The sequence below is a fragment of the Nansenia antarctica genome (genome assembly GCF_963989245.1).
Source record: "Nansenia antarctica genome assembly, chromosome: 2".
Lineage (NCBI taxonomy): Eukaryota > Metazoa > Chordata > Actinopteri > Argentiniformes > Microstomatidae > Nansenia > Nansenia antarctica.
Window position 1 is genome coordinate 59,051,149 of NC_137675.1, and position 72,089 is coordinate 59,123,237.

Here is a 72,089-nt window from a genome sequence, read left to right on the forward strand (position 1 = left end):
TGTAATAACAGGATATGACGTAGGAGGGAACAGCAAACAGCTGCAGTGCGCATGATCATAGAAATCTACGCGCATGATGACGTGACGAATACAAAAAGCACCGTCTATCTCGTCCACACGTCAAAAATATACGGCGAATATACAGCGTTTTTAAACATCTTCACTCTGGCAGGCGCTTTTAAACATCTTCGTTTTCAGAGGGCAAAAACTCGTTTGCGTCTGGACGAACCCCCCCAAAACGAATATAAAAATCCACGTTTATCAAAAAAACGTATAGGTGTGGACAGGGCCTCAAGCAGACCCACAACCAACAGCCCGTATAGACCATCACACTCCACCCCATAACATGGGGCCCATAAGGGACCCGAAACCAGTCCCAACAACAACAACAACAACAACAACAACAACAACAAAAATATACTAAATAAATAAACATCAAATGTAACAAAACAAATATCCAGTTCATTACATATTGTAGTGACCCACAGAGTAGCGGGTGTATTGATAACCATGCACAGCTGCCCCGCATTCCCCTATCAGGCGGATGGCCCAGAGAAGAGAACTGCAGGCTCGTTAGCCCCACATGCCACACCTGGGCCTCCTCCTAGGGACTCACAGATAAGGAGGAGCCACTTCTCTATTCCACTGATCACAATAAAAAGGACAGGAGAGACCAGACATCTTAGGAACTAAACTAGACATCTTCTGGATCAATTAAGCTACAGTACATCTGCCGTTTAGTAGAACTGACAAGGTAGGTTCTCTAGCATGACATACGGTGAAAGACATTTTGTCCATTAATGACACACTTGCAATTGAAGAGAATGCATTCAAGGAGAATACAAACCCATTTAAAGTGTATACTTGCATGTACACTGAAACCCTAATGTCATATTTGTTGTAAACATTGCTGTTGATGTATTGTGAACAGATGGAGAGACTCTTTGTGGTGCTGGTCATGTTCACCATGTGCTGGGCCGAGCCTCAAGGTGAGACATCTGAACATCCCGTTGATTTACTTTGAACATGAATGCTCATTTGACATACGATCAGTATTCATGAATCATATGGCACTACACACATACCTGGAAGTACATACCATTTACATTTGTGTATGCAATGGAAATCTCTTCAGACAGTACTAACATTACAATTCCAAATGTGCTTTGAAGGGTTTGTTTTGATTTGATGGACTGAATCCTCTTTGTCTGACCAGACCTCACAGGTAAAATGTTTACATTTACACGAGAGACCAACACTGCGCACGTGAAGCTGACACCAATAGGAGAGATCCTTGGCTCTGCGACCATATGTCTCAGGTAATATGGTGTTCAATACTTCTGTCGTCAACTTTAGACAACTCAAAACACCTTGACGTTGTGTCTGCATGTTGAATCCATAGTGATATTGAATATTTCTTGTTCTAACTCTATATTTATGAACCTCTTCCTGAAGGTATTTCACAGACCTGCGGCGACACTATACTCTGTTCTCCATGGCCTCCCGAAAAGACGACAACGACCTGCTGCTGTTCAAGAGGGTAACTGGAAGACTGGAACTGCACGTCAGGCATAAGGCACTCAAGTTTAAGGGGGTGCCAGGTGAGCTCAACGTGTGGGTCTCAGTGTGTGCCACCTGGAACTCCACCGATGGTCAGCTGTGGACCAATGGGAAGCCCAGCCCAACGCAGACGCCGGGCTACACAGGGGTGCTTGATGGTGGTGTTCCCAGTGTCATTCTGGGTCAGGACCAAGACTCCTATGGGGGGGGCTTTGTTACGAGTCAGTCATTTGTTGGGCTGATCAGTGATGTGAATGTGTGGAACCATGTCCTGTCTCCTTGTGAGATTCAGCACTTCACAGCTGATGTAAACTACAGCCCAGGCAATGTGATTAACTGGAGGGCACTGACTTACACTGAGAGTGGGCAGGAGGTGTTTGTAGAGGACAAGTTGAGAGCCATTTCTAACTTCTCCAACTTCTGTGCTGTTTAATCTTCATCATTCTCAAATTGCTGAATGTGACAATACCTCATGAGTTTTCCCCCTATAGAAATCGTTGAATGTATTCTAGCTGAAATTGAGTCACTTGATGTACATGCCAATAAAAGTAGTTAAGCAGTACACTGTTCTTTCTTTATTGGAGTACAGAAGAGGCTGTATGCACACACAGTTTTGTTGACCTGTATTTGTTAACCTTTTATTAGTCCCACTGAATCCTGATTCAGTGAGTGCAATGCTTTGCCCATATTGAACACACTGCATGTTAGATAGCCTCTACTAGCTTCTACACTTAGGCAGCACAGAAGTTACTGCAGCTTATTTTACAAAACGCCTTAGTCAAGGCTGTCCAGTCACAACCAATCGACTCAAAAAGCAAAACACAAAGATTTATTGGGGAAAACACACAACATAATCCAGGATTTAACTGGGTTTCAGAACTTCTATGACCAGCTGCTCCTCCTCGACAGCAGACCCCCCTCTACCTGTCTGCCCTGGAGTCAAAGTTAGGCCCTGTCCACACCTATACGTTTTTTTGATAAACGTGGATTTTTATATTCGTTTTGGGGGGTTCGTCCAGACGCAAACGAGTTTTTGCCCCCTGAAAACGAAGATGTTTAAAAACGCCTGCCAGAGTGAAGATGTTTAAAAACGCTGTATATTCGCCGTATATTTTTGACGTGTGGACGAGATAGACGGAGCTTTTTGTATTCGTCACGTCATCATGCACGTAGATTTCTATGATCATGCGCACTGCAGCTGTTTGCTGTTCCCTCTAACGTCATATCCTGGCACCAGTAACTACTATGTTTACAATAGGCAACGGTGTTCGAGGCTACACAAGCGAGGAAAATGGATGTGAACAAAGTGCTTCTAGTTCTTTCACTGTTAACTGGGCTTTTAACCTGTTCACAGATAAATGCACAGTTAATGAACGAGAACATTGAGACAGAGGCGTCTGATTGGCCAGCGGGGCTATGGGGATAATATTATATCGCCGACTACTGGTGTGGAATGCTCAATGACAGCGTTTATATTGCGTTCATGCGTATGCATGTGGACACAGACATTGTTTATAAACATGCTGGTGTGGACGGTAATATTTTTATATACGAAAAACGTTTATCAAAAAAACGTATAGGTGTGGACAGGGCCTTAAGCCTAACTTGGATCTCGGCGGGCCTGGTTACCCCTGAAATCTAGTATCCAGGACCTACTGTCCCTTCCTTAAGCCTAACTTGGATCTCGGCGGGCCTGGTTACCCCTGAAATCTAGTATCCAGGACCTACTGTCCCTTCCTTAAGCCTAACTTGGATCTCGGCGGGCCTGGTTACCCCTGAAATCTAGTATCCAGGACCTACTGTCCCTTCCTTAAGCCTAACATGGATCTCGGCGGGCCTGGTTACCCCTGAAATCTAGTATCCAGGACAGTAAAATATTTAAAGTGCAATAGCTGGCAAATGAGCAGTGGGCAGGTGCAGATAAGCTAGTTGAAGGCTATATTGAAGAAGTGCGTTTTTAGCTTTCTTTTAAAAATATTTAGTGAGCTGGCTTCCCTGATCTCTAAAGGTAATGTGTTCCAAAGCTTTGGGGCATAGTTGGCAAAGGCTGCGCTCCCGATCTTCTTCTGACTGTTGCTGGGAACCTCTAATAAACCTGCGATAGATGATCTTAGTGTTCTTGAGGGCACATAATTGGCAAGGGAATTAGCAATGTACTTTGGGCCTCGCCCATTAAGGGCTTTGTATATAAGGAGGAGGACCTTAAAATCAACCCTACATGTTACTGGCAGCCAGTGCAGAGTAGCTAGGACCGGAGTAATGTGTTCTCTCCTCTTGGTTCTAGTTAGAAGTCGAGCTGCAGAGTTTTGAATAAGCTGAAGTCTTGCAGTAGTTTTTTTAGGAAGCCCAGTAAAAAGTGGCTTGAGACAAAGGCATGAATCAGTTTTTCAGCATCTTTTTGGTTTATAAGTGGTCTTACTTTAGCAATGTTTCTAAGGTGAAAGAATTATGTTTTCGTCACCTTGTTAATATGGGACTTGAAGCTTAGGTCTGAGTCGAAAATAACACCTAGACCTCAGGTTTAATCAATGATGTCAGTTTCCCTAGATTATTAAGCAGCATATCCCTCTTTGCTTTAGGGCCGATCAGTAGGACTTCAGTTTTGTCCTCGTTTAGCTTCAAGAAGTTATTGCTCATCCATTTATTTATTGCTAGAAGACAGTTCGTAATGGAGTCTATAGCTGAAGTATCATTTGGTTCAGCAGAAATGTACAGTTGCGTGTCATCGGCATAGCTGTGGAAACATACGTTGTGCTCTCTAATGATGTCCCCGAGTGGTAACATGTATAGTGAGAATAGTAGTGGACCAAGGCAGCTCCCTTGTGCGACTCCGAAATCGCTGTCATATTTCTCAGACACATGATCTCCAAGCTTGACATAGAACTTTCTCCCTGTAATGCAACTAATACAATTGTGCAATGTAGATTCTGCTTCCAGCATTATTAGTAGTGTTGTTAGTAGTATACTATTATTAGTATTATTATTATTAGTAGTAGTAGTAGTATTATTATTATAGTGACTATAAGTTCTGAGTTATTCTGGTTATTTATTATGCAGTTAAACAGGGAGTCCATTCTGAAGGAATCTCATAATAACTGATACTAGGCTTACTTTAAGTGTTACTATTGTATATGACAGTAATTCATAAGTTCTAATGATAGTAACTCTACCACTGAGTGTTCGTTTAGCTCCAGACAGGGCCTGGGTGTGTGTGTGTGTGTGTGTGTGTGTGTGTGTGTGTGTGTGTGTGTGTGTGTGTGTGTGTGTGTTCTGGTAGCATTGTGTATGTATGTTACGGAGCCCCCCTGGGGTCACATGGTAGAGAACAATTATTTGATGTGTGAATCTGTTCCCTCGGTTTAGTAAATCTGTTCCCTCGGTTTAGTAATTCGTTAGGGTTAGGGTTAGAATCCTTGCAATCGTTCTGGCTCGTAGGGCCTAACCCTAACTCTAACGAATTACTAAACCGAGGGAACAAATTACTAAATCGAGGGAACGGATACCTGTCTGTCTGCCCTGGAGTCAAAGTTAAACTCTACCTGTATGTCTGCCCTGGAGTCAAAGTTACTCTCTACCTGTCTGTCTGCCCTGGAGTCAAAGTTACTCTCTACCTGTCTGTCTGCCCTGGGGGGTATTCCACGAAGCTCGATAAAGTTCTAAGCCTCGATAAAGTTCTAAGCCTCGAAAATGTTAGCTTGCGTTCGGTGCCATCAATGTGGCTCAAATAATTCGCTGCTTGGTTGAGCTCCTTCTGAGTCAGATATAATTAGCCTGGTCGCGACCAGGCTAAAACACAGGCTATGGTAAGACGCGCGTCAAAAAAGGCTCACAGGCGGAAACTAAACCCCGAACGACAGTTCCTCATGTGTCTTTTAGGAAATATTAGTTCCCACTTCACACGAGATAGATAGATGGATAGGTTGACTGTGTGATAGATAGATAATTTGATAATTTGAAAGTGTGATCGATCGATAGATAGTTTGATTGTGTGATAGATAACTAGATATTTAGAAAGTGTGATAGATAGATAGATAGATCGATGGATACATAAATTAAAAAATGTACAAAATAAAATAAAATGAATAGGTATGTCTATTGCATTGCTGTTATCACAGCGGTCTGGTTGGCGCAGTGGTTAAGGCAGCCGGCTGGAGTCCCAAAGGTTGCGAGTTCGAAGTCTTTTTTTCTTTTCTTTTTTACATTTAACCGAAGATTTCATGCAAAGGCTTCAAACACCATTGTAATCGTGTCAGTTCTTGTAAATTAGCCTGCACCATAATTTTATAGCCTACATACTTTTTTAGATGAGATTTTAGATTAGATTCAGACAACGAAATTGCAGTAAAAAGTGTGTCGGAAGAGGGATTCGAACCACGTCTAAAAATTATGAATAAATCCTGTGGCAGCCGTCGATACCACTAGGCCATTGTGGCGATATGACGGTTTGTAGCCTGCTGCTGATATCACCACAGTAGTAATATTCATTTATTAAAATATGAACATATAACAATAACTGGGGCTAGTATGACCTACGCATTTAATCGGTCAGCAATTTCTTGCCAAACCATTTCCCTCGCCTTGTTAATTGCGGCAGTATTGCACTATTTTACATCTTATTTTTCCGTCTTCATAAAGATCAATAATTCGGGAATGCTGCGCAAATGTAGTACGCCTGCAGAGTGGAGTATCTTCATTTCGACAGATCGACTCTTCTGGGCTCTTTATGTCTGCGTGCACGCGCCGATATCGAAGATTTGTAAGCCTGTCTTCTGTGAACACTCATCACGCAAGGCTGATCCTCGTTCGAGGAATCACCTGAGGCTTGAATTCCAATCTCGAGTTGCCTGAGCGCCGCATTTATTTATATCGCCGCTATACTGATCCGCCTTTAGTGGAATGGCCCCCTGGAGTCAAAGTTACTCTCTACCTGTCTGTCTGCCCTGGAGTCAAAGTTTCTCTCTTACACCTATAACGGCATAACAAACTGGATTCTTTCAGCACATGATAAACCTCTTAACCATAGAAACAAACATGTTTGTACATCTGTAAACAGGTTAAAAGTCCAGTTGACAGTGAAGGAACTAGAAGCACTTTGTACACATCCATTTTCCTTGCTTGTGTAGCCTCGACCACCGTTGCCTGTTTTAAACAAAGTAGTTACTGGTGCCAGGATATGACGTTGGATGAAACAGCTGCAGTGCGCATGATCATAGAAATCTACGCGCATAATTACGTGACGAACACAAAGACAACTGTCTATCTCGTCCACACATCAAAAATATACAGCGAATATACAGCGTTTTAAAAAAAACTTCACTCTGGCCGGAGTTTTTTTAAATGTTCGAATTCAGGGGGCAAAAACTTGTTTATCAAAAAACGTATTAGTGTGGACAAGGCCTGAGTCTGCTTCTCCTGCAACATAAGGCTATGTCCACACCTATACGTTTTTTTGATAAACGTTTTTCGCATATAAAAATATGACGCACCAGCATGTTTATAAACAATGTCTGTGTCCACATGCATACGCATGAACGCAATATAAACGCTGTCATTGAGCATTCCACACCAGTAGTCGGCGATATACTATTATCCCCATAGCCCCGCTGGCCAATCAGACGCCTCTGTCTCTCAATGTGCTCGATCATTAACTGTGCATTTATCTGTAAACAGGTTAAAAGTCCAGTTAACAGTGAAAGAACTAGAAGCACTTTGTTCACATCCATTTTCCTCGCTTGTGTAGCCTCGAACACCGTTGCCTGTTGTAATAACAGGATATGACGTAGGAGGGAACAGCAAACAGCTGCAGTGCGCATGATCATAGAAATCTACGCGCATGATGACGTGACGAATACAAAAAGCACCGTCTATCTCGTCCACACGTCAAAAATATACGGCGAATATACAGCGTTTTTAAACATCTTCACTCTGGCAGGCGCTTTTAAACATCTTCGTTTTCAGAGGGCAAAAACTCGTTTGCGTCTGGACGAACCCCCCCAAAACGAATATAAAAATCCACGTTTATCAAAAAAACGTATAGGTGTGGACAGGGCCTCAAGCAGACCCACAACCAACAGCCCGTATAGACCATCACACTCCACCCCATAACATGGGGCCCATAAGGGACCCGAAACCAGTCCCAACAACAACAACAACAACAACAACAACAACAACAAAAATATACTAAATAAATAAACATCAAATGTAACAAAACAAATATCCAGTTCATTACATATTGTAGTGACCCACAGAGTAGCGGGTGTATTGATAACCATGCACAGCTGCCCCGCATTCCCCTATCAGGCGGATGGCCCAGAGAAGAGAACTGCAGGCTCGTTAGCCCCACATGCCACACCTGGGCCTCCTCCTAGGGACTCACAGATAAGGAGGAGCCACTTCTCTATTCCACTGATCACAATAAAAAGGACAGGAGAGACCAGACATCTTAGGAACTAAACTAGACATCTTCTGGATCAATTAAGCTACAGTACATCTGCCGTTTAGTAGAACTGACAAGGTAGGTTCTCTAGCATGACATACGGTGAAAGACATTTTGTCCATTAATGACACACTTGCAATTGAAGAGAATGCATTCAAGGAGAATACAAACCCATTTAAAGTGTATACTTGCATGTACACTGAAACCCTAATGTCATATTTGTTGTAAACATTGCTGTTGATGTATTGTGAACAGATGGAGAGACTCTTTGTGGTGCTGGTCATGTTCACCATGTGCTGGGCCGAGCCTCAAGGTGAGACATCTGAACATCCCGTTGATTTACTTTGAACATGAATGCTCATTTGACATACGATCAGTATTCATGAATCATATGGCACTACACACATACCTGGAAGTACATACCATTTACATTTGTGTATGCAATGGAAATCTCTTCAGACAGTACTAACATTACAATTCCAAATGTGCTTTGAAGGGTTTGTTTTGATTTGATGGACTGAATCCTCTTTGTCTGACCAGACCTCACAGGTAAAATGTTTACATTTACACGAGAGACCAACACTGCGCACGTGAAGCTGACACCAATAGGAGAGATCCTTGGCTCTGCGACCATATGTCTCAGGTAATATGGTGTTCAATACTTCTGTCGTCAACTTTAGACAACTCAAAACACCTTGACGTTGTGTCTGCATGTTGAATCCATAGTGATATTGAATATTTCTTGTTCTAACTCTATATTTATGAACCTCTTCCTGAAGGTATTTCACAGACCTGCGGCGACACTATACTCTGTTCTCCATGGCCTCCCGAAAAGACGACAACGACCTGCTGCTGTTCAAGAGGGTAACTGGAAGACTGGAACTGCACGTCAGGCATAAGGCACTCAAGTTTAAGGGGGTGCCAGGTGAGCTCAACGTGTGGGTCTCAGTGTGTGCCACCTGGAACTCCACCGATGGTCAGCTGTGGACCAATGGGAAGCCCAGCCCAACGCAGACGCCGGGCTACACAGGGGTGCTTGATGGTGGTGTTCCCAGTGTCATTCTGGGTCAGGACCAAGACTCCTATGGGGGGGGCTTTGTTACGAGTCAGTCATTTGTTGGGCTGATCAGTGATGTGAATGTGTGGAACCATGTCCTGTCTCCTTGTGAGATTCAGCACTTCACAGCTGATGTAAACTACAGCCCAGGCAATGTGATTAACTGGAGGGCACTGACTTACACTGAGAGTGGGCAGGAGGTGTTTGTAGAGGACAAGTTGAGAGCCATTTCTAACTTCTCCAACTTCTGTGCTGTTTAATCTTCATCATTCTCAAATTGCTGAATGTGACAATACCTCATGAGTTTTCCCCCTATAGAAATCGTTGAATGTATTCTAGCTGAAATTGAGTCACTTGATGTACATGCCAATAAAAGTAGTTAAGCAGTACACTGTTCTTTCTTTATTGGAGTACAGAAGAGGCTGTATGCACACACGGTTTTGTTGACCTGTATTTGTTAACCTTTTATTAGTCCCACTGAATCCTGTCCTGATTCAGTGAGTGCAATGCTTTGCCCATATTGAACACACTGCATGTTAGATAGCCTCTACTAGCTTCTACACTTAGGCAGCACAGAAGTTACTGCAGCTTATTTTACAAAACGCCTTAGTCAAGGCTGTCCAGTCACAACCAATCGACTCAAAAAGCAAAACACAAAGATTTATTGGGGAAAACACACAACATAATCCAGGATTTAACTGGGTTTCAGAACTTCTATGACCAGCTGCTCCTCCTCGACAGCAGACCCCCCTCTACCTGTCTGCCCTGGAGTCAAAGTTAGGCCCTGTCCACACCTATACGTTTTTTTGATAAACGTGGATTTTTATATTCGTTTTGGGGGGTTCGTCCAGACGCAAACGAGTTTTTGCCCCCTGAAAACGAAGATGTTTAAAAACGCCTGCCAGAGTGAAGATGTTTAAAAACGCTGTATATTCGCCGTATATTTTTGACGTGTGGACGAGATAGACGGAGCTTTTTGTATTCGTCACGTCATCATGCACGTAGATTTCTATGATCATGTGCACTGCAGCTGTTTGCTGTTCCCTCTAACGTCATATCCTGGCACCAGTAACTACTATGTTTACAATAGGCAACGGTGTTCGAGGCTACACAAGCGAGGAAAATGGATGTGAACAAAGTGCTTCTAGTTCTTTCACTGTTAACTGGGCTTTTAACCTGTTCACAGATAAATGCACAGTTAATGAACGAGAACATTGAGACAGAGGCGTCTGATTGGCCAGCGGGGCTATGGGGATAATATTATATCGCCGACTACTGGTGTGGAATGCTCAATGACAGCGTTTATATTGCGTTCATGCGTATGCATGTGGACACAGACATTGTTTATAAACATGCTGGTGTGGACGGTAATATTTTTATATACGAAAAACGTTTATCAAAAAAACGTATAGGTGTGGACAGGGCCTTAAGCCTAACTTGGATCTCGGCGGGCCTGGTTACCCCTGAAATCTAGTATCCAGGACCTACTGTCCCTTCCTTAAGCCTAACTTGGATCTCGGCGGGCCTGGTTACCCCTGAAATCTAGTATCCAGGACCTACTGTCCCTTCCTTAAGCCTAACTTGGATCTCGGCGGGCCTGGTTACCCCTGAAATCTAGTATCCAGGACCTACTGTCCCTTCCTTAAGCCTAACATGGATCTCGGCGGGCCTGGTTACCCCTGAAATCTAGTATCCAGGACAGTAAAATATTTAAAGTGCAATAGCTGGCAAATGAGCAGTGGGCAGGTGCAGATAAGCTAGTTGAAGGCTATATTGAAGAAGTGCGTTTTTAGCTTTCTTTTAAAAATATTTAGTGAGCTGGCTTCCCTGATCTCTAAAGGTAATGTGTTCCAAAGCTTTGGGGCATAGTTGGCAAAGGCTGCGCTCCCGATCTTCTTCTGACTGTTGCTGGGAACCTCTAATAAACCTGCGATAGATGATCTTAGTGTTCTTGAGGGCACATAATTGGCAAGGGAATTAGCAATGTACTTTGGGCCTCGCCCATTAAGGGCTTTGTATATAAGGAGGAGGACCTTAAAATCAACCCTACATGTTACTGGCAGCCAGTGCAGAGTAGCTAGGACCGGAGTAATGTGTTCTCTCCTCTTGGTTCTAGTTAGAAGTCGAGCTGCAGAGTTTTGAATAAGCTGAAGTCTTGCAGTAGTTTTTTTAGGAAGCCCAGTAAAAAGTGGCTTGAGACAAAGGCATGAATCAGTTTTTCAGCATCTTTTTGGTTTATAAGTGGTCTTACTTTAGCAATGTTTCTAAGGTGAAAGAATTATGTTTTCGTCACCTTGTTAATATGGGACTTGAAGCTTAGGTCTGAGTCGAAAATAACACCTAGACCTCAGGTTTAATCAATGATGTCAGTTTCCCTAGATTATTAAGCAGCATATCCCTCTTTGCTTTAGGGCCGATCAGTAGGACTTCAGTTTTGTCCTCGTTTAGCTTCAAGAAGTTATTGCTCATCCATTTATTTATTGCTAGAAGACAGTTCGTAATGGAGTCTATAGCTGAAGTATCATTTGGTTCAGCAGAAATGTACAGTTGCGTGTCATCGGCATAGCTGTGGAAACATACGTTGTGCTCTCTAATGATGTCCCCGAGTGGTAACATGTATAGTGAGAATAGTAGTGGACCAAGGCAGCTCCCTTGTGCGACTCCGAAATCGCTGTCATATTTCTCAGACACATGATCTCCAAGCTTGACATAGAACTTTCTCCCTGTAATGCAACTAATACAATTGTGCAATGTAGATTCTGCTTCCAGCATTATTAGTAGTGTTGTTAGTAGTATACTATTATTAGTATTATTATTATTAGTAGTAGTAGTAGTATTATTATTATAGTGACTATAAGTTCTGAGTTATTCTGGTTATTTATTATGCAGTTAAACAGGGAGTCCATTCTGAAGGAATCTCATAATAACTGATACTAGGCTTACTTTAAGTGTTACTATTGTATATGACAGTAATTCATAAGTTCTAATGATAGTAACTCTACCACTGAGTGTTCGTTTAGCTCCAGACAGGGCCTGGGTGTGTGTGTGTGTGTGTGTGTGTGTGTGTGTGTGTGTGTGTGTGTGTGTGTGTTCTGGTAGCATTGTGTATGTATGTTACGGAGCCCCCCTGGGGTCACATGGTAGAGAACAATTATTTGATGTGTGAATCTGTTCCCTCGGTTTAGTAAATCTGTTCCCTCGGTTTAGTAATTCGTTAGGGTTAGGGTTAGAATCCTTGCAATCGTTCTGGCTCGTAGGGCCTAACCCTAACTCTAACGAATTACTAAACCGAGGGAACAAATTACTAAATCGAGGGAACGGATACCTGTCTGTCTGCCCTGGAGTCAAAGTTAAACTCTACCTGTATGTCTGCCCTGGAGTCAAAGTTACTCTCTACCTGTCTGTCTGCCCTGGAGTCAAAGTTACTCTCTACCTGTCTGTCTGCCCTGGGGGGTATTCCACGAAGCTCGATAAAGTTCTAAGCCTCGATAAAGTTCTAAGCCTCGAAAATGTTAGCTTGCGTTCGGTGCCATCAATGTGGCTCAAATAATTCGCTGCTTGGTTGAGCTCCTTCTGAGTCAGATATAATTAGCCTGGTCGCGACCAGGCTAAAACACAGGCTATGGTAAGACGCGCGTCAAAAAAGGCTCACAGGCGGAAACTAAACCCCGAACGACAGTTCCTCATGTGTCTTTTAGGAAATATTAGTTCCCACTTCACACGAGATAGATAGATGGATAGGTTGACTGTGTGATAGATAGATAATTTGATAATTTGAAAGTGTGATCGATCGATAGATAGTTTGATTGTGTGATAGATAACTAGATATTTAGAAAGTGTGATAGATAGATAGATAGATCGATGGATACATAAATTAAAAAATGTACAAAATAAAATAAAATGAATAGGTATGTCTATTGCATTGCTGTTATCACAGCGGTCTGGTTGGCGCAGTGGTTAAGGCAGCCGGCTGGAGTCCCAAAGGTTGCGAGTTCGAAGTCTTTTTTTCTTTTCTTTTTTACATTTAACCGAAGATTTCATGCAAAGGCTTCAAACACCATTGTAATCGTGTCAGTTCTTGTAAATTAGCCTGCACCATAATTTTATAGCCTACATACTTTTTTAGATGAGATTTTAGATTAGATTCAGACAACGAAATTGCAGTAAAAAGTGTGTCGGAAGAGGGATTCGAACCACGTCTAAAAATTATGAATAAATCCTGTGGCAGCCGTCGATACCACTAGGCCATTGTGGCGATATGACGGTTTGTAGCCTGCTGCTGATATCACCACAGTAGTAATATTCATTTATTAAAATATGAACATATAACAATAACTGGGGCTAGTATGACCTACGCATTTAATCGGTCAGCAATTTCTTGCCAAACCATTTCCCTCGCCTTGTTAATTGCGGCAGTATTGCACTATTTTACATCTTATTTTTCCGTCTTCATAAAGATCAATAATTCGGGAATGCTGCGCAAATGTAGTACGCCTGCAGAGTGGAGTATCTTCATTTCGACAGATCGACTCTTCTGGGCTCTTTATGTCTGCGTGCACGCGCCGATATCGAAGATTTGTAAGCCTGTCTTCTGTGAACACTCATCACGCAAGGCTGATCCTCGTTCGAGGAATCACCTGAGGCTTGAATTCCAATCTCGAGTTGCCTGAGCGCCGCATTTATTTATATCGCCGCTATACTGATCCGCCTTTAGTGGAATGGCCCCCTGGAGTCAAAGTTACTCTCTACCTGTCTGTCTGCCCTGGAGTCAAAGTTTCTCTCTTACACCTATAACGGCATAACAAACTGGATTCTTTCAGCACATGATAAACCTCTTAACCATAGAAACAAACATGTTTGTACATCTGTAAACAGGTTAAAAGTCCAGTTGACAGTGAAGGAACTAGAAGCACTTTGTACACATCCATTTTCCTTGCTTGTGTAGCCTCGACCACCGTTGCCTGTTTTAAACAAAGTAGTTACTGGTGCCAGGATATGACGTTGGATGAAACAGCTGCAGTGCGCATGATCATAGAAATCTACGCGCATAATTACGTGACGAACACAAAGACAACTGTCTATCTCGTCTACACATCAAAAATATACAGCGAATATACAGCGTTTTAAAAAAAACTTCACTCTGGCCGGAGTTTTTTTAAATGTTCGAATTCAGGGGGCAAAAACTTGTTTATCAAAAAACGTATTAGTGTGGACAAGGCCTGAGTCTGCTTCTCCTGCAACATAAGGCTATGTCCACACCTATACGTTTTTTTGATAAACGTTTTTCGCATATAAAAATATGACCGTCCACACCATCATGTTTATAAACAATGTCTGTGTCCACATGCATACGCATGAACGCAATATAAACGCTGTCATTGAGCATTCCACACCAGTAGTCGGCGATATACTATTATCCCCATAGCCCCGCTGGCCAATCAGACGCCTCTGTCTCTCAATGTGCTCGATCATTAACTGTGCATTTATCTGTAAACAGGTTAAAAGTCCAGTTAACAGTGAAAGAACTAGAAGCACTTTGTTCACATCCATTTTCCTCGCTTGTGTAGCCTCGAACACCGTTGCCTGTTGTAATAACAGGATATGACGTAGGAGGGAACAGCAAACAGCTGCAGTGCGCATGATCATAGAAATCTACGCGCATGATGACGTGACGAATACAAAAAGCACCGTCTATCTCGTCCACACGTCAAAAATATACGGCGAATATACAGCGTTTTTAAACATCTTCACTCTGGCAGGCGCTTTTAAACATCTTCGTTTTCAGAGGGCAAAAACTCGTTTGCGTCTGGACGAACCCCCCCAAAACGAATATAAAAATCCACGTTTATCAAAAAAACGTATAGGTGTGGACAGGGCCTCAAGCAGACCCACAACCAACAGCCCGTATAGACCATCACACTCCACCCCATAACATGGGGCCCATAAGGGACCCGAAACCAGTCCCAACAACAACAACAACAACAACAACAACAACAACAACAAAAATATACTAAATAAATAAACATCAAATGTAACAAAACAAATATCCAGTTCATTACATATTGTAGTGACCCACAGAGTAGCGGGTGTATTGATAACCATGCACAGCTGCCCCGCATTCCCCTATCAGGCGGATGGCCCAGAGAAGAGAACTGCAGGCTCGTTAGCCCCACATGCCACACCTGGGCCTCCTCCTAGGGACTCACAGATAAGGAGGAGCCACTTCTCTATTCCACTGATCACAATAAAAAGGACAGGAGAGACCAGACATCTTAGGAACTAAACTAGACATCTTCTGGATCAATTAAGCTACAGTACATCTGCCGTTTAGTAGAACTGACAAGGTAGGTTCTCTGGCATGACATACGGTGAAAGACATTTTGTCCATTAATGACACACTTGCAATTGAAGAGAATGCATTCAAGGAGAATACAAACCCATTTAAAGTGTATACTTGCATGTACACTGAAACCCTAATGTCATATTTGTTGTAAACATTGCTGTTGATGTATTGTGAACAGATGGAGAGACTCTTTGTGGTGCTGGTCATGTTCACCATGTGCTGGGCCGAGCCTCAAGGTGAGACATCTGAACATCCCGTTGATTTACTTTGAACATGAATGCTCATTTGACATACGATCAGTATTCATGAATCATATGGCACTACACACATACCTGGAAGTACATACCATTTACATTTGTGTATGCAATGGAAATCTCTTCAGACAGTACTAACATTACAATTCCAAATGTGCTTTGAAGGGTTTGTTTTGATTTGATGGACTGAATCCTCTTTGTCTGACCAGACCTCACAGGTAAAATGTTTACATTTACACGAGAGACCAACACTGCGCACGTGAAGCTGACACCAATAGGAGAGATCCTTGGCTCTGCGACCATATGTCTCAGGTAATATGGTGTTCAATACTTCTGTCGTCAACTTTAGACAACTCAAAACACCTTGACGTTGTGTCTGCATGTTGAATCCATAGTGATATTGAATATTTCTTGTTCTAACTCTATATTTATGAACCTCTTCCTGAAGGTATTTCACAGACCTGCGGCGACACTATACTCTGTTCTCCATGGCCTCCCGAAAAGACGACAACGACCTGCTGCTGTTCAAGAGGGTAACTGGAAGACTGGAACTGCACGTCAGGCATAAGGCACTCAAGTTTAAGGGGGTGCCAGGTGAGCTCAACGTGTGGGTCTCAGTGTGTGCCACCTGGAACTCCACCGATGGTCAGCTGTGGACCAATGGGAAGCCCAGCCCAAAGCAGACGCCGGGCTACACAGGGGTGCTTGATGGTGGTGTTCCCAGTGTCATTCTGGGTCAGGACCAAGACTCCTATGGGGGGGGCTTTGTTACGAGTCAGTCATTTGTTGGGCTGATCAGTGATGTGAATGTGTGGAACCATGTCCTGTCTCCTTGTGAGATTCAGCACTTCACAGCTGATGTAAACTACAGCCCAGGCAATGTGATTAACTGGAGGGCACTGACTTACACTGAGAGTGGGCAGGAGGTGTTTGTAGAGGACAAGTTGAGAGCCATTTCTAACTTCTCCAACTTCTGTGCTGTTTAATCTTCATCATTCTCAAATTGCTGAATGTGACAATACCTCATGAGTTTTCCCCCTATAGAAATCGTTGAATGTATTCTAGCTGAAATTGAGTCACTTGATGTACATGCCAATAAAAGTAGTTAAGCAGTACACTGTTCTTTCTTTATTGGAGTACAGAAGAGGCTGTATGCACACACAGTTTTGTTGACCTGTATTTGTTAACCTTTTATTAGTCCCACTGAATCCTGATTCAGTGAGTGCAATGCTTTGCCCATATTGAACACACTGCATGTTAGATAGCCTCTACTAGCTTCTACACTTAGGCAGCACAGAAGTTACTGCAGCTTATTTTACAAAACGCCTTAGTCAAGGCTGTCCAGTCACAACCAATCGACTCAAAAAGCAAAACACAAAGATTTATTGGGGAAAACACACAACATAATCCAGGATTTAACTGGGTTTCAGAACTTCTATGACCAGCTGCTCCTCCTCGACAGCAGACCCCCCTCTACCTGTCTGCCCTGGAGTCAAAGTTAGGCCCTGTCCACACCTATACGTTTTTTTGATAAACGTGGATTTTTATATTCGTTTTGGGGGGTTCGTCCAGACGCAAACGAGTTTTTGCCCCCTGAAAACGAAGATGTTTAAAAACGCCTGCCAGAGTGAAGATGTTTAAAAACGCTGTATATTCGCCGTATATTTTTGACGTGTGGACGAGATAGACGGAGCTTTTTGTATTCGTCACGTCATCATGCACGTAGATTTCTATGATCATGCGCACTGCAGCTGTTTGCTGTTCCCTCTAACGTCATATCCTGGCACCAGTAACTACTATGTTTACAACAGGCAACGGTGTTCGAGGCTACACAAGCGAGGAAAATGGATGTGAACAAAGTGCTTCTAGTTCTTTCACTGTTAACTGGACTTTTAACCTGTTCACAGATAAATGCACAGTTAATGAACGAGAACATTGAGAGACAGAGGCGTCTGATTGGCCAGCGGGGCTATGGGGATAATATTATATCGCCGACTACTGGTGTGGAATGCTCAATGACAGCGTTTATATTGCGTTCATGCGTATGCATGTGGACACAGACATTGTTTATAAACATGCTGGTGTGGACGGTAATATTTTTATATACGAAAAACGTTTATCAAAAAAACGTATAGGTGTGGACAGGGCCTTAAGCCTAACTTGGATCTCGGCGGGCCTGGTTACCCCTGAAATCTAGTATCCAGGACCTACTGTCCCTTCCTTAAGCCTAACTTGGATCTCGGTGGGCCTGGTTACCCCTGAAATCTAGTATCCAGGACCTACTGTCCCTTCCTTAAGCCTTACATGGATCTCGGCGGGCCTGGTTACCCCTGAAATCTAGTATCCAGGACAGTAAAATATTTAAAGTGCAATAGCTGGCAAATGAGCAGTGGGCAGGTGCAGATAAGCTAGTTGAAGGCTATATTGAAGAAGTGCGTTTTTAGCTTTCTTTTAAAAATATTTAGTGAGCTGGCTTCCCTGATCTCTAAAGGTAATGTGTTCCAAAGCTTTGGGGCATAGTTGGCAAAGGCTGCGCTCCCGATCTTCTTCTGACTGTTGCTGGGAACCTCTAATAAACCTGCGATAGATGATCTTAGTGTTCTTGAGGGCACATAATTGGCAAGGGAATTAGCAATGTACTTTGGGCCTCGCCCATTAAGGGCTTTGTATATAAGGAGGAGGACCTTAAAATCAACCCTACATGTTACTGGCAGCCAGTGCAGAGTAGCTAGGACCGGAGTTATGTGTTCTCTCCTCTTGGTTCTAGTTAGAAGTCGAGCTGCAGAGTTTTGAATAAGCTGAAGTCTTGCAGTAGTTTTTTTAGGAAGGCCAGTAAAAAGTGTGTTACAGTAATCGAGCCGGCTTGAGACAAAGGCATGAATCAGTTTTTCAGCATCTTTTTGGTTTATAAGTGGTCTTACTTTAGCAATGTTTCTAAGGTGAAAGAATTATGTTTTCGTCACCTTGTTAATATGGGACTTGAAGCTTAGGTCTGAGTCGAAAATAACACCTAGACCTCAGGTTTAATCAATGATGTCAGTTTCCCTAGATTATTAAGCAGCATATCCCTCTTTGCTTTAGGGCCGATCAGTAGGACTTCAGTTTTGTCCTCGTTTAGCTTCAAGAAGTTATTGCTCATCCATTTATTTATTGCTAGAAGACAGTTCGTAATGGAGTCTATAGCTGAAGTATCATTTGGTTCAGCAGAAATGTACAGTTGCGTGTCATCGGCATAGCTGTGGAAACATACGTTGTGCTCTCTAATGATGTCCCCGAGTGGTAACATGTATAGTGAGAATAGTAGTGGACCAAGGCAGCTCCCTTGTGCGACTCCGAAATCGCTGTCATATTTCTCAGACACATGATCTCCAAGCTTGACATAGAACTTTCTCCCTGTAATGCAACTAATACAATTGTGCAATGTAGATTCTGCTTCCAGCATTATTAGTAGTGTTGTTAGTAGTATACTATTATTAGTATTATTATTATTATTATTAGTAGTAGTAGTAGTAGTAGTAGTATTATTATAGTGACTATAAGTTCTGAGTTATTCTGGTTATTTATTATGCAGTTAAACAGGGAGTCCATTCTGAAGGAATCTCATAATAACTGATACTAGGCTTACTTTAAGTGTTACTATTGTATATGACAGTAATTCATAAGTTCTAATGATAGTAACTCTACCACTGAGTGTTCGTTTAGCTCCAGACAGGGCCTGGGTGTGTGTGTGTGTGTGTGTGTGTGTCATGTGTGTGTGTGTGTGTGTGTGTGTGTGTGTGTGTGTGTGTGTGTGTGTGTTCTGGTAGCATTGTGTATGTATGTTACGGAGCCCCCCTGGGGTCACATGGTAGAGAACAATTATTTGATGTGTGAATCTGTTCCCTCGGTTTAGTAAATCTGTTCCCTCGGTTTAGTAATTCGTTAGGGTTAGGGTTAGAATCCTTGCAATCGTTCTGGCTAGTAGGGCCTAACCCTAACTCTAACGAATTACTAAACCGAGGGAACAAATGACTAAATCGAGGGAACGGATACCTGTCTGTCTGCCCTGGAGTCAAAGTTAAACTCTACCTGTATGTCTGCCCTGGAGTCAAAGTTACTCTCTACCTGTCTGTCTGCCCTGGAGTCAAAGTTACTCTCTACCTGTCTGTCTGCCCTGGGGGGTATTCCACGAAGCTCGATAAAGTTCTAAGCCTCGATAAAGTTCTAAGCCTCGAAAATGTTAGCTTGCGTTCGGTGCCATCAATGTGGCTCAAATAATTCGCTGCTTGGTTGAGCTCCTTCTGAGTCAGATATAATTAGCGTGGTCGCGACCAGGCTAAAACACAGGCTATTGTAAGACGCGCGTCAAAAAAGGCTCACAGGCGGAAACTAAACCCCGAACGACAGTTCCTCATGTGTCTTTTAGGAAATATTAGTTCCCACTTCACACGAGATAGATAGATGGATAGGTTGACTGTGTGATAGATAGATAATTTGATAATTTGAAAGTGTGATCGATCGATAGATAGTTTGATTGTGTGATAGATAACTAGATATTTAGAAAGTGTGATAGATAGATAGATAGATAGATCGATGGATACATAAATTAAAAAGTGTACAAAATAAAATAAAATGAATAGGTATGTCTATCGCATTGCTGTTATCACAGCGGTCTGGTTGGCGCAGTGGTTAAGGCAGCCGGCTGGAGTCCCAAAGGTTGCGAGTTCGAAGTCTTTTTTTCTTTTCTTTTTTACATTTAACCGAAGATTTCATGCAAAGGCTTCAAACACCATTGTAATCGTGTCAGTTCTTGTAAATTAGCCTGCACCATAATTTTATAGCCTACATACTTTTTTAGATGAGATTTTAGATTAGATTCAGACAACGAAATTGCAGTAAAAAGTGTGTCGGAAGAGGGATTCGAACCACGTCTAAAAATTATGAATAAATCCTGTGGCAGCTGTCGATACCACTAGGCCATTGTGGCGATATGACGGTTTGTAGCCTGCTGCTGATATCACCACAGTAGTAATATTCATTTATTAAAATATGAACATATAACAATAACTGGGGCTAGTATGACCTACGCATTTAATCGGTCAGCAATTTCTTGCCAAACCATTTCCCTTGCCTTGTTAATTGCGGCAGTATTGCACTATTTTACATCTTATTTTTCCGTCTTCATAAAGATCAATAATTCGGGAATGCTGCGCAAATGTAGTACGCCTGCAGAGTGGAGTATCTTCATTTCGACAGATCGACTCTTCTGGGCTCTTTATGTCTGCGTGCACGCGCCCATATCGAAGATTTGTAAGCCTGTCTTCTGTGAACACTCATCACGCAAGGCTGATCCTCGTTCGAGGAATCACCTGAGGCTTGAATTCCAATCTCGAGTTGCCTGAGCGCCGCATTTATTTATATCGCCGCTATACTGATCCGCCTTTAGTGGAATGGCCCCCTGGAGTCAAAGTTACTCTCTACCTGTCTGTCTGCCCTGGAGTCAAAGTTTCTCTCTTACACCTATAACGGCATAACAAACTTGATTCTTTCAGCACATGATAAACCTCTTAACCATAGAAACAAACATGTTTGTACATCTGTAAACAGGTTAAAAGTCCAGTTGACAGTGAAGGAACTAGAAGCACTTTGTACACATCCATTTTCCTTGCTTGTGTAGCCTCGACCACCGTTGCCTGTTTTAAACAAAGTAGTCACTGGTGCCAGGATATGACGTTGGATGAAACAGCTGCAGTGCGCATGATCATAGAAATCTACGCGCATAATTACGTGACGAACACAAAGACAACTGTCTATCTCGTCCACACATCAAAAATATACAGCGAATATACAGCGTTTTTAAAAAATCTTCACTCTGGCCGGAGTTTTTTTAAATGTTCGAATTCAGGGGGCAAAAACTTGTTTATCAAAAAACGTATTAGTGTGGACAAGGCCTGAGTCTGCTTCTCCTGCAACATAAGGCTATGTCCACAGATACGTTTTTTTGATAAACGTTTTTCGTATATAAAAATATGACCGTCCACACCAGCATGTTTATAAACAATGTCTGTGTCCACATGCATACGCATGAACGCAATATAAACGCTGTCATTGAGCATTCCACACCAGTAGTCGGGGATATACTATTATCCCCATAGCCCCGCTGGCCAATCAGACGCCTCTGTCTCTCAATGTGCTCGATCATTAACTGTGCATTTATCTGTAAACAGGTTAAAAGTCCAGTTAACAGTGAAAGAACTAGAAGCACTTTGTTCACATCCATTTTCCTCGCTTGTGTAGCCTCGAACACCGTTGCCTGTTGTAATAACAGGATATGACGTAGGAGGGAACAGCAAACAGCTGCAGTGCGCATGATCATAGAAATCTACGCGCATGATGACGTGAGAATACAAAAAGCACCGTCTATCTCGTCCACACGTCAAAAATATACGGCGAATATACAGCGTTTTTAAACATCTTCACTCTGGCAGGCGCTTTTAAACATCTTCGTTTTCAGAGGGCAAAAACTCGTTTGCGTCTGGACGAACCCCCCCAAAACGAATATAAAAATCCACGTTTATCAAAAAAACGTATAGGTGTGGACAGGGCCTCAAGCAGACCCACAACCAACAGCCCGTATAGACCATCACACTCCACCCCATAAGATGGGGCCCATAAGGGACCCGAAACCAGTCCCAACAACAACAAAAATATACTAAATAAATAAACATCAAATGTAACAAAACAAATATCCAGTTCATTACATATTGTAGTGACCCACAGAGTAGCGGGTGTATTGATAACCATGCACAGCTGCCCCGCATTCCCCTATCAGGCGGATGGCCCAGAGAAGAGAACTGCAGGCTCGTTAGCCCCACATGCCACACCTGGGCCTCCTCCTAGGGACTCACAGATAAGGAGGAGCCACTTCTCTATTCCACTGATCACAATAAAAAGGACAGGAGAGACCAGACATCTTAGGAACTAAACTAGACATCTTCTGGATCAATTAAGCTACAGTACATCTGCCGTTTAGTAGAACTGACAAGGTAGGTTCTCTAGCATGACATACGGTGAAAGACATTTTGTCCATTAATGACACACTTGCAATTGAAGAGAATGCATTCAAGGAGAATACAAACCCATTTAAAGTGTATACTTGCATGTACACTGAAACCCTAATGTCATATTTGTTGTAAACATTGCTGTTGATGTATTGTGAACAGATGGAGAGACTCTTTGTGGTGCTGGTCATGTTCACCATGTGCTGGGCCGAGCCTCAAGGTGAGACATCTGAACATCCCGTTGATTTACTTTGAACATGAATGCTCATTTGACATACGATCAGTATTCATGAATCATATGGCACTACACACATACCTGGAAGTACATACCATTTACATTTGTGTATGCACTGGAAATCTCTTCAGACAGTACTAACATTACAATTCCAAATGTGCTTTGAAGGGTTTGTTTTGATTTGATGGACTGAATCCTCTTTGTCTGACCAGACCTCACAGGTAAAATGTTTACATTTACACGAGAGACCAACACTGCGCACGTGAAGCTGACACCAATAGGAGATCCTTGGCTCTGCGACCATATGTCTCAGGTAATATGGTGTTCAATACTTCTGTCGTCAACTTTAGACAACTCAAAACACCTTGACGTTGTGTCTGCATGTTGAATCCATAGTGATATTGAATATTTCTTGTTCTAACTCTATATTTATGAACCTCTTCCTGAAGGTATTTCACAGACCTGCGGCGACACTATACTCTGTTCTCCATGGCCTCCCGAAAAGACGACAACGACCTGCTGCTGTTCAAGAGGGTAACTGGAAGACTGGAACTGCACGTCAGGCATAAGGCACTCAAGTTTAAGGGGGTGCCAGGTGAGCTCAACGTGTGGGTCTCAGTGTGTGCCACCTGGAACTCCACCGATGGTCAGCTGTGGACCAATGGGAAGCCCAGCCCAACGCAGACGCCGGGCTACACAGGGGTGCTTGATGGTGGTGTTCCCAGTGTCATTCTGGGTCAGGACCAAGACTCCTATGGGGGGGGCTTTGTTAAGAGTCAGTCATTTGTTGGGCTGATCAGTGATGTGAATGTGTGGAACCATGTCCTGTCTCCTTGTGAGATTCAGCACTTCACAGCTGATGTAAACTACAGCCCAGGCAATGTGATTAACTGGAGGGCACTGACTTACACTGAGAGTGGGCAGGAGGTGTTTGTAGAGGACAAGTTGAGAGCCATTTCTAACTTCTCCAACTTCTGTGCTGTTTAATCTTCATCATTCTCAAATTGCTGAATGTGACAATACCTCATGAGTTTTCCCCCTATAGAAATCGTTGAATGTATTCTAGCTGAAATTGAGTCACTTGATGTACATGCCAATAAAAGTAGTTAAGCAGTACACTGTTCTTTCTTTATTGGAGTACAGAAGAGGCTGTATGCACACACAGTTTTGTTGACCTGTATTTGTTAACCTTTTATTAGTCCCTATTAGTCCCACTGAATCCTGATTCAGTGAGTGCAATGCTTTGCCCATATTGAACACACTGCATGTTAGATAGCCTCTACTAGCTTCTACACTTAGGCAGCACAGAAGTTACTGCAGCTTATTTTACAAAACGCCTTAGTCAAGGCTGTCCAGTCACAACCAATCGACTCAAAAAGCAAAACACAAAGATTTATTGGGGAAAACACACAACATAATCCAGGATTTAACTGGGTTTCAGAACTTCTATGACCAGCTGCTCCTCCTCGACAGCAGACCCCCCTCTACCTGTCTGCCCTGGAGTCAAAGTTAGGCCCTGTCCACACCTATACGTTTTTTTGATAAACGTGGATTTTTATATTCGTTTTGGGGGGTTCGTCCAGACGCAAACGAGTTTTTGCCCCCTGAAAACGAAGGTGTTTAAAAACGCTGTATATTCACTGTATATTTTTGACGTGTGGACGAGATAGACGGAGCTTTTTGTATTCGTCACGTCATCATGCACGTAGATTTCTATGATCATGCGCACTGCAGCTGTTTGCTGTTCCCTCTAACGTCATATCCTGGCACCAGTAACTACTATGTTTACAACAGGCAACGGTGTTCGAGGCTACACAAGCGAGGAAAATGGATGTGAACAAAGTGCTTCTAGTTCTTTCACTGTTAACTGGACTTTTAACCTGTTCACAGATAAATGCACAGTTAATGAACGAGAACATTGAGAGACAGAGGCGTCTGATTGGCCAGCGGGGCTATGGGGATAATATTATATCGCCGACTACTGGTGTGGAATGCTCAATGACAGCGTTTATATTGCGTTCATGCGTATGCATGTGGACACAGACATTGTTTATAAACATGCTGGTGTGGACGGTAATATTTTTATATACGAAAAACGTTTATCAAAAAAACGTATAGGTGTGGACAGGGCCTTAAGCCTAACTTGGATCTCGGCGGGCCTGGTTACCCCTGAAATCTAGTATCCAGGACCTACTGTCCCTTCCTTAAGCCTAACTTGGATCTCGGCGGGCCTGGTTACCCCTGAAATCTAGTATCCAGGACCTACTGTACCTTCCTTAAGCCTAACTTGGATCTCGGCGGGCCTGGTTACCCCTGAAATCTAGTATCCAGGACCTACTGTCCCTTCCTTAAGCCTAACATGGATCTCGGCGGGCCTGGTTACCCCTGAAATCTAGTATCCAGGACAGTAAAATATTTAAAGTGCAATAGCTGGCAAATGAGCAGTGGGCAGGTGCAGATAAGCTAGTTGAAGGCTATATTGAAGAAGTGCGTTTTTAGCTTTCTTTTAAAAATATTTAGTGAGCTGGCTTCCCTGATCTCTAAAGGTAATGTGTTCCAAAGCTTTGGGGCATAGTTGGCAAAGGCTGCGCTCCCGATCTTCTTCTGACTGTTGCTGGGAACCTCTAATAAACCTGCGATAGATGATCTTAGTGTTCTTGAGGGCACATAATTGGCAAGGGAATTAGCAATGTACTTTGGGCCTCGCCCATTAAGGGCTTTGTATATAAGGAGGAGGACCTTAAAATCAACCCTACATGTTACTGGCAGCCAGTGCAGAGTAGCTAGGACCGGAGTTATGTGTTCTCTCCTCTTGGTTCTAGTTAGAAGTCGAGCTGCAGAGTTTTGAATAAGCTGAAGTCTTGCAGTAGTTTTTTTAGGAAGGCCAGTAAAAAGTGTGTTACAGTAATCGAGCCGGCTTGAGACTGTTATGTGGCGAGCGTGACGCGGGGGGTAGCCAAAAAACACCCCCCCCTCCTTATAGCAGCGAGAGGCCCTTTCCCGTTTTCGTGATTTCGGCCTCCCGTAAGAGAACGAACGGGCTCGGGAGAGAGAGTCACGGGCCCGCGAGCGCGGACGTCCCGGTCGCGCGGTCGCGACGCTACGGAGGCCGAAATCACGAAAACGGGAGAGAGAGCAGCGGGCCCGCGAGCGTCGACGTTTCGTGCGGTCTCACCGACGGTACGGCGGGGTCACCCTAAATCCCGTCCACGCGGAGCGCAAACACGAGCGATCCTTCCGGTAAACACGATAAGAGAGACGAGGAGGTCTCGGGCCGAGACTCACGTCCGCGATCGTACCGCCGCCGCCGCGACTGCCGCCGCCGCCGTCGCAGAGAGACGTTTATCGAGAGAGGAAAACCGCACGAGAAACGACAGAGTCGGCGGTAAACGTAACGTCGGGTTTTAACGGCGCGAGTCCCTCGGACGTCGTCCGCGGCCGGCGAACGACACGACGCGATCGTGTACGTGGCCGCCGGCTGTTTATAGAGGAGCTGCTCTGTGCCGGAGGGATGTAGATGAGGGGACTGGGTTGTGATAGCTTCACGAAAGGGACACGTAGTAGGAGGCTCCGCAGAACATGCGCAGACTAGTCTAGCGCTTCCTCCGCAGTCCCCACACCGTGACACTGATCAAACCCACTGTGATGTGGGTCGGTGGGGAAGGTTTTGCATCTAACGTTTGGTTATCGATTTTGGGTTTACTGTGAACCAGGGGCGGCGCTAGGGGGTGGCTACTGGGGCTCAAGCCCCGGATGTTTTCTGAAAAGCCCCGAATGTTTTACTTAAAAAAAATAAAAATAAAAATAAAAATAAAAAAACTCTCGTGAGTAACGTGCAGTACCGGAGTCCAACAGAGAGGCAGCAGCTGCGCGACATTAGCCTGCATACTGCGTAGCCTACCCTGCCCTGAAGAAGAAGTGATCTCAATCAGTGCCTGACTTGCAAAATTGTAAGGATGGATATCCGAAAGTTGTTTTCAACAAAACAAGCGCCAAGAACTGTTGCAGCAGCCGTATCAGCAGCTGACAACAATGACATCACCAGCAGTGATGACATAGATGATGTTTCAGGTTTGTGAATCTTATTAGAAAGGTGACTGACTCACTGACACTACTTTTCCGGTTTGCTAATGCTAGCTGGCTATCATAACATAACGTTATGTTATAATGAAAATGAAACATAGCAAGGTACTGTTACGGTACATGGTAAGAAATCAAACCAAGGATAATACTTATACAAATAAAGTGAATAACAGGCTGATAGTCTTTGATATCTGCACTCTGGTTGACTGAGTAACAAGTGAAAAAGAATGATGTAACGTTAATGTTACAGCTAGTAAACATGGAGTAACCACATTAAGTATGCCCTTATGGTAGTATGTATGTATACAGAACATGACTCAAATCTATCCTAAGATGTAACGCTAACTAACTAAGTTTGTTTAATGTCCCAGGGGGGATTTGATTTCACAGTACTATACACAGGTCAACAATACATGTATCGTCATATAACACAGGACAAGACTCTAAATACAATATAAGTGGTGAGCACAGAGTCTGCCCTGATATACATACTGTAACATAACTAGCCTCAGCCCATCAATTATGTAATTCTATACAAATATAAATGATGGTGACTGACAGGGGGAGCTACGTGTGCTGACCTCCCTCTGTGCCCAGAACCACCACAATTAGTTTGCTTCATTAAAGGGTGTGAATGTATATGTGTTCTCCAGTGCCTTTTGTCCGCTTTAAGGTGGTGGTAAGTTGAAGGTTGAAGGCAAACTTTTCCGGCACGCTCCGCGCGCACATTATATTCTCCCTCTGGGCTAAGCCCCGGATCTCCTACGATCCTAAATCCGCCCCTGCTGTGAACCACCTCCGAACGGTAAAGGTAGCCGAGAGGAGATAAGTCGATCAAACACTGCGCTTCGAACCGGCAAAGGGCAGAGACGCACGTCTCTCTCAAGCTCTCAAGGACTGTCGGTAAAGAAAAATGCCTGTAAATATGGACGATAACAAGGTCCGTGACCTTGAACTCTCCCCGGTCTATCTACACAGAACAACTCGTTAACATACAATGTGGCTGATAACAAAAATGGCAAGCTCGTCTCTTAGGCCCCCCCCAATTTCATTTCGCAGCGTTTCCCTCTTGAAATTCACTATAGTACTGAGTAGACAGTATGGCTATAAAAAAAAGAAAGGTTATAGTCCGTCTTAAAGGTAAATGCTTACAGTCATTTGACACTGGAGGTGTTGTTTGTGGAATTAAGGCCTGAGTTGTGTGTACACTGTTACTTAGATTAGAGCAGTTTAAAGGGATGAGGTTTTACTCATGTGATTCCAACTTTGGAAACGTTGCACGGTTGTGGTTTTGTGAAGTTATTTCAGTAAGTGTCTCACTAATTTCAGATTTTTCAGCCAATGTGAGAATGAAACAGACTGTTGGTTAGTGTTAGCGTAGCATATTATGTGTTTATGAACAGGACAGATAAGTGGAAGGATGTTTACTAGTGGATGATGGGAAACAGAGCAGTCTGTGGAGTCCTCACAATGATCCGGCGCCCGCCGTGAGTTTGAGATGGCGAAAAAGGGCGTGGCACCCGCCCTTTTTCGCCATCTCAAACTCACGGCTTCGTGAGTTTGAGATGGCAAAAAAGGGCGTGGCACCCGCTCTTTTCCGCCATCTCAGACTCAACAGGATATGATAACCTAAACAAACACAGGTTTAATTTTAGTGGTTCTTACTAAAGTATGTGTCACTGACGACAGGGTGGGGGTGTGTTATTCTCATTTTTAGACACTTGTGTTCTATCTTCTACAGGCACTGAAGGAGAACCATAACTGTGGGAGAAGGGAGCTGCAGAGAAAGGTAAGCAATTCAAACCCTCTCATTGACTTAATTTCAAAATGTTTTTAAGTAACTCACTCCATCTTACATTTAATTTCATTCTGCAGCCAACATGCATTTTCAAATGGTCTAACTGTCCCAGTGGAGGTATGGAGGAGTTGAGGGGCATACGGTGCAAACTGGCAAAGAAAATCTCTCAGGTGAGTAACTGAAACATCTGGAACATCTTTCATCTATTCCATATCTTGTCCTCAATTATTATCATTAATTGGACATGTTTTATCTGTTTTCCACATGCATTTGACAGGTTTTCAGACAACAAAGGCATATAATTTAATAGGCTTCTGATTTTTCACAGGTTCCAAAATGTGAAAAAAAAAGAAAGCCGCACAAGAAGCAAAGAATAGGTTTTTGTAAATGTTTTGACTGTTGGTCCAACTTTTTATCTGCAAACCTCACCACAGGATGAGATACAAAAACATCTGTTTGATCCTAGGATAAACCCTGTTCTGTTCCTTTCTTCTCCTTACATTTTTAAAATAAAAAATACAATGTGTGTCATCGTTTTTGTGTAATTATATATTAGGGTTGTATGTATCATCACACTTCTTATAATAGACATTGTAATGTATGTAGAAAATCATCAAAATTAGTCTCTTGCTGTAACAACAATGTTGAAGATTATTTTTTGTTATTAGTGTGTGCGTGTGTGTGTGTGTGTGTGTGCGTGTGTGTGTGTGTGTGTGTGTGTGTGTGTGTGTGTGTGTGTGTGTGTGTGTGCTAAGCAGGCTGGTTGATCACAGTGTTGAATCCAAGTCTCGGAATTGAGCTATGGTAGCTCTTACAGCTTACACACACACACACACACACACACACACACACACACACACACACACACACACACACACACACACACACACCGCTCCACGGAGGCTCCACAGAGACACACTCAGTTATACACTAACACATCCATCACAGTTAGTGTCTGAATTAGCTTTAAAGTCTGTATATTTAAATGCAATAAGTCTGTATATTTAAATGCAATAAGTCTGTATATTTAAATGCAACAAGTCTGTATATTTAAATGCATCCCAAACAGGATGTTCAGATTGTTATGTAGATATATAAAGTGTGAGAAAAAATAAATCCACCTTCAATGAGCATCGACAGTTTTTGGAGCAGAAATATGTATGGTTACTAATCGGGTTTAAAGGCTTAAGCAAAGACAAAAGACTGTGGCTACACTCCAGCAGTCGTCTCTAAACATCATTTGTCTAAACAGCAGACAAAGATCTATCAAGCCTGCTCTTGAATATCCCTAATCTAAATGACCGCATGGTATCTAACAGTCTCAGACATTGCAAGGAAATCCTGTTTGGGGAGGCACTGGCTAATATCAGAGCCAGATTTACGCAACAGCAATTTAACCATAGCCTTTATATTTCCTTTACGTTAACCAGTCAAGACCACTTAGATCAAGACATTTTCAGAAGCTGATCTTTAATGCAACGATCCATAAACTCCTCGCATGGAGCAGAAACAGAGTCTGTTTAGTTCAGACTAGAGATGTGTTGCCGCTAACAAGGGAACAGCGTTGAGGGAAATCCACCTGATTACTTCTGGTAAAGGTGAGACTAGGAGTCAAAGGTCTGGATTCACTATAGACATGTATTACACTTGCCAGTGGTGAGACACTCTCAACAACGTTCAGTGAAATCTCTGAGGCACAGCTCCGAACCGTCCTCCGTAAAGCACATAATCAAGGGCAGAGATAGGGATGTTGACAGTGGGAACCGTATAAACAACAGGTGCCAAGTACTGCAAGTACTTCCAAGCAGTACAGTGCCCAGCAACAGAATCCATGGTACATTTCAATAAAGCAGGCATATTACATTGGCAATACAGCAGTATCGTAAGTATCATGAGGCCTATTACATTGGCAATACAGCAGTATCATAAGTATTATAATGTTGACAATATTTCTATCAATCATATTTCTAGCACAGTCCCCCCCTTTGAACATTTTACCCCTTAATGTTAACAACTTCACCAGCCAAACCTTATTATTTTTGTAATGTAACGGTCCAAATTGATATCATGTCAGCGATCATGCCCCGGTGGCTTTCGGCTGTCTCATTATCTAGTTGTTGTAGTGGCTCTGCCATGCTAATCGACTGCCTTGTCAATTTACCAGTACCATACCAAGGGAAACCAGCTCAGTGGCCTTGCGGTTAAAGTGTCCGCTGAGGGGAGCTTAGGTGGCGTAGCGGGTTAAGCGTTGACCATGTAACCGCAGGGTCCCCGGTTCAATTCCGTCCGGGGACATATCCTGCATGTCATCCCTCCTCTCTCTCTCACCCATCCTTCCTGTCTAATTCTCTACTGTATCTGTCAATAAAAATGAAAAATATGAGTGGGACTGCTCCACTCAGAAAAAATAACAATAAAAATAAATAAATAAAGTGTCCGCTGAGATTGGGAGGTTGTGAGTTCGACTCCCGGCCGAGTCATACCAAAGACTATAACAAATGGTACCCGATGCCTCCCTGCTTGGCACTCAGCATTAAGGGTTGGATTGGGGGTAAGACCCTGCGACATACCAGTGTCATGTCCAGGGGGGTGTACTTGTACATCAAGCCTGCTCATGCTATGGAAACAGGAGAAGGACCATTAGGAGCCATTAGGACCAAAGGACCATTAGGCTGGAGAACCATTGGTTGTCAAGGCTACTTATACCAAGGGAAAACGATTGCAAAGAAATGTTCAGTCTCTGAGATCAACCTGGATTGGAGAAAGGAGATCTCAGCAACATGTGAGTGTGAGGCACAACACCGGTACAGCCAACACAATACATGTAGATGTGTCATTAGACAGCCAACACAACGCAGCTAAGACAGAAGCAACATGCGGGAGAAAAAACACCAAATGCTCTTTCTTTATTTTATTTTTATTCAACCTTTATTTAACCGGAATTTAGGTAAAATAAAGTCTGTATTCCCTCTTCAGGCACAACTATGCAACCAGAAGAGGGAATTACAGACTTTATTTTACCTAAATTCCGAACAGCAATGGGTACTAATACATTTTTATTTACAGCAGCTTCAGAATGGAACAAGTTTCCAGTGGCCCTAAAAAGCTTAGAGGGAGAGGTAAGCTTTAGACGTGCAACAAAGCACTGGCTAGCCAGTGAAATGACAGAGTAGAAACACGTCATAGGTAGGGAGTGCAGGGAATTTGTGTAACTATCTATGTTTGTTTTTTTATGGTTTTTATCATGTTCTGTACATTTGTTTTATGGTAACTGTCTGTCCTGTCCTCAATCAGGGACCATGATGGAAATAAGCGCTTGCGCTTTATCATGTGTTTTTATCCCTTGGAAACTGTCTTTTTAATTCCACAATAAATCAAATCAAATCAAATCAAACCAGGTAGGTCAATTGAGAACCGTTTCTCATTTGCAATGATGACCTGGCCAAGAGGCAAAACAGAGGCAAGTCATTACAACACAGTATACACAATATAAAACATGTGTACAAAAACAACAAAGGTACATTTTAAAACATCCTAACAAATACAACATTACAATATACTTTCACTGTACTGTGGCATATATCAAGAATCAAACATCGTCACTGATTATAGATTCTGTCACTGGTAGTGTCTTTAAGCCTAAGCTGGATAAACCCTGTTCCTTTCTTCTCCTTTCTTCTCCTTACATTTTTAAAATAAAAAATACAATGTGTGTCATCGTTTTTGTGTAATTATATATTAGGGTTGTATGTATCATCACACTTCTTATAATAGACATTGTAATGTATGTAGAAAATCATCAAAATTAGTCTCTTGCTGTAACAACAATGTTGAAGATATTTTTTTGTTATTAGTGTGTGTGTGTGTGTGTGTGTGTGTGTGTGTGTGTGTGTGTGTGTGTGTGTGTGTGTGTGTGTGTGTGTGTGTGTGTGTGTGTGTGTGTGTGAGTGTGTGAGACAGACAGACATACAGACAGACACCTAAGAATATTTGTTACCATGCCAATTGTACGTTATTGTTTCTAATTATGTTATTGGAGTATTACAAACAACACAATGGTATAAAAGGAGGTATAAAAACAACACAATGTAAAGTGTGACCGTTTTGTTATTTGTAAATATGCTGGTACGGGAACATCATTGTGTGCTTGGTTTGGTTTTTCTCATTCTCTAGATTCACAGCGAGAAGCTGTTTGCAGAACAAAAATTCCAGAGCATCACCCCTGTCTCTCTGACTCTGATGCACACATCTGAGGCCGGGCCGAGCCAAGTGCTTGCATCCATAGCTCCGTCTATGAATTTGAGAGTGGTCACATTTCTCCAGCCTCATCCCTGAGCTGTTTACCAAAAAAGTGGCAGGGAGACTGTTTTGTTATCCGCTTGTTAAGTCTGACGTCAAAAGTGTCGTTTAGGATGATTGTTCACGTATAAATCCCCTAAATCCCGGTGCGCGGTCGCGACGCTATCATGCGCCCTTTAGGGATTTAGGGTGACCCCGCCGTACCGTCGGTGAGACCGCACGAAACGTTGACGCTCGCGGGCCCGCTGCTCTCTCTCCCGTTTTCGTGATTTCGGCCTCCGTAGCGTCGCGACCGCGCGACCGGGACGTCCGCGCTCGCGGGCCGTCCGCGCTCGCGGGCCCGTGACTCTCTCTCCCGAGCCCGTTCGTTCTCTTACGGGAGGCCGAAATCACGAAAACGGGAAAGGGCCTCTCGCTGCTATAAGGAGGGGGGGAGGGGGGGGGGGTTGGGGTTGGTTACCCCCCGCGTCACGCTTGCCACATAACAGCTCATCCTTATATCATATAAATCCCCTAAATCCCGGTGCGCGGTCGCGACGCTATCATGCACCCTGTATAAATCCCCTAAATCCCGGTGCGCGGTCGCGACGCTATCATGCACCCTGACTTGTCAGAGCTTCACAGTACAAAACGATTTGGACAGTCCTTTATTCCAGCTGCACTCCGACTCTACAACCAGGCCCTGCAGGGTGGGGGAGACCTGGAGCTGAGAGGCCGTTAAGACTGCTACTTGGACTATACATGCACTTGAGCACTTTATCTTGCACTTTTTACTTATTGAGCCTGCACTGTTTTATTTATTTATTGAATGTTTTCTGTCTGCCCTAACTAAGCTGTTTGACAACAAAATGTCCCCATTGGGGACAATAAAGGTTTTCAATCAATCAATCAATTTTCAATCAAAAGGGGAGGGAGGAGCAGCTGATCGTACAGTAGAGGATGTGTTTGTGCGACGCTTCATGTTCGGAACATTCCATAACTGTCTGGCCAATGAGCTTGTGATAAAGAGGCGAGGTAATGTGCTCTGATGCTGCAGAAACTGCCCCCACAGAAATTCTACTTCCTGATTGGCTACACAGAGGCACTGCTCTCCCACTTCTACAAATGCCCTGTGAAGTTGGAGATTCAGACACTGGAGGAGAAGACAGTCTACAAATATCTTTGAGAAGCCACTGCTTAAGCCAGACTCAAGGGACTTGAATGGGAAAGACTTGCCGGAGTACTGGGTACAAAACCTGGATGTCCCCCTTTAACATAGGTCCAGCCGACTATTTTCAGGATAGCCCCAAGTGTCAATGTAATTAGAACTCTACTCACAGTTACAATCACCACCCAGTTACCATTGTTGAATAGAGGTTTACAAATGGAATATACTGGTCTGAAATGTGTTCATCTGCATTAATTGACTGTATGATGAATACAACTTGCATATTGACTTCTGAGACACAGACACATCCTGTATAAATGCAGTGCTCCTGTCTCTCATGTTGGCTTGACATTTCTCCTGTTATGTTGCCTAATAAATAATCATGTGTTGGTGTTATATAATGTACCAAGAATGCAGTCAAAATACATTTGATTGATTGATTTCTCACAATGCAGCCACATTCACATTGAACAAAGGAATAAGCTGCGTCAGTGCAAAAAGACAAGGCACATGGATTTAATCATGTCTTCATTCGTATTTAAGGTTAGAATCTGAAAAAGTCCCTTGATACGTTAAAAAGTCCCCATATATCGACAATATCTTCCTTTCCATAAGGCAATATTCAGTAAAAAAAAACAGCTGTTTGAAAATGTCACACACAAACAAATGTGTCCAATCAACATCCTGGACAATTTCCCTCTTTGAATTGAATTGAAGGCCTCATGGCAATTGCATTTCATGAATACTAAGATTGTAAAATGATTTGAACAGAGTGATATAAAATCAAGACAAAGGAAAATGATGGCAGACTCTGCCTTCTCTCAGACACTTTGCACACAAAAATAACAAATAAAGGACAACTACTAAGTCCTGTATGGGTTCACAGTAATACAAGACAAGCAAGGGACTTGTTCAGTTTTCAATTCTTTCATCATTCGTTCCCTGTAAAAGTGCTAAAAAACAGAATGTAGGATGCATTCACCTTCTAAGGCAGAAAGGCTATGGGAGAAGACTGGTAAACCTGCTACAAATTGCAGTTGCCCCTGTGTATACATCTAGGATAACCTTTCCTTCCCCAAAATCAAACCTTATCCATTGTAGGGTAAGAAAACTTGGCCTTAAATAAACATTGGGGCAACTTCATCCTCAACAAGTTATCTTTGGGTTACGTACTGTACGGTCAAAACTGATTGAGTACATGCAATGTTAACCCCTTCCTCTGTAAGGTTATGACACTTTTAAATGTCTCTAGTGGGTCAAAGGTTCTGATTGTATTCCAGACCCTGTACTCATATGGAAAGAAAATAATAACAATATGGAGTCTATACAGTGCAACTGCATGTCTGCCTATAAAATGATCTCATAGTACCAGGATAGGCTGAGAGCAGGCAGAGTGGAGCCCATCCACATACTATGAGTAAGGTGAGTAAGGAGTTTGCCCTGAACATGTGACCTGACCAGGAACAATTCCTGGCCCCAACTATGACATGAGTCAGCATAATTCAGATACCCAAACCCTAACATCTCTCCTCAGATGACAACAGGAATGCTCACAGTAGAATATCCTAACCTTTATCATTATTAGGGAGGGGGATGAAACAATAACTGGTGAAGGGCCACTTCTACCCCCTCAAGTGTCGGGTACAGAGCTGGGGTCCCGCCCATCCTGTTGGTGGATTGGTTATTTTTTGGTGTTGCGGCAGCTGTCGCCTTCACATGACTGCAGCTTGATCAGCCGTTGATTCGTGGTCTGCAGGAGGGCAGGGTCAACCTTTTTCACAATGTTCTCCATCTGGTGGGGGTCCGAGGTCAGGTTGTACACCTCCACAAATGACTGAGAAAGAGAGAGAGAGAGAGAGAGAGAGAGAGAGAGAGAGAGAGAGAGAGAGAGAGAGAGGACAGGGAATTGAGAGTGAGAGACACACACACAACGTGTATGGTGGTGGTAGTCTTCCTGGGTTCTTAAAGTACTAATCTGAGGTATAGGAATAAAAGCAACACTCACACATAGGCCTGAAAATACACACACACACACACACACACACACACACCTCACTATCAGCAAACTCGCAGTATTGTAGGTTGTGCTCAACAAGAGTCCTGACGCAGGCGTAGGTGTTGTTATAGGCATCCTCACACACACAGTCAGGGAAACATTGCTGGAGGGAGAGAGAGACAGACAGGGGTGAGTCATGTCTTACTTAGTGAGATAAACCAGAGACTGAGGTGGATAATACTGTAACAGTGGGGTGAAGATACACCCACTCACAGACAGGCCGGGTCCCAGTTTTGGGCATTCAGGGTCTGGGGCGGGGTGTCCTTCTCCTGTGTACTCCACCAGGAAGTATGGCCGTACCGTGCCATTACGCAATGAAGGGGCCTGTAGGGAAAAAAGAGAATGAGTGTGTGTCATTTTAGAGGGTACAAATACTGTAAGTCAAATTTACAACAAGCCCTTTTGGTCTGTTTTTCCCCCCCCTTTTTCCATAACTGCACATATGCAAATAAATAAACTAAAAGTAAACTAAACAGAGTGTTCTGTTTGGTCCTCTTACCATCTGAGCAAGGAAGGACTGTCCGTCCATGTTGACGTGGGAGAGATTGAAGCCTGAGATGTCCAGCAGGGTAGGAGCCAGGTCAATATTCAACACTGAAGCCTGAAAGAACACACACACATCACATAGGTGTATATGGATGAATGGATACTTAAAAATATGGATAAACAAAAAGGAATGTACGGAAGACTGGAGGGACGGATGCATAGGTGGGAGCTCACCGGCAGCGTCTGTTTGGGTTTGATGCCTGGCCCACGGACCAGGAGGGGGATCCTGATGTCAAACTCATATAGCTGCCTCTTATCAATGGGCAGAGAAAACTGACCTGAGAAAACACCCAACCAAAAAAACGATCGTTACAGCACTGTACACAACAACAAAGATGGAAACACCCATTGGTTCCACTAATCACCAGCCCGAAGTAGGGTTAACGCTGAGCATGAACAACACCAGGGTCAGACAGACAGAACCGTGTGGAGACACACACCAGTATGGTAGCCGTTGTCTGAGGTGTAGAAGATGTAGGTGTTGTTGAGCTCCTTCAGGTCCTCTAGTTTCTTCACCAGCGCCTCGACCAGGTCATCCACTGACAGAAGAGTCTGCCACCTGCAGGAACACAGGGAAATTACAAACTCCACTAGAAATTCCGAAACAATACCGTAAGAGAATGCACTCTGACCAACCAGGTTAACTTCATGAACTTAAATGCACCTGTGATTTTTTGTCTGTAGGTGTTGTTTCAGGATGTAGATTATTGCTCATGTCTGGACTGGATTGTATGTGTGTACTTTTAATGAGAGCTTGTGACTATAAATTCCAATGCATTTATTACATATTGCCAACAAATTTGAACCTGAGCCTTTATTGATGTAGCACATTGCAAAAAATGCAATACCATTATCAAGTGGATGCAAAACATTTGATTGACAGGAACAGTGGAGAGGGGTGATTGGTTATTGTACCTTTTCCTGAAGGCATTGTCTAGGAAGTCCAGCGAGCTGCTGGGCATGGGGTTGACGGGCTGACGCAGCAGCCAGTGCTTGTCCTGAGACACATGACACACATTGCACAGAGGCAGACCAGATAAAGAAGGGAATTTAAAATCTGCCATAATCAAAAGGTATGTTACTATATACACTAATAGACTATTATGCCATTATACACAGAGGGTTCTCAGTGTGTGTACAGGATGTTTAGGAGTGTGTGTGTGTGTGTGTGTGTGTGTGTGTGTGTGTGTGTATTATAAAGCTTACCTTCCCTGGCTTGTCAAAGCTGCCATCTCGAGGAGCTTTGACATCGGCGAATGATTTCTGGTACTGTGGGGCTGCGGTCCAGGGGGAGTGAGAGGCCGGGGGGGGACAGCATCAGGAAGAACGCTGCGGGCTCTTGTTGTCCAGGAAATTAAGGGTCCTGTTCAGCTGAAACGAGGGATGATAAGAGAGGGATGTCAGTGAAATGCTTAATCAAGTCCTGGCAACTGGTTTTGGCATAGCTTACTATTTCTTATGATGACTGATGGATAGACGATTCACTTACTTAGACAAATGTATTTGTTGTAAGTCGCTTTGCATAAAGGCATCTGCTAATTGCCACAAATTAACAGAAAGGATTGTAACTAAGGCATGTGGATAGTTCATTACTCAATACTCATACGAGTGCAATACATCTGGTCTGGAAAGTGGGTCAGAATCAGATCGTTCAGCTGGCTGGACTATGGGATGGGAAACACCAGTATTTTGGGTGAATCCTACACGGGCCACGTACATGACAGGTTCATGTTTGGATGAAGGCATCAGCTTCATAACCATAGCGTCGCCTTCTTAAAATAATGGCGTACGTCATATTTTCAAGTTTTGCGAAAAACGGAATAAACTGAACCAAATCTATATGACATTTAGGCAAAAACATAATTTTCCTCAAAAGTGACATAAGCCATTATTTTAAGAAGGTGACGATATAAAATATGGCTATATTAAGCAATGATGTATAGTGAGGGACAATTTAACTGACATGAACTCTGAACAAGCTGGTAAAAAGGCCAGCGGGGCTGTTAAATCCTGAGCATGGAAGCTGGCGAAGCAGAAACAACACTGTCACATGATGATGACAAGCAGCTGGCTCATGCTTCCTGGAGCAGGCTGTACAGAACATGAGGACATATCACTGGTGGAATACATTAGCCTGACAGAAAGACTGATCACTGACTATCTATACAAAACATGCTAAATAAAGTTATGATGTACAGGCTTTTGTATGTTGCACATTTAATAGAACAAAAGATCATCTTGATCACAAGCTCTCCTGATGTTTCAGTGTTGATGCTATTTTAACTTATATACAGTTTGGTTTCCCTGTTCTTTTTCTATGACAGCTGCTATGACAACCATCTGACACTCATTAACTACAAGTACAAGTTGTATAACTGTGTGTGTGTGTGTGTGTGTGTGTGTGTGTGTGTGTGTGTGTGTGTGTGTGTGTGTGTGTGTGTGTATTGTACATACAGCTTATGGAGTTTAGAACTCTAGAGTTTAGAGTTCTCATGATCATGTCATCAAAAAGCACCTGTTGCAGATCCAAATCATGCAACTACACACAAGATGTGGTGATATGACTGCAAACGTACGAGTTCCCAACCTGCTCACACACACACACACACACACACACACACACACACACACACAAAGTACACCAAGTACAAAAAAAAAGAAGAAAAAAAAGTACACCAAGTACACAATAATCTGAATCTGAAGTACATTTAAGTACAGCTCCAGGGTGTCAGAAATGTAGAAAAAGCAACACTTTTTTGTTATCAAGAGACAAAGGCATTTTGTTTGTGTGTGTGTGTGTGTGTGTGTGTGTATGCGCATGGTGTAGGACTCACCAGGGCATGCCACTGGTCCCAGCCAGGGGGAACATGGTCAACATATCCTGCTTCCTTCTTCCCATACTGACAGACAGAGAGAAACATGTTAATGCTGACATGAAACTGAAAGGCATCTTGACAATGGCACTTTGGCCATGCTGGGTCTTAATAAACATGATCATGTTTAACCCATAAGAACCCGGATCCATTTCTCCTTCAAGAAAAATTATGGGGGATATAAAACAGATTAAATAGACCACATAGAACACATCTGACATTGTTTTCTAAATACCACCCCCTAGTGGCAAAGATCTGAAATACATATATGTCACATTGGGTGTTAAACCTATTCCTCATTGGAAAATAAATCAACCTGACAATCTCTTTCTGTTTGTCTTTTTATTTGCATTTCCACAAACCATAACTTTCATTCTTAGGTTTAACAATCAGATTTGTATTACAACACAAACATTTGGAAACTGAATTTAAAAAAGAAGACTGCCTCATATTGGAGGTCTTCTCAAAAAGTTACTGCAGCTGTAGAAAACTGAGCAGACTTATGTAGTAATCTAGAGAAAAACATGGCAGGAACAGGGCCACGGGGACATTTGTCAGGTGATGGGGTGCTACTGTGACTCATCCTCAGGAAAGGAGTGCCAGGTGAGCCTCTCCTCATAGAAGGATAAGACCACCTGAGGACAGCGAGTGTTTGCCTCACGGGCCGGAACCAGATCAGCCTCGTCTGAGCTCTTCCTGTAGAGCAGAGGGAGAAAAAGAATAGCTCAGGACTCATACTAATTATAGACCTTTAGTAGCAAGTTTGATAAACTTCCATCATGTCAGTCATGCTCTCATTTCCATGGCAACCCAAAGCTTACAAATTAGCAAGGACAGAAGCGTATTTATTTAAGACATTTCTGAAAATGTCCCTAATAAAAAGGCAGATTCACATAAGTGTAAACAAAAGTTGGAAGTGCATTATGAAAAGTACGGTAGTAAGGAGGACTTCAAAAGGCAGGGAGTACGCAGGGATGGGTTATGATTCAGTTTTAGTAATTCTATAGTATGGATGTAAAACCATATAGCCTGTATACCAGCCAACGTAAATCAAATCAAAACTTGCCAATCAAATTGTCTGTGAATAATGTCCAGTATTCATTACGAGCCACCAGAATCGACCATTTAGGGCCAATCCCATTACACCCCTTCGGCTCAGTTTTGAACGTTCACGTGTAGGGGTGTCCCAATTCTTGTTTTCATTTAGAGTATGGCTCTGTTTGGAGATTTTTCATGACAAGACTACATTCAGAGCCATGGCCCTACCTCCCAGGATGCCTTGCGAATCATCAGAAATCAGATTTTGCTCTAGGCAATGTGGAAGACAACCACAAATGTTATTAGTTTCTCTGTAATTACTTAAAAAATTATAACCATATTATTATCTTAGTTTAATGTCCTTTCAATGCATTATAGACCTTTTCTTTATAACAAGCACAACCATTTTTCCATGTCGCATTTTCCCCCTTCGATGGCATGAAGCTATAGCTATGGCACTTCTTGAACCAAAACACGCAATCCGAACAGTTGTTATTATGCCATATTATTGATGGGTTATATCATGTAGCTGACTAATAACATGGACAGCGGCTGTTTCTCCAGCGTTCCTGTCATATCGGATTTTAGAACTCCATAAAAATAAATCTGCGCTCTGTGTCTAATGTTATCTATCTGACGTTACATGTTTTGTGCATGATAGTGGTGCATTTTAACATTTCATGTCGCATTTCCCCCCTTTGATGGCATATGACGCTATTGCACTTATTAAACTAAAACTGCGCTCCGTGTCTACTAACGTTATCTACCTAATGTTACATATTTTACGGCTGATTTGGGCATGATAGTCATGCATTTTGACATATTTCCATGTCGTATTTCCCCCCTTTGATGGCATATGACACCCGAATTTAACTAAAGCCACAAAGTTGTTGCACGGTTGTCCTATATCAGTGCAGACTGGCACGGTATGAGCACAGTTGATAGCCTACAGAGCACTGTTATTCTGTCATGGTCTGATAATGAAGTATTGTTATTTGTTATTTGATGACTTGATTTGACGTGTTTGATCGATTGATAGTGTAAAACTTAAATTGTGAATTAATCACTAACGTCAATGTTTTTCTATGACACTACTGATGACCCATCAGGGTCTTGAAGGGTTGTCCCATTTAATTGGGAAAGATTTCAACCACTACCTACGCCTTGTGGCTCTGTTCAGAGGCCTTGGCTCCAAAGTGAGCAGCACTCCAAAACGAGCCGTAGGGAAGGGAATCGGGAATGGGCCTTAAAAGCCGTCCTAAAACCCCCCTAGCAGCCATAACTCTCCCCTGACCCCCATCTAAGACCCTTTTTCAGTTAGGGAAAAACCCAGCAGAAAGTCACATTTTTTTATTATCAAACTTACACCTCTGGTTTTATCAACCCACTACCATCTGCCAATGTTATTTTACTAAATGAATCAAATCAATCAATAAGAATAACCGGTTACATTTCTAGTCAACGGTTAATCTAAATGGTAAATGGACTGACTTAAAGCGCCTTATTCCATAGCGCTTTGCAATGGCCTCTCATTCACCCATTCATACACCAATGGTGGCAAGCTACCATGCAAGGTGCTGACCTGCTCATTGGGAGCAATTTGGGGTTCAGTGTCTTGCCCATGACACCTCGACATGTAGCCAGCCGGGGTTCGAACCAACGATCTGCCGACCTTGCGATCACTAGACGTAATCTAATAACTGTTAATCATGAACACCCCCAATTTCAAGTATTGCCATGTAGAGTTGGGTTCCAAACAAAGTTGGGTTCCAAAGTGACTACAAAAAGCAATACGCGTGAATGTGTGATTTGAGTGGGGACAACAAGTACAAGGTCGGCATTTGTGCATGTGAGACTCACCATTTCATCAAGAACATCAGTTCACCACTCCTGTTTATTGCGCCGATGATCCTCTCTGGGTCAAGGTTCCTGGCAAAGCCCCGTGGCTTTTCACTCTGAAACAGACAACACAATAAATAAATTACCATTTACCACAACACAGATCAGCTCTCTGGGAACCTGCATACTTTACCTTTTTATGTGAACTGTAAGTAGGCTACACCTTGTGCAAACCAGGTCACATGAACCAGCAATGGCTCATAACGCAGGATCCCCATCTCCCGTTTGTGTAGCAGGACACTAGACTGTTGCAGGGCCTTACACCCAATTAATGTACCCCCCCCGCCCTCAGGGTGGACACCGAGACCCCATTTAAACCTTGCATTAAAACATTGTGTATCCAGATACTGTCCATATTGTGATTGTGTCTACATGAAAGGACAGGTGTAAATGGAAACGGCTATCTAAGTGGGTACAATCATTGCATGCACATACACTTGATAACCACAGCTGCAGATCAGCTGTGGTTATCAGAAAAATACCAACAAAATTCACCCTTATTAAGGGTCTTGATTTTCCCAAAATTGATTTATCAACTTTTAATACTTTTCAAGACACCGCGGATACCCTGATATCAACAACACTCCACAAAATTACTGTGAAAACTCATAAAGGTAAGTGAAGTAATCTTAACCACTCAATTAGCAGTGCAAGAGCATTCAAATACAGTCAGAACTGAATTAATGATATGCCTAAAAACTATTACAGGGACAGAATACAATAGTGACCTTATAAATTCAGCATTACAGTTGTTGTCTTCTGGCAGAGATGCCATCATAGGATTATTTAGCCTGATCCATTCTCATCCTATTATATTTATATCGAGGATACACTACACAATTTATAAAATCTTCATACCGGAAAACCTCTGACATTTTGTGATCACCCTTGCCCAAATTATTGTGTCTTGCTGTTGCTCTCTCCAAGATCAGGGGTTCTCACATCACACATTTTAATTTATACATTTACATAAGATTTGACCATCAAGACCCTACAGTAGCCTAAATTCATACAGCCATGTTGGTACAGACATGCGTAACGGCGAAATCCTGTGGGCAGAGTTAATTCCTACAATATGTTGGTATATATATATATACAATATGTATTGATGTGTATAAGGATTATTAATGAACTCACCGACACCGCCCCTGGTGGCCCAGTCTCTTGACCGCGTGCACGACCCCTCGATCCTGCTCTGGCTCGACCCGTCATTTTAGGGTTTGGGTTAAAACTGGAATGGAACTGGAAGAAACACACAAATTAAACTTCTCATACTACAATTTTAACATAGCAAAGTTTGACATGACTACCACGTGTACATTTGGAACACAATTAAAGACAGTCACGAGCACATGTCGTGACCACAGTCGTGACCACATACTGGCGCAAAGTGCTGCACGAGGCAAGAAACAAGACTTAGCTAGCTAACTAACAACCACTTTGTAGTTCATAAATTAGCTAATGGAGTCATCGTTGCTTCTGTAGTCTACAGTTAAAATTCATTGCTTTAGATTTATTAATTACTAACTGGCTAATATTATTGAAAATGTAAACATCGCGTTAGAACAGGCGGCCTCACTAAACTAGCTCGCTAAAATCACAACTGGCAACTGGACTTGAAACCATCTCGTGTGGCTCAATTAAAAGCTTATATTCTTTAATTACTTTCACAGTGATTATCTAGCAGCATGTAAGGTAATAAACATCATGTAGCTAGCTCTATTTTCTCATAGAACGCCTTAGATGTACTTACACAGTGACTTCTTTCAAATCTCAACTGTCTGCGATACGAATTGTATCAGGTTATTTGTAGGGCTTCTCAACCTGAGTATTACTGCGCACGTAATACAATTCTCGTATCATTCATTGGTTCACAGAATACTGAATTCTATAAATATTGTATTTATTGAATACACAGGCATTATTTTCGACTCAAAGGAAGTAAAACAAATGTCTTACTGTACACATACTCATTGTATAGGCTATACAGTTGGGTAGGAGAGAGAACTATATTTTGGTAGTATAATGGCGCAGTAATCACTACGACCATGGACATTTCGGGGAGACCTCTACCTTCCATTTACATAATCTAGTCACATGCGATTTGCTCCAATCTAAAATATGTCCACTAGTTGGTATAGTCCAACTTAAATTTGAATAAGTCCATGAGCTTTAAGGCATTTGACATTAGGAACAAGTTATTTGTGTGATCACGATATCCGACCTTATGTACAATCCTCATAGCTTTTTTCTGTAGTGTAATCAATGGGTTTAAAGTGCTTTTATATGCATTTCCCCATATCTCCACACAGTAACTCAAATAGGGTAAGACAAGACAACAATATAGAGTATACAACATCCTCTGTTCCAGAATATGTTTTGCCCTGCACAATACTGCAATACTCCTTGATACTTTGGATCTAACGTATCTTATATGAGATTTCCAACAGAATTTACTGGGCTTAAAGTGCAGACTCTCAGCTTTAGGTTAAGGGTATTCACATCCAAATTGAAGGAAGGGTTTATGAATTATAGCTCTTTTATATATAATAACCCAAAGTAATTAGACAATTGACTCAAAAGCTGTTTCATGGGCCAGTGTGGGCTATTTATTCCTTCATTATTTCTTTATCAATTACAGTTTTTTACGATTGCTAACTCATTTACATTTACATTTACATTTTTGGCATTTAGCAGACGCCTTATTCCAAAGCGACTTACAATCAATACATTTGAATACTAAGCATGTGAATCAGCAGTCCACTATTCGTTGCAGGAAGAGTACTCTAGCTCGGGCCCGGGGCCACTGATAGAAGGAAAAACCTTCTCCCTATTATCGCCTTCTACTAAAACTTTTTTTTTTTTTTAATATTACTGGAGAAACTGAGAAACAGTACAAGGGGGGCAATAGAAGTTCTTAGGGACACAGTAGAGGGGAACGCGGGTGTCTTTAGGAGACGTAGTGGTGAGGGTCAGAAGATGTCTCAGGAGGAGCAGTTAAGATGTAACCTGAAGAGATGGGTCTTCAGTCTACGACGGAAGATGGGTAGTGACTCTGCCGTTCTGACAGCCGTGGGGAGCTCATTCCACCAGCGGGGAGCCAGTGTTGTGAAGAGACGTCATCGGGTAGCCCGACTGCTGTGTAGAGGAGGTGGGGCCAGTCGGCCAGCCGAGGTGGAGGAACGGAGTGAGCGGGCAGGGGTTTGGGGGGTTACCATTTCCTTCAGGTAGGCAGGGGCTGTCCCTTTAGCTGCCGGGTATGCAAGCACCAGGGTCTTGAATCTGATGCGAGCTGCTATCGGGAGCCAGTGCAGTGTGCAAAGGAGAGGGGTGACATGCGAGTATTTGGGGAGGTTGAATACCAGCCAGGCAGCAGCATTCTGGATGAGCTGCAGAGGTCTAATGGCTGAAGCGGGGAGCCCAGCCAGGAGTACATTGCAGTAATCCAGGCGGGAGATGACCAGTGCCTGGGTCAAGAGTTGCGCTGCCTCTCTGGTAAGGAATGGTCGTATCCTTCTGATGTTGTAGAGGAGGAATCTGCAGGAGCGAGCCGTTGCTGCAATGTTCTCCGCACAGGATAGTCGGTTATCCAGGATCACTCCAAGGTTCTTGGCTGTCAGGGAGGGGGTTACAGTAGAGTTCTCCACTGTGATGGAGAAGTCTTGGAGAGGGCAGGCTTTCCCGGGGATGAAGAGGAGCTCGGTCTTGTTAAGATTGAGCTTGAGATGGCGGTCAGCCATCCAAGTTGAAATGTCAGCGAGACATGCTGAGATACGGGTTGCCACGTGTACATCAGACGGGGGGAAGGACAGGAAGAGTACTCTAGCTCGGGCCCGGGGCCACTGATAGAAGGAAAAACCTTCTCCCTATTATCGCCTTCTACTAAAACTTTTTATTTTTTATTTTTTTATATTACTGGAGAAACTGAGAAACAGTACAAGGGGGGCAATAGAAGTTCTTAGGGACACAGTAGAGGGGAAAGCGGGTGTCTTTAGGAGACGTAGTGGTGAGGGTCAGAAGATGTCTCAGGAGGAGCAGTTAAGATGTAACCTGAAGAGATGGGTCTTCAGTCTACGACGGAAGATGGGTAGTGACTCTGCCGTTCTGACAGCCGTGGGGAGCTCATTCCACCAGCGGGGAGCCAGTGTTGTGAAGAGACGTCATCGGGTAGCCCGACTGCTGTGTAGAGGAGGTGGGGCCAGTCGGCCAGCCGAGGTGGAGGAACGGAGTGAGCGGGCAGGGGTTTGGGGGGTTACCATTTCCTTCAGGTAGGCAGGGGCTGTCCCTTTAGCTGCCGGGTATGCAAGCACCAGGGTCTTGAATCTGATGCGAGCTGCTATCGGGAGCCAGTGCAGTGTGCAAAGGAGAGGGGTGACATGCGAGTATTTGGGGAGGTTGAATACCAGCCGGGCAGCAGCATTCTGGATGAGCTGCAGAGGTCTAATGGCTGAAGCGGGGAGCCCAGCCAGGAGTACATTGCAGTAATCCAGGCGGGAGATGACCAGTGCCTGGGTCAAGAGTTGCGCTGCCTCTCTGGTAAGGAATGGTCGTATCCTTCTGATGTTGTAGAGGAGGAATCTGCAGGAGCGAGCCGTTGCTGCAATGTTCTCCGCACAGGATAGTCGGTTATCCAGGATCACTCCAAGGTTCTTGGCTGTCAGGGAGGGGGTTACAGTAGAGTTCTCCACTGTGATGGAGAAGTCTTGGAGAGGGCAGGCTTTCCCGGGGATGAAGAGGAGCTCGGTCTTGTTAAGATTGAGCTTGAGATGGCGGTCAGCCATCCAAGTTGAAATGTCAGCGAGACATGCTGAGATATGGGTTGCCACGTGTACATCAGACGGGGGGAAGGACAGGAAGAGTACTCTAGCTCGGGCCCGGGGCCACTGATAGAAGGAAAAACCTTCTCCCTATTATCGCCTTCTACTAAAACTTTTTATTTTTAATTTTTTTATATTACTGGAGAAACTGAGAAACAGTACAAGGGGGGCAATAGAAGTTCTTAGGGACACAGTAGAGGGGAAAGCGGGTGTCTTTAGGAGACGTAGTGGTGAGGGTCAGAAGATGTCTCAGGAGGAGCAGTTAAGATGTAACCTGAAGAGATGGGTCTTCAGTCTACGACGGAAGATGGGTAGTGACTCTGCCGTTCTGACAGCCGTGGGGAGCTCATTCCACCAGCGGGGAGCCAGTGTTGTGAAGAGACGTCATCGGGCAGCCCGACTGCTGTGTAGAGGAGGTGGGGCCAGTCGGCCAGCCGAGGTGGAGGAACGGAGTGAGCGGGCAGGGGTTTGGGGGGTTACCATTTCCTTCAGGTAGGCAGGGGCTGTCCCTTTAGCTGCCGGGTATGCAAGCACCAGGGTCTTGAATCTGATGCGAGCTGCTATCGGGAGCCAGTGCAGTGTGCGAAGGAGAGGGGTGACATGCGAGTATTTGGGGAGGTTGAATACCAGCCGGGCAGCAGCATTCTGGATGAGCTGCAGAGGTCTAATGGCTGAAGCGGGGAGCCCAGCCAGGAGTACATTGCAGTAATCCAGGCGGGAGATGACCAGTGCCTGGGTCAAGAGTTGCGCTGCCTCTCTGGTAAGGAATGGTCGTATCCTTCTGATGTTGTAGAGGAGGAATCTGCAGGAGCGAGCCGTTGCTGCAATGTTCTCCGCACAGGATAGTCGGTTATCCAGGATCACTCCAAGGTTCTTGGCTGTCAGGGAGGGGGTTACAGTAGAGTTCTCCACTGTGATGGAGAAGTCTTGGAGAGGGCAGGCTTTCCCGGGGATGAAGAGGAGCTCGGTCTTGTTAAGATTGAGCTTGAGATGGCGGTCAGCCATCCAAGTTGAAATGTCAGCAAGACATGCTGAGATACGGGTTGCCACGTGTACATCAGACGGGGGGAAGGACAGGAAGAGTACTCTAGCTCGGGCCCGGGGCCACTGATAGAAGGAAAAACCTTCTCCCTATTATCGCCTTCTACTAAAACTTTTTATTTTTAATTTTTTTATATTACTGGAGAAACTGAGAAACAGTACAAGGGGGGCAATAGAAGTTCTTAGGGACACAGTAGAGGGGAAAGCGGGTGTCTTTAGGAGACGTAGTGGTGAGGGTCAGAAGATGTCTCAGGAGGAGCAGTTAAGATGTAACCTGAAGAGATGGGTCTTCAGTCTACGACGGAAGATGGGTAGTGACTCTGCCGTTCTGACAGCCGTGGGGAGCTCATTCCACCAGCGGGGAGCCAGTGTTGTGAAGAGACGTCATCGGGCAGCCCGACTGCTGTGTAGAGGAGGTGGGGCCAGTCGGCCAGCCGAGGTGGAGGAACGGAGTGAGCGGGCAGGGGTTTGGGGGGTTACCATTTCCTTCAGGTAGGCAGGGGCTGTCCCTTTAGCTGCCGGGTATGCAAGCACCAGGGTCTTGAATCTGATGCGAGCTGCTATCGGGAGCCAGTGCAGTGTGCGAAGGAGAGGGGTGACATGCGAGTATTTGGGGAGGTTGAATACCAGCCGGGCAGCAGCATTCTGGATGAGCTGCAGAGGTCTAATGGCTGAAGCGGGGAGCCCAGCCAGGAGTACATTGCAGTAATCCAGGCGGGAGATGACCAGTGCCTGGGTCAAGAGTTGCGCTGCCTCTCTGGTAAGGAATGGTCGTATCCTTCTGATGTTGTAGAGGAGGAATCTGCAGGAGCGAGCCGTTGCTGCAATGTTCTCCGCACAGGATAGTCGGTTATCCAGGATCACTCCAAGGTTCTTGGCTGTCAGGGAGGGGGTTACAGTAGAGTTCTCCACTGTGATGGAGAAGTCTTGGAGAGGGCAGGCTTTCCCGGAGATGAAGAGGAGCTCGGTCTTGTTAAGATTGAGCTTGAGATGGCGGTCAGCCATCCAAGTTGAAATGTCAGCGAGACATGCTGAGATACGGGTTGCCACGTGTACATCAGACGGGGGGAAGGACAGGAAGAGTTGAGTGTCGTCTGCGTAGCTGTGGTAGGAGAGCCCATGTGAAGAGATTACCGAGCCAAGAGACTTGGTGTAGAGGGAGAAGAGTAGGGGCCCTAGGACGGAACCCTGGGGAACTCCAGTGGAGAGGGTTCGTGGAGAAGATAGCGATTCTCTCCAGGTCACCTGGTAGGAGCGGCCCGCCAGGTAGGAAGAAAACCAGGAGTGTGCGGTGCCAGAGATGCCCAGGTCTGAGAGGATGGAGAGAAGGATCTGGTGATTGACTGTGTCGAAGGCAGCAGACAGGTCAAGGAGAATGAGAACAGAGGAGAGGGAGGAAGCTTGGGCAGAGTGGAGGGCTTCCGTGACAGCAAGGAGCGCAGTCTCAGTGGAATGCCCAGCCTTGAAGCCGGATTGGTGGGGGTCTAAGTGATCCATCTTCCGGAGATAGTCAGTCAGTTGTTTAGATGCCGCGCGTTCAAGGGTTTTGGAAGGGAAGGAGAGAAGGGATACCGGTCTGTAATTGTGGACAGATGATGGGTCAAGGGTAGGTTTCTTGAGGAGAGGCTTGACTCTGGCTATTTTGAAGGCCGCTGGGACAGATCCAGTGGATAGGGAGGAGTCGATTAGGGTGGTAAGGTAAGGAAGGATGTCGGCGGAAATGGATTGGAGAAGAGGGGTGGGGATGGGGTCAAGAGGGCATGTGGTTGCCCGCTTTGATGTGATAAGTGTGAGAATCTCATCGGGGGAGAGGGGGGAAAAAGATGACAATCCAGAGATCGAGTGTCGAGGGGAGAGTTTGGAAGGGGTGTTAGCATTGTTAGTGGGAACAGTGTTAGCATTGTTAGTGGGAGGAGGGAGCGGTGGGGGGAGAAAGGTGCTGCTGATGTCGTCCACCTTTTTTTCAAAGTAGGTGACAAAGTCATCGGCGGACAGGGAGGAAGGAGGAGGGGGAGGAGGTGGATTAAGGAGTGAAGAGAAAGTGGAGAACAGTTTTCTAGGATTAGAGGCAGAAGAATGTATTTTTGAATGATAGTAGGATGTTTTAGCAGCTGATGCCGAGGGGGCGTAGTTGGCAAGGAGAGAGTGATAGAGGTTAAGGTCATCAGAAAGGCCAGTTTTTCTCCATTTCCTCTCAGCTGCTCTGAGCTCTAGTCTACAAGCATGTAGCGTTTCAGAGAGCCAGGGAGCTCGAGGAGAGGATTGAGCTGGCTTCAAGGTTAGTGGACAGAGGGTGTCGAAGGATGAGGTGAGAGCGGACAGGAGGGTTGAGGATGCCGCATCAGTGGATAGAAGGGAGAAGGATTCGACAGAGGGTAGGGAGGATAGGACAGAAGAAGAGAGGGCGCTGGGGGACAGGGTACGTAGGTTACGACGAGAGGGTCTTAAGTGGTTAGAGGCTGAGAGGGAAGAGGAAGTTTTGAGGGGAAGGGAGAAGGATATTAAGTGGTGATCAGAAACTGGAAGAGGGGTAACGGTAAGGTTGGAAGTGTGGGAAGATCTGGTGAAGACAAGGTCGAGCTGATTGCCTGCCTTATGAGTCGGAGGAGAGGGGGACAGGGTAAGGCCGAAGGAGAGGAGAAGGTCAAGTACTCCAGATGAGAGAAGCTTCTCAGATTGGAAATTGAAGTCACCTAGTAGTACGAGCGGAGTGCCATCATCAGGGAAAGAGCTGAGAAGGCCATCCATCTCGCCTAGGAAGACACCGAGTTGGCCTGGGGGGCGATAGATGACAACAATGTGGAGTTTGACCGGGGAGGAGACAAAAGCATCATGAAATTCAAAGGAGGATACAAGTGTGCCAGGGGAAGGACAGTGTGTGACCACTTGGGCGAGATGAGGAGTCCTGTGCCTCCCCCTCGACCAGAGGGTCTAGGGGAATGAGAAAAGGAGTAGGCGGCAGAGAGGGCTGCCGGTGTAGCTGTGTTTTCTGGTGTGATCCAGGTTTCAGTGAGAGCAAGGAAATTGAGGGCCATAAGAGATGCATAAGCTGAGATAGCGTCAGCTTTCCGGACCGCCGACTGGCAATTCCAGAGACCGCCTGCGGCGATAAAGTCATGGTCAGTAGAAAGAGGTGGGTAGATGAGATTGGAAGGTTTGCGAGGGGGATGTAGCATCTGGGTGTCCTCCTGAGTGTCAGAAGAACAGGGATAGGGAGAAAGCACATTGTGGCAAAAGTCTGTAGAGGGGAAGAGGGCTAAGGAACCAACAGAACTAGGACTAGCTAAGCGCACTCAGTAGACCGGAGTGACTTGAGAAGACAGCAGCAACACTACAAACAACTGGAAGAGAAGGTACTTAGTACCCTGGCTTCCGGCTTCCTCACCATGTTCAATACTGAAACCACAGTTTCACAACTCTTCATACAGTCAGCAGAGCAGAAACCCATGTGAACAAAACTGTGACTCTTTCTCTGTGATTTGTGCATTGCTTTCATACAGAATGCATTCAATGACTCCGTTCTCCAAATGCCATAACACTTCTCTCATTCAAACTCCCCACTTGCAAAATACTATGTATTTGCAACACATTTTTTCATTGCTAACATACTGCAGAAAGCTCGCAATAAACTGTTTTTTTGCACAGTGTTTGAGTGTGCAGATGCTGTTATTTTGCACTCTATTGATACTCTTCAGTTCCAGAACCTCAGCAAAGTCTGATAAAGGATGAGCGGTGGTATTTTCACTATTTGCAGTAATCATATTGAAATGTCTAGAAAATATTAGCAGAATATATACAATGAAATGAAATAGACTAGATGCATTGCCAGGGAAGACATTAGATGTGACCAGATGCAGACCAGAGGGTGGACCAAAACCCTCAGGAGTGAGACATTTTTGGTGTGATTGCTATTGTATTGTAGCCCTGGAATTTCTGTTTTTCTTTTTTGTTTGAACTTTGCATCTTCCACTTTATTTTTCACTTTTCATTTTACACAAGTAAATGTAGTGTACTTTGAAGTAAATGTACCGTAACTTACTTTCTGCAAAGATACTGAAAAAAAAGGATAAAACATAGAATAAAGGATAGAAGCAAAACATAGAATAAAGGATAGAAGCAAAAAAAGCATTTCTGATTCATTCTTGTTGCCTAATACTTTACAGTTGTACAGTCAACTATTCTGTCTATGATTACTATAAATCAAACAATTTTTATAATGAAATATTCATTCTTGTGAAAATCGTGAAAACTATGTAATGCTCCCTGTTGTTAGTGTTTTGTAAGTCAGAATGTTATGAATGACAGTGTATGCTTCTGAGTGAACATTGTTGCCAGTGTGTGGTTGAACGAGCTTCTTTTGAGACATGAATGAAGTCATTGGCCAACATGAGTGTTACGAATGCAGACTGTATGAAGAGTTGTGAAACTGTGGTTTCAGTATTGAACATGGTGAGTTAGCAATCGTAAAAAACTGTAAGCAGGTAAAAGGTCTGAGTTGATTCCAAGTGTGGCATTTGCATTTGGAAGCTGTTGCTGTATACGCACAACATGTAGTCAACAGAGCTCTCAATGCAAGTGAAACAGGCCATCCTTAGGCTGTAAAAACAAAACAAAAATCCATCAGAGAGATAGTGGGAACATTAATACTGGCCAAATTAACTGTTTGGTACATTCTGAGAAAAAAAGAACGCACTGGTGAGCTCGGCACCACAAAAAGGTCTGGACGTCCATGGAAGACAAGAGTGGTGGATGATCACAGGATCCTTTACATGGTAAAGAAAACCCCCGTAAAATCCACCATAAAATCCACCATCCCCCCTGATTTTCTTTTACAACTTGAGTACTGAGTATAAGCATGTGCCTGGTTAGTTGTCATGATCAAACGTTACAAACGCAACTTACCGAGAAGCCACTCTTCTCTGCCCTCTCCCGCTTCCAGACGAACGCCTACCCTATATTATAGCACTTGTCTTAATTCAGCCGCTATAATTGAGCCTCTATCACAGGGCGTTAATACAAACCTCATTCACCTGTTCAATTCCAAGTATATTTGGTATTTATAGAAGGAAGCACGTACGCAACTTTAAACCATCTCAGCCCGTTTTATAAATAAGGCTTACGTATTTTAATAAATGAGGCCCCTGAGGCCGTAAGTAATGCTGACCTGTGTTTTACCATTTCCACTTGAGTATTCAAAAATACCTAATTGATTTCATATTCAAGCTTTTTAGCAACGTTACCAATTCCATAGTCCAAGTGTTACAAGAAATAATCATAATAGTTGTGTCATGGTAACATGAGAGAGGGAGAATCATGAAAAACCAACGGGTTAAACAGCAAATAACTGTACACTTTCCATAGAAACAGGAGAACAATGATAATTCTACAGCTGTGCTAAGAACTGCGTATCCCATAATGCATCGTACACGTTTGAGAAATACGTCAGAGACAAGGCGCCAAATCTGTACGCAGGAACATCCAAATGGGTCGACATGCGTCCGGGTGAAGCGCGTGTCGGACGCAGCTGGATATACTTGTATCTTCTACTCATGATTGGCCACGAGGTGTTAAGCGCTAAACTTGAATCTCAGAAAATCTTCAAATGGTAGTCCTTGTCATCAGGTGTCCTTATCACTCATTACTGTGCAACAGGGGAGGCTGGTGGAGGTGTAATGTTGTATATAATATAGAGGAAACTGGACAACACTTATTATGTCTCATTTAGCACAATTAGACAGTACACAATTATGTTGAATGACACATAATAAGTCCTGCTTCTGTACATTTGTGTCTATACTGTAAGTAAAGCTTATGCATACTGTTCTGGATTTCCCCTGTGTCTGCTAAGGGCTTCAGTGCTTTTTCCACTGTGTTTACTTACTTGAGACAATGTTTACTTACTTGAGAAACAACCCCTAGCCGCTACCACTGATCGACAGACCTGTATCTATATGTCTGTGTTTTGTCTATTAATTAATGATATGACGATGACTAATCCCCCATAGTTTCATATTTAGTCATATTGCTAAAAAAGTACATAAAAAGCTCTGGAAAATGGTCTTGTGGACAGATAAGACGAATATGATCATGTACCAGAGTGATTGCAAGAGGAACGTTTGGAGAAAAAAGATCACAAAGCCTCCTCCTTCAGTGTCTCCCCCCAGCTGCAGAACCTCCATGGACTCCAAGATTAGCTCACAGACCTACAACCGGACTGTGAATCTTTAAACAAGGGCCAAGGTCCACCAAGTCATGGACACGGTCTCTCTTGAGTCAGTCCCCTGGGAGAAGCCAGGCAGGGCGACCCCCCTGGGTGAGATGGTTAACAGCTGTCACATGTCACATGTTCCCCCTGCCCCACGCTCTTTGGTACCGGTGGGTGCCACAGTAGCATGTAGGCTAGTAGCTCTTTAGTATCAGGTTCAGACAGCGGCTGGGTATGTGGGTGAGGCTGAGAAGGTCCAGGCTGAGCCGAAAGGAAAGAGAAGGTTCTGCAGATTCCTGCCTAAAATCAGCCAGCTTAAGGCCAGCTTCAAGGTAACCCAGATGTTGCTATACTATTTCCATACATTCCAGTCCAAGTTTGACTTTTTGTAAAGATTATAACGTGATAACGTAACAATAATGTGAAATGTTATCTGTCTACACAATTTTTAGAAGTGATGGTATCTTACCAATTCAATTCATTACAGGCCTATCACTGCCATGTTATTGTAATACTTGTTACTTTCACAGCTCCCCAAGAAGAGCAGCAGCAAGGAGAGCCAGGCCCCAGAGGAGCACAGGAGCAGGAGGCTGAAGGCTGCATCCCTCATAGGCAAGGCCTCATAGGAAGATCCTTCTTGATATGAGTTCAACTACATGAATCAGCTAATCAATAATGTTACTACAAGTATCAATCCAGTATTAGACAGAATGCCTTGAAGTTAATCTTTCTCCCTGTGTCTTTAGCAGCCCTCTTCAGGAGGGTGGTGTCAGCCTGTGTAACCCCTTTAAGACCTCCAGGAAGATCTAAATGATTCAGTAAATGTGTTTTTGTTGTTTCATTTTCATTCAAACATCTATTGTTTTCCTTGTCTTTTCTTATTTCACAGTTGGATTTCATCATGGACATTACCATTGACACCACTTGAATAGAACATACTCCAACATGTACAGCTGAATACCACCAGAGGGTGCTTTTGCTACATCATTCTGCGGGTCCATGCATTGAGGATGAAACATAGATAGAGACTGACTATAGATCCATGTTGACCCTGTTACAGATAGTGAGATAACACTGGTAGATAGAACTGACCCACAGCCATGTAGCTTGTTTATCTGCATGCCTCATGCGTCACACAGGATGTGAGATGAGGTAACATTAACATTGAACAGTCTAAAGAATACACACACACACACACACACACACACACTCACACACACACACACACACACACACACACACACACACACACACACACACACACACACACACACATTCACATTCATAAAAACGATATTTGTATTTTGGGTACGCAGTATTTGTATATATAATGAGATTGTATTCAATTGAACAGGAAGCATCTTTATGATTTATGGAGAAGGGGTGAGATTGAGTGTGGACAAATCTGGTCTCACAGTCACACCACTTGTATGTAAACAACACAACGTCCTTACCATCCGGGCACAGGGCAAACACAGGACATAGTGAAAGGTTATCATTGACCCCAACCCTGCACCTAACAGTCAACTGTCTGTCTGTTTTATCACTGAAGACCTGCTCAGCTCAGACTAGCTGTTGAGTTATTTAACTTGAGATAAATAGAGTGGTCCATGCAAATGCTACAGACTTAGAATGCTGAATACTGTGGTCTGACTTCTGTCCATCCGTGAGATGAACATTCTCTCTAAATATAATCTGTAGTTTTAATAATGTCTGAAGCAGGGTTTTAGAAATACAGAGGTCCAAAAAGATCGCTAGGGGGCATTCGGGGGCATGCTCGCCTGATTTTTTTCATCTAAATATGTCAATTTTAAGACGTTTGGAGAGCAAAAATTGGATAACAATAATAACTTTAAAAACACATCAGCAGTAGCCTAAATGATATCTCAAGAAGAGAATGTGGTTAAATGTTGCAATGAATGATCCACACTACAGCCTGGAAACACAGAAGAGGCTAAAATGTTCACGAAACATCTGAAAATTAATGCTGACCATGTTTAATTAAAGTGTTCAAGTAAAGGGACATTCACACTAGGCTACAGACACCATTGAAGTCTAATAATGGCCAAATGTGGGTGCAATAGGTTGATTGTGTGTGTGTGTGTGTGTGTGTGTGTGTGTGTGTGTGTGTGTGTGTGTGTGTGTGTGTGTGTGTGTGTGTGTGTGTGCGTGCGTGCGTGCGTGCGTGTGTGTGTGTGCGTGTGTGTGTGTGTGTGTGTGTTATTATTATCCATGGAGAGGGCAGTGTTCTGTCCGGGTTCAACCATGTCCATGTAGACTCACTGACATGACATGAATTAGTCTACATGAATGTTGGTTGTTGACAATACACCATCATATATTCCAAACTTGAATGGCCTTAAATAAGTAATGTTTCAAGGATTATCTAGCATAGCTGTTACCTTTTCATTCAATGCTAATGCGATCCATCTGTGTCCAGAGGCATAGGGGCCTACTTGATAACTTTTCCAGGATCCAGTGCTCTGTATGCACCTGCATTGTAAGGGTTTGCAGTGTTTTGTGGAGTCCACACTGTGGACCCAGGTAAGGTGGGTGTAGGACCAGGAGCAGACGAGAGGCGGCGATAGGCAGAACCACGGGAAACTAAAGTAGCGGTTAGTGGATGAAATGCTTGAAACGCTCCAATCCCAGGTAAATGACACGAGTGCACCCGTCCGGACCCGATACATAGCTCCGATTACCAGAGTGTTGCATATTGTTGTCAGTATGTTAACCCCAACTCATCCAACCTGCGCTACAATCTAGCAGGCGAAAATCTTGCCTGTCATCTGTTAAATGCTATCTGATTATCCTCCTTCCCCAAATGATTTATCAAGAACAGTCAATAGATGGCAATATTGTGTCACAAATCCGTGCTAATGTTGTTAAAGAACTCGGATCACGCACTATATATCATTATTCAATATCAACAGTAATATCAATATTAATGTCATTATACTATACACAACAGTTGAACAGTTGCCACAGGTTGTTTAGTTTGAGATTACATTTTTAGGCCAATACATGTTTTTAGGGTCACAACTGAAATTCAACTTTTTACGGTCGCTAACTCACCATGTCCAATACTGAAACCACAGTTTCACAACTCTTCATACAGTCAGCAGAGCAGAAACCCATGTGAACAAAACTGTGACTCTTTCTCTGTGATTTGTGCATTGCTTTCATACAGAATGCATTCAATGACTACGTTCTCCAAATGCCATAACACTTCTCTCATTCAAACTCCCCCACTTGCAAAATACTATGTATTTGCAACACATTTTTTCATTGCTAACCAGGGGCGGATTTAGGTTGTAGGAGATCCGGGGCTTAGCCCAGACGGGTAATGAAATGCGTGCATGGCGCGCTGGAAAATCTGGCACTTTTTTTGCAGCGACACCACAAACCTGAACTTACTACCACCTTATAGAGGACAAAAGTCACTGGAGAACACTTATACCAGGGCTCAACATTAAGGCTTTTTATATAAATGATACATCATTATCAAATCAAAATCAAATCAAAGTTGTGGGGTAGTGGTGGTCTAGTGCAGCGGTTCCCAAACTTTTTCAATCAGGCCCCCCTTGGGTAATTGGAAATATTTTCGAGCCCCCCCTAACCCGGTCCCCACCTAGATTGATATAATTAATTGTATAAAGTTGTACAAACATTACATTTTCTCTTCTAATAATAACAAGACACATATATCCAACTATAGTTTTATATTTTATTATGGGTTGAAAAGGAACATAAGTGCTTGGCAAATGATCCTGTGCCACTGAAATATTCAACATATCAACATTAACTAATTTCTACTGCATCACTATTCTTACTCTACACATTCCTATCACAATTACGATCAATGACTTGTGTGTGCTTGCTTTGCCTTGCAAATCTTCTCAAAGCGGGGTTGTTGTTTTGAGACTGCCACTCTCAGTTCATTCCCAATGTTCAACTTCGACCTGTATTTGCTTTTGATAGCAGCAACAGCAGAAAAGCCTATCTCACACAGGTACGATGTTGCAAAAGGCAGCAGTATTCCCACAGTTTTTTTTATTTTATTATTATCTTTTTATTTCTGCCCCCCCCCCCTGTAGTACCCCCGCGCCCACTAGGGGGGGGGGGCGCGCCCCACAGTTTGGGAAACGCTGGTCTAGTGGATAGTGAGTTGGACTTGGGATCGGAAGGTTGTGAGTTCAAAATCCCGCCTGAAGCCACACCACTACTAGTGTGCCCTTGGGTAAGGCACTTAGCCCTCAGTTACTCCAGGGGGAATGTCCCTGTAATTCGTAATTGTAAGTCGCTTTGGATAAAAGCGTCTGCTAAATGGCAAAATTATTATTATTATTAAATCAATAGTAGTCAAATTAGTTATTTGCACTAACATACACTTGATTGATTGAAAACTTTATTAGAAGATTTGCAGAAGTAGGTACATGAAAGTACATATTACATACAAGGTCAACTAACAGGATAAAAACCCAAGAAAGCCACTGGCTTATTTCAATTGGGGTCCTTGATTCTCAATTCATCGTTCACTCACCAGCCACTTGCACCGGTACACCTTGCTATTACCGGGTTGGACCCCCTCGTTTGCCTTCATTCTTCGTGGCATAGATTCAACAAGGTGCTGGAAACATTCCTCTGAGATTTTGGTCCATATTGACATTCTAGCATCACACAATTGCTGCAGATTTGTGCCAAGAAAATATTCCCCACACCATTACACCACCACCACCATTTCCGCCCAGAGAACTGACGTCACAGGATAGTTTTGTCTTTTTCTGACCATTCTCTGTAAACACTAGAGATGGTTGTGTGAGAAAATCCCAGTAGATCACGTTAGCGCGATGTTTTCAACTATGGCGCACATGGTCATGTTTAGACCATTGGAAGGGCAGCCAATAGACACTCAAAGACGCTTTACAAAAGATCAAGTAGTAAAATAAAAAGAAACCACAAAATAGATAAAAGAAGGTATTTATCTATCAATATTTCACAAAAGAAAGACAAGACAACATTTTAATTAATGTATTTTAATGGAACTGTGTTTTATTGTAAGTCTATTCTTCCGCTGAACAGTTGTTTATCGGTTGCTAAGCAATGGTAAGAATGTAACTTCGAAATAACGGTAATATAAACAAACGCAGAGTAATATGAAAAGATGTGTCAACATTCCATTTAGCCGTGCGTATATCGCAAACTGACCAATAGAGACAATGGACCAAACTGACCAATAGAGACAATGGACCAAACTGACCAATAGAGACACTGGACCAAACTGACCAATAGAGACACTGGACGGGATCTATCCGTTGTATAATGAGCCACTGACCTCCCCAGGCCACAGCGGATATGAACATGGAACATCAACAACTCAACTCGGATTCCACAAGACCGCAATTAGTTATTAGTATTCATATAATGAATTTGTGCCGGTGGTCCTTGGCCTCCCCTTGGGGCCCCCCAGCTGCCCCGTGTGCCTGGTCTGTTCCGCCGCCGGGGCACCTGCTTGGTCGTCCTTGTGCGGGGCCTCTTTGGTCTGTGCTTGCTTGGCTGGGCCGGGTGTGCTGGTGGTGGGGCGGGCTGGGTGCGTGGGGCGGCGGGGGCTCCCCGGGGGGGGGTGTGGGGACCCACCGCTGGGTACTGGTAGGCAAACTGGCTAGTAGTCGCTCTATGTGTAGAGGGCTGCAAGGGAATTTTCCTGGCTACATAGTGTACAGGTTTTTATTTTTGCATGCTCGCGGCTCTGTCAGCATTGATTGATTGATTGACTGAACATTTTCATTGTGTGAAGCGCATTGAGTTGCATCTTGTAAGAAATGCGCTATACAAATAAAATTTGATTTTGATTTTTTTTTTGATAAAAACACGTCATATTCTTTAATTTATTTATGTTAAACAACGACTGCTACAAGCATGTTCACTGTCTTAGTGGCTTGGGACTCTGACATTACATAACATTAGGAACACAAGTTATGTTTGTAGATGGGAAACTCACCCCTCAAGTTTAAATACCACATGCCCAAGGAAACTGCCAGAACAGACAGGGAGAATAAGAAGTAACAAAATACAGGTGTTATGAGTAAGTAAAGATATTTATTACGGCAAGGATTAATTAACGTCATAATGGGTCAGATAAACAGAATTAAAACTATAACAAATGCCTCCTATTCAAATAAACAATAAACTCATCCCGTGGATGGTTAAAATAAACAATAACAATAAAAAGGTTTCAAACATGGTATCACTTAACAAGATCACTAACACAGAACATAACTAACAAACTAAACCAAAAGGATCTCTAACAAGTATTCTTCCACAAGACTTCTCTCCCTCTCTCTCTCTCTCTTCTCTCTTTCTCTTCCTCCCTCTCTCACATGGCCTTCTCTCCCTCCTGTTCGTTGTCTTCATTCAGAGGGTAGGGAGTCAGGTCAAAGGTCAGCATGCGGCTGACCATGCAGTCGTTAAACTGAGCGAGAAAGAGAGGGAGAATAGAGATAAAACATTTACATTTAAATGTCTTTATTAGGATAAACCCCTTGAGATGTGTCATCTTGTTTTAGACAGCGTCCCAACATAATATCACAATCATAACAACAGAGTGTCAAAATAATAAAGAGTATAATTATGACAAAATACAGACAGACATGTGACAAACAACAACAACATACATTACTTATTGAAGGGATAGGTAGATTAACAGATGAAGTTATCATCATACACTTTATGATCTCTTAACTTTGGAAACAAACAGCTGTCTAAACTCCCAGCACCACAAGAGCCACCAACATAAGGAAGTGTAAAGAGAAGGCTTATAGAGAGAGTGACCCACTGGATGGGCGTAGTGGACCGGTACCTCAGAGTAAACCCCCAGCAGAGCGTCGGACCTGGAGTAGAACTCCTTCTTCAGGGAGATGACGATGATCTGGAGGTTCTCCCTGGACAGATCCCTGAAGAAGGACATCACCTGCAGAGACGGGGGAAGCCCCAGGGACGTTATGAACACTGTACTACCATCCTCATCATCACTACACTACCCTCCTCATCATCACTACACTACCCTCCTCATCATCACTACACTACCATCCTCCTCATCATCATGAATCAATCACCACTGTTCCACGCATGACATTATAGATTATGAGAATAAAACACTGAATGCCAGATGACCCAATGATTATTTTTTTTAACAGCATGGACATGATCGAACAACCTCATACAAGCATAAAAAAAAATTGGCTAAAGAAATTAAAAACTGCCGATACGCATTCAGTAGTCGGTATTCAGCCAAGTGTTTCCTTAATTTAAGTTTTGGGCTTCGGCCAAGAACTTTCATTTCGGTGCATCCCTAACCCTAACCCGAACCCCTAACCTCTAACACTAAGCTTTAACCCTAACCCCTAACACTAACCCCTAACCCCTAACACTAAGCTTTAACCCTAACCCCTAACCTTAACCCTAACACTAAGCCTTAACCCTAACCCCTAACCCTAACCCCTAACCCCTAACACTAAGCCTTAACCCTAACCCCTAACACTAAGCCTTAACCCTAACCCTAACCCCTAACCCCTAACACTAAGCTTTAACCCTAACCACTAACCCCTAACACTAAGCCTTAACCCCTAACCCCTAACACTAACCCCTAACCCTAACCCTAACCCCTAACACTAACCCCTAACCCCTAACACTAAGCCTTAACCCCTAACCCCTAACACTAAGCCTTAACCCTAACCCCTAACACTAAGCCTTAACCCTAACCCTAACCCCTAACACTAAGCCTTAACCCTAACCCCTAACACTAACCACTAACCCCTAACACTAAGCCTTAACCCCTAACCCCTAACCCCTAACACTAAGCCTTAACCCTAATCCCTAACACTAAGCCTTAACCCTAACCCTAACCCCTAACACTAAGCCTTAACCCCTAACACTAAGCCTTAACCCCTAACACTAAGCCTTAACCCCTAACCCCTAACCCCTAACACTAAGCCTTAACCCTAACCCCTAACACTAAGCCTTAACCCTAACCCTAACCCCTAACACTAAGCCTTAACCCTAACCCCTAACACTAACCACTAACCCCTAACACTAAGCCTTAACCCCTAACCCCTAACCCCTAACACTAAGCCTTAACCCTAGTTATAATCAACATGTCTTGCCTTGCCGATGTTGGTGTTGTCCAGAGAAGCATCAACCTCGTCCAGAACAAAGAAAGGAGCAGGATGGAAGCTGAGAGGAAAGTCATTAGAGAAGTCATTAGAGAAGTCATTAGCAACAACAACAACAAACTTGAAGGCAGACAGACAATATATGTGTCGACTGACGATGTAAACAGACACCTCTCGGAAAACAGAAATACGTCAAATTCGTCTTCAAAGTATTTCTGACCTAAAACTCAGATTTTCGTTTTTTCAGCTAACATTCAACTTGAAGATGTGAAGTACCCACTCGTTATTTTTCCGAACAGTTTTACGTTCATTAAATAAGTGTAATCTAGCAACAAAATAGGCTTGTTTGTCATGAAATAACATACGCTTTCACTTGGGTGTGATTGGCTGTTGAGCTCAAGGGGGAGGGACAAAGGAAGCCGTGTTTTAATGTTTACAATGAGAATGTGTTCTGAGTTTGTTCATAGATGAACACGAAATTAAACCTAACCCCAGCCCCGCCCCCCCCCTGCATGAACCACTCACCACCAAGACGACACACACGCACACACACACACTCTCACGTACGTGCCTGCACAAAGGAATTTACATCTTATCCTGTGTTTCATAAATCTAGCTCATCAATTATTCAGTAATGACTGACGGCACAAAGAAAGTCCCCAATAAATGAAACTGTAGAGTATTTGGGTTTGCATCTATTGCTCTAGCATTGTTTATTCTACCTGGCCTGAGTATGTTACGTCACTACGTGATTACGTACCTCCCAGCTTTCCTATGTAGGAAGTGACTTGCAATGTAACGTGGTCATTTCTCCAAGTAAAGAAACTAGTAAACTACCGTCCGGTTCTCCGTGTTTATTTGAGTAGCCTACTAACCACAGTAGGGACACAACAGTGGCGACGAGGTGGTTGGAAAGTGAACCCTGTCTCTGAGATGACCGAACTTGTTTCGCGGGAACAACAAACGGAGACTAGTGACTCCGACGTGAGTAGTGAATGTGAAAGTGAATGTGAAAGTCCAGTTATACAGCGTGGCAAGATGGCTAGAATTTGATCAATTGACCCGTTTGACGGCGCGACGGATGACTGGGTCGAATATACGGAACGCATTTCACAGTATTTCAAGGCAAATGACATTGAGGATGACAAACATGTTGCAGTGTTGCTGAGTGCGATGGGGGGGAAATCATATGGCCTGTTGCGCAGCTTAACCGCCCCAGAAAAGCCTTCCGTAAAAACATTCCAGCAACTGGTGGAGGTAATGAAAGAACATTTATCCCCAAAACCACTACTAATTGCTGAACGTTTCAGATTCCATAGACGAAATCAACATGAGGGTGAATCCATAGTCAGTTACGTGGCTGAGCTGAAGAGACTCACTGAACATTGTGAATTTGCAAATGGACTGAATGATGCGTTGAGAGACCATTTGGTATGTGGCATTCTTGGTGAGGCCATACAGAAGAGACTGCTAACAGAGGCCGGCCTCACGTTCAAAAGGGCAGTGGAAATCGCAGTCTCAATGGAAACAGCAGCCAGGGATGCTGTTGAACTGCAGACAGGAGTAAAGGCAGTAAATGTAAACAAAATGGCAACCGTCACACAAACAAGAGAGCAAGAACTGTGTTACAGGTGTGGGAGGGGCTCACATTCCCCATCACAGTGTAGGTTTAAAGACGAAGTCTGCAGACTATGTAACAAAACTGGACATATCCAGAGGGTGTGTCGCTCTGGAAAATCAAGAGTGTACAAAAATAAAAAAAAGACACAGTGGAGTGCGCAAAAGAACAGGAAAGTGCACAACATGGAGGAGGCTGCAGACGACGAGTCAGACGAGGAGAGTGAACATACCAATAGCTTGGATGTTTACCATGTCAAAGGAGGCGGCAGGGAAGCTATCTGGCTTGCACCACAGGTGAATGGCAAACAAGTACAAATGGAACTGGATACCGGCTCTGCAGTGTCAGTGATGGCACACATTGACTTTGTGAAGTACTTTGGAGACCAGAAGCTGAACCCATCATCTATCCTCCTAAAAACATACACTGGAGAGAAAATCAAGCCCCTCGGAGTACTGCCTGTGGATGTACAACACAATGGTCAACAACGCATTTTGGACTTGTACGTCGTAAGAAGAGGAGGACCAGCGTTGTGGGGGCGAGACTGGCTGAGGAAGCTGCAGCTGGACTGGAAATCCATTAAGAGCCTGCAGGTGGCGCCAAACCCCACTCACAAGTCCACAGAGGTGAAACTGGAGAAAGTCTTGAATGCCGCAGCACCTGTATTCCAAGACGGCATCGGGACATTAAAACACATCAAGGGAAAAATCGTTCTCCAAGACGGAGCCAACCCACGTTTCCACAAAGCACGCCCAGTTCCATACGCCATACGACAGAAAGTGGAAGCTGAGCTGGACCGCCTGGAAGCTGATGGGATCCTGTCCAAGGTAGACTGGAGTCCATGGGCCACACCCGTTGTCCCAGTAGCAAAGAAGTCAGGGGCAGTGAGGCTGTGTGGAGACTTCAAGATCACCATCAATCCTGTGCTACAAGCAGAACAATATCCATTACCCAGGATTGAGGACATCTTCGCAAACCTGGCCGGTGGAAAACGGTTCACCAAGGTGGACCTGGCTGAAGCCTATCTACAGATGGAGATAGAAGAAGACTCAAAGATGTTCCTGACGATAAACACTTTGAAAGGCCTGTACCGATACAACAGGCTGGTCTTCGGAGTGGCCTCTGCCCCGGCCATATGGCAGCGAGCCATGGATCAGGTGTTACAAGGGATTCCAGGCACACAGTGCTACTTAGATGATATCATTGTGACGGGGGCCAACGATAACGAACACCTGGAGAACCTCCAGAAGGTCTTACAGAGACTTCAAGACTACGGACTCCGGGCCAGACGTGACAAGTGTGAGTTTTTAAAATCATGTATCACATACTGTGGCCACACCATCGATGCACAGGGCTTGCATAGATGCAAAGAGAAAATCGAGGCCGTCATGGAGGCTCCTCAGCCACAGGATGTACAGCAGCTGAGGTCGTTTCTCGGATTCATCAACTACTACAACCGGTTCATGCCTAACCTGTCCACGGTGCTCTACCCGTTGAACCAACTACTTCAGGCAGAACGGAAATGGAAATGGACCACAGAATGTGAACAGGCCTTCCAGGAAGTGAAGAAGCTTGTGACATCGGAGACAGTACTCACACACTACGACCCCTCCTTGCCTGTGAAGTTAGCATGCGACGCTTCGCCGTATGGTATAGGAGCCGTTATGTCACATGTGATGCGGGATGGGACCGAAAGACCAATAGCATTCGCCTCACGCTCCCTGGCCCCGGCCGAGAAGAATTACTCTCAAATAGACAAGGAGGCGTTGGGCCTGGTCTGGGGCGTAAAACGGTTTAACCAGTACCTGTACGGCAGGGAGTTCATCCTGGTGACTGACCATCAACCGCTGGTCTCGATATTCAACCCCCAGAAGGCGATTCCCGTGACAGCTGCAGCACGGATGCAACGCTGGGCCCTGTTCCTAGGAGGGCACCGGTACAAGATCGAATTCAAGAGAACACTGCAACACGCCAACGCAGACGGGTTGTCCCGGCTGCCACTTGACACAGCAACAACGACAAAGGGGGACAAGGAACCGGTGGAGATGTTCACACTCATGCAACTCGAAAGCCTCCCGGTGACGGCGGAAATGATTGAGAGAGAGACCCGGAAAGAGGCAACTCTCTCACAAGTGTACAGAGCAACGCAGACTGGCTGGACAACCCATGAAGGGTCTCCCCTCACTCCCTATTACCGACGTAGGGACGAGCTCACCATTGACTCTGGATGCCTTATGTGGGGAATGAGGATCGTCATCCCCACCAAGCTCAGGTCCAGGGTGCTGGAAGAGCTACACAGTGGCCACCTGGGAGTGGTGAAGATGAAAGCACTCGCCAGGAGCTACGTCTGGTGGCCGGGGATTGACCAACAGATAGAACAGCTCGCCATGCATTGCTCTGGCTGCCAGCGTGTACAGAATGAGCCGACAGTTGCACCTCTCCATGCCTGGGAATGGCCTGCATCCCCATGGCAACGTATCCACATTGATTTCGCCGGTCCATTCATGGGGACAACATTCCTAGTGGTGGTCGATGCATGCTCAAAGTGGCCAGAAGTGTTCACCATGAGCTCCACGACAACAGCCCACACGATCGACGTGTTGAGAAGCCTCTTTGCAAGAACTGGTATCCCCGAACAGTTGGTGAGTGACAATGGTCCTCAATTCACGGCTAATGAATTCCAGATGTTCCTGAAGCTCAATGGAATTCGCCACATAACATCAGCCCCCTATCATCCGGCTACCAACGGGCTCGCCGAGAGGTTCGTACAAACCCTAAAACAAGGTCTGCGAGCTATGGCAGATGCCTCTCTCTCTCTACGTCAGAAGCTGGCCAATGTCCTGTTTGCCTACCGTAACGCCACTCACGCTACTACTAACCGGACACCCGCCATGCTGTTCCTGGGACGTGGGTTACGCTCAAGACTGGACTTGCTTAAGCCAAATCTGCGGCGGACTGTAATGGATCGGCAGATCAGACAGGGTCTAAGGGCGCACGACAGGGAAACACGTCAACTAGAGATTGGACAGACTGTGCTGGCCAGGGATTACCGTGGAGAACACAAGTGGGTGCCCGGCATAATCAAAGAAAGACAAGGGCCCTTGTCCTACACTGTAGAAGTAGCTCCTGACACTGTCTGGCGACACCACCTTGACCAACTACGGAGGTCAGAGGTACGCACTGCAGAAGAGGTGGTGGATCCTGCTGCACGTATCACCGCTGCTCAGGAGAGCCTGAGCCTGCCTACCTCCAACACTGCTCAGGAGAGCCTGGGCCTGCCGACCTCCGACCGTGTAACGGGGTGTCTGCCTAGCCCTGGTCGGCCCCTGACCCCACGCCTGGGTCTCCCTGCTGGTGGTGCGAGCCCGGGGGTCACACCCCCGGAGGAGAGACGTTATCCAACACGCACCCACAGACCTCCAGACAAACTATCTCTCTGAATAAGACACTAGTGTGTTTAGTTATCCGTTTAAAGCAAGGGTATTGTTAGTTATGTTCAACCTAGTAAATGCTATGGTGTTAATGTTGTTGTTATCTAGAAGGGGAGGAGTTGTAGAGTATTTGGGTTTGCATCTATTGCTCTAGCATTGTTTATTCTACCTGGCCTGAGTATGTTACGTCACTACGTGATTACGTACCTCCCAGCTTTCCTATGTAGGAAGTGACTTGCAATGTAACGTGGTCATTTCTCCAAGTAAAGAAACTAGTAAACTACCGTCCGGTTCTCCGTGTTTATTTGAGTAGCCTACTAGCCACAGTAGGTACACAACAGAAACTTTACTAGGACAACATACGGATTTCACGGGATCAACATACCACAAGTAAGTAGCCTACAGTCCTTTGTTTGTTTGTTGGGCTAGCCGCGTTAGCTAGCGAACATTAGCTAGTACGTTATGTGTCGTCGTATTGCCTTTGAAAGACTTTCTAAAACAATCGCATAGTAGCACATTATGCTGTTCTTATAAGGTGTGTTGTTGCTACTGTGTACAGTTAGTTAACTGTTTTCTTTTGTTACTTGGGTTGGGCTAGCCGTGTTAGCTAGCTAGCATTAGCTAGTAAGTTGTGTGGTATTGCGTAAGACTTTCTAAAACAATCGCATAGCATTATGCTGTTCTTATAAGTTGTGTTGTTGATACCGTGTACAGCTAGCTAACTGTGTTTATGTTTGTCTGTTTCAGAAGACAGAAGTATATTTTTGATCAGAGAATTCTGTTCAGATGAGGCAAAAGACACCACATGCCCACCAGACGCCACAGCACCTCAGAAAACTGTATTACTTATCATTACTTACTTTACTCATTTACTTATTATTGTGATTATGTACCTTGCTGCAATGCTAATGTTGAAAACATTAGGACACAGGAATTGCACACTACCTGACTACTTGAGAAATACCTGAACACTTTCATTTTCATCTTGTTGAACTTTGCACAGCATGTTACACTATTGATTGCACTTTAATTCTGCTGTAGTGCGACTACCATCACTTATCACTTTATTACTTATCATTACTTACTTTACTTATTTACTTGTGATTATTGTGATGGTATTGTTGTGATTATGTACCTTGCTGCAAAGCTAATGTTGAAGAACCACAGCCAAAGATTTGTATTATTGTGTACTGTAAAATAAATTCTGATTCTGATTCAAGACTTTTCATTAAAAGAATAATAGTTACAACAACCATAAAGCCTCCATAATGATAAGCTGGCTAATTAGCTTAGGTAATACCTTGCTAGGTAATAATGTTAGCTATAGCTGTCTGACCCAGTGAGTAACACTGACAGATATTGACAGCTGAGTGGTTGGGGGTGGGGTTAACCAGACATTGTTACCGCCCATTACCTGGCTGTGAAGGTGAGAAAAAACATTATCTTTGAATGGCATTTTCTGTGCTTAGTGATTTCAGGTGTAGCAACTTTCAAATACTCATGTCGTCTTCAATTTGTTTCCGATTTCAATGTATGATGCATCATTTGAAAGCTTACAGTCTGAAGTTTAAGCAGTAAAAATGATTTCGCCTACAGGTAGCCCTTTTCATTGTCAGTTGTCAACTTGTCACATATATATGTTACGGTACATGTGGGAAAACGGTTTATGGTGGCATTTCCCGGGACATGCTAGCATGTACCAAGTCGACGGTTTATGCTAGCATGTGCCGGAAAATGCCGGCATAAACCGTTTTCCCACATGTACCGTAACATATATACAACAATGACAATTTTGTCTTGGGTTTGATTTGATTAGATTTATTTAAGTTAAAAAGAGACACAAACATCAAATCACAGCGTAACCCTAACCCTAACCCATAACTAATGACGATAAAACACAGAGAAGTCAGAGACTTATTTCCGCTGTGGTCCTTTTCCACATGACACACCTGACAGACAAGCCATCAACATACACAACACATACATATGGGTGTTGTGTCTGCCTCCCATGTTAGCTGTGAATGTCTGCCTTCCTGATGTTACCTGTTATTTTATTCCTTTCTTTTGTTATTATGATGTCTGTATGTATAGAATGTTGACAATTGTCTGTATGTATAGAATGTTGACAATTGTCTGTATGTATAGAATGTTGACAATTGTCTGTATGTATAGAATGTTGACAATTGTCTGTATGTATAGAATGTTGACAATTGTCTGTATGTATAGAATGTTGACAATTGTCTGTATGTATAGAATGTTGACAATTGTCTATATGTATAGAATGTTGACAATTGTCTGTATGTATAGAATGTTGACAATTGTCTGTATGTATAGAATGTTGACAATTGTCCAAATGTGATTGTTGTGTCAGACCCCAGGAAGACTAGCTAATGTCGTGGCGTTAGCTAACGGGGATCCTAATAAACAAACTAACAAACAAACAAACCTGTGGATGGCGAAGACCAGAGCCAGGGCAGCGATGGCCTTCTCCCCTCCAGACAGGTTGTCCATGGCCATGAACCTCTTCCCCGGAGCCACGCAGTGGTAGTTGATGCCGTCCAGGTAAGGCTCCTCTGGGTTCTCAGCACTCAGGATGGCCTGAGGGTAGTAGAGAGAACCAGGACCAAGAATGGTAAACAGACTGACTTATACAGACTGATTTATATAGCGCCTTATTCCAAAGCTCTTTACAACGGCCTCTCATTCACCCATTCACACACACATTCACACACCAATGGCGGCAAGCTGCCATGCAAGGCGCCGGCCTCGCTCACTGGGAGCAATTTAGGGTTCAGTGTCTTGCCCAAGGACACTTCGACATGTGGCCAGCCGGGGCTCGAACCACCGATCTGCCAACCTTGCGATCATTAGACGGCGGCTCTACCTCCTGAGACACAGCCTCTACCTCCTGAGACACAGCCTCTACCTCCTGAGACACAGACACCTCTACCTCCTGAGACACAGCCTCTACCTCCTGAGACACAGCCTCTACCTCCTGCGACACAGCCTCTACCTCCTGAGACACAGCCTCTACCTCCTGAGACACAGCCTCTACCTCCTGAGACACAGCCTCTACCTCCTGAGACACAGACACCTCTACCTCCTGAGACACAGCCTCTACCTCCTGAGACACAGGCTCTACCTCCTGCGACACAGCCTCTACCTCCTGAGACACAGACACCTCTACCTCCTGAGACACAGCCTCTACCTCCTGAGACACAGCCTCTACCTCCTGAGACACAGCCTCTACCTCCTGAGACACAGCCTCTACCTCCTGAGACACAGCCTCTACCTCCTGAGACACAGCCGCCCCGGCTGTGTGAGGTGTGAGTGGTGTACCTGGTCTCACCTGGGCGCTGGTGTTCCTGCACAGCTGCTTGTAGATCTGGTCGATGGCCGTGGACACGTGCTCGAAGCACTGGCTGAAGAGGCGGAAGCACCGGGCCTTGACCTCCTCAAACTCCTGGTGGCGCTGCCGGGTGGCCTTGGTGCTGGCCTCGAACGCTGCAGCACAGGACAGAGGGGAGACATGGTCAAAACTGTGAGGTTTTACGGACATGGCACGGGATTTAGACCACAGACGACCGTCTCCGTAATTATTAGAAATGACCAGAGGTCCCTAGGTAATACTAATCCTGTCCTCCAAATAGGGCTTAACACTACAAAAAACACACCGGTTTGACGTGTGCAGAAGGAAGTGTTCGAGTACATACAGTGGGGAAAATAAGTATTTCACCCCCTGCTGATTTTGTGAGTTTACCCCCTTACAAAGAAATGAACAGTCTATCATTTTAATGTTAGGTTCATTTCAACAGTGAGACAGAATATCAAAAGAATTCCCAGAAAATCACGTAATATGAATTTTGAAGGGAAAAAAAAGTGTTTTATTGAGTAAAATAAGTATTTCACCCCCTAGCAAAACATGACTCAGTACTTGGTGGAGAAACCCTTGTCGGCAAGCACAGCAGTCAGACGTTAGTTGGTAAATGATAGACTGTTAATTTCTTTGTAAGGGGTTAAACTCACAAAATCAGCAGGGGGTGAAATACTTATTTTCTCCACTGTATGCATACATGTGGAGAGAAATGCTCATTTAATTTGTGAACAGGCGTCTCTCTGCTTCATCCAGAGTAGCCGTACCG

At 44.0% G+C, this 72,089-nt stretch overlaps 4 protein-coding genes and 1 pseudogene across 5 annotated transcripts in view; 3 read left to right on the top strand and 2 right to left on the bottom strand.

The window, feature by feature from the left end:
• Positions 1–931: 931 nt before the first annotated feature.
• LOC308150357 (mucosal pentraxin-like) lies at positions 932–1,993 on the top strand (the record flags this gene model as incomplete). Its single annotated transcript, XM_080523201.1, has 3 exons — positions 932–989; positions 1,217–1,319; positions 1,456–1,993. The coding sequence occupies 3 exons, from the start codon at positions 932–934 to the stop codon at positions 1,991–1,993; spliced, it is 699 nt and encodes a 232-aa protein (XP_080379327.1).
• A 6,258-nt stretch (positions 1,994–8,251) lies between these two features.
• On the top strand, positions 8,252–9,313 carry LOC308150359 (mucosal pentraxin-like; the record flags this gene model as incomplete). Its single annotated transcript, XM_080523203.1, has 3 exons — positions 8,252–8,309; positions 8,537–8,639; positions 8,776–9,313. The coding sequence occupies 3 exons, from the start codon at positions 8,252–8,254 to the stop codon at positions 9,311–9,313; spliced, it is 699 nt and encodes a 232-aa protein (XP_080379329.1).
• Positions 9,314–15,574: 6,261 nt separating this feature from the next.
• On the top strand, positions 15,575–16,636 carry LOC308150360 (mucosal pentraxin-like; the record flags this gene model as incomplete). The annotated part of the gene is made up of 3 exons (XM_080523204.1): positions 15,575–15,632; positions 15,860–15,962; positions 16,099–16,636. The coding sequence occupies 3 exons, from the start codon at positions 15,575–15,577 to the stop codon at positions 16,634–16,636; spliced, it is 699 nt and encodes a 232-aa protein (XP_080379330.1).
• An 18,817-nt stretch (positions 16,637–35,453) lies between these two features.
• LOC308150361 (N-acetylglucosamine-6-sulfatase-like) lies at positions 35,454–59,330 on the bottom strand (the record flags this gene model as incomplete). The annotated part of the gene is given in 12 exon segments (XM_080523205.1): positions 35,454–36,086; positions 36,304–36,411; positions 36,522–36,632; positions 36,808–36,909; positions 37,029–37,132; positions 37,295–37,413; positions 37,770–37,852; positions 38,061–38,162; positions 38,164–38,183; positions 38,186–38,225; positions 39,689–39,754; positions 59,271–59,330. Coding segments are annotated over 12 exon segments (1,068 nt in total). The 3' UTR covers positions 35,454–35,933.
• Positions 59,331–61,103: 1,773 nt separating this feature from the next.
• LOC308150362 (structural maintenance of chromosomes protein 1B-like) overlaps positions 61,104–72,089 on the bottom strand; it is a 50,989-nt pseudogene continuing 40,003 nt past the window's right edge. The window contains exons 16-21 of the transcript in view: positions 72,088–72,089; positions 71,297–71,451; positions 70,394–70,545; positions 62,890–62,959; positions 61,587–61,697; positions 61,104–61,199 (exon numbers count right to left, since the gene is read on the bottom strand). The exon at positions 72,088–72,089 is cut by the window's right edge and continues 152 nt beyond it. The product of the transcript in view is annotated as a structural maintenance of chromosomes protein 1B-like (transcript). The remainder of the gene's footprint in view (positions 61,200–61,586; positions 61,698–62,889; positions 62,960–70,393; positions 70,546–71,296; positions 71,452–72,087) is intronic.